This window comes from Talpa europaea, assembly GCF_964194135.1.
Source record: "Talpa europaea genome assembly, chromosome: X".
Classification (NCBI taxonomy): domain Eukaryota; kingdom Metazoa; phylum Chordata; class Mammalia; order Eulipotyphla; family Talpidae; genus Talpa; species Talpa europaea.
Genome location: NC_140081.1, coordinates 63651944 through 63724032, shown reverse-complemented (window position 1 = coordinate 63724032; position 72089 = coordinate 63651944). Strand labels below are relative to the sequence as shown.

General features: G+C 42.7%; 8 protein-coding genes across 8 annotated transcripts; 6 read left to right on the top strand and 2 right to left on the bottom strand.

The window, feature by feature from the left end:
* Window positions 1–493: 493 nt before the first annotated feature.
* Window positions 494–997, top strand: LOC311187635 (histone H2B-like; the record flags this gene model as incomplete). Its single annotated transcript, XM_084258979.1, has 1 exon — window positions 494–997. One exon carries the CDS (start codon window positions 494–496, stop codon window positions 995–997), a length of 504 nt encoding a protein of 167 aa, XP_084115105.1.
* A 14659-nt stretch (window positions 998–15656) lies between these two features.
* On the top strand, window positions 15657–16154 carry LOC311187634 (histone H2B-like; the record flags this gene model as incomplete). Its single annotated transcript, XM_084258978.1, has 1 exon — window positions 15657–16154. The coding sequence occupies one exon, from the start codon at window positions 15657–15659 to the stop codon at window positions 16152–16154; it is 498 nt and encodes a 165-aa protein (XP_084115104.1).
* A 7992-nt stretch (window positions 16155–24146) lies between these two features.
* Window positions 24147–24656, bottom strand: LOC311187633 (histone H2B-like; the record flags this gene model as incomplete). Its single annotated transcript, XM_084258977.1, has 1 exon — window positions 24147–24656. The coding sequence occupies one exon, from the start codon at window positions 24654–24656 to the stop codon at window positions 24147–24149; it is 510 nt and encodes a 169-aa protein (XP_084115103.1).
* An 8416-nt stretch (window positions 24657–33072) lies between these two features.
* LOC311187632 (histone H2B-like) lies at window positions 33073–33474 on the bottom strand (the record flags this gene model as incomplete). Its single annotated transcript, XM_084258976.1, has 1 exon — window positions 33073–33474. One exon carries the CDS (start codon window positions 33472–33474, stop codon window positions 33073–33075), a length of 402 nt encoding a protein of 133 aa, XP_084115102.1.
* Window positions 33475–36075: 2601 nt separating this feature from the next.
* On the top strand, window positions 36076–36477 carry LOC311187631 (histone H2B-like; the record flags this gene model as incomplete). Its single annotated transcript, XM_084258975.1, has 1 exon — window positions 36076–36477. One exon carries the CDS (start codon window positions 36076–36078, stop codon window positions 36475–36477), a length of 402 nt encoding a protein of 133 aa, XP_084115101.1.
* An 8864-nt stretch (window positions 36478–45341) lies between these two features.
* Window positions 45342–45857, top strand: LOC311187630 (histone H2B-like; the record flags this gene model as incomplete). Its single annotated transcript, XM_084258974.1, has 1 exon — window positions 45342–45857. One exon carries the CDS (start codon window positions 45342–45344, stop codon window positions 45855–45857), a length of 516 nt encoding a protein of 171 aa, XP_084115100.1.
* Window positions 45858–47456: 1599 nt separating this feature from the next.
* LOC311187629 (histone H2B-like) lies at window positions 47457–47858 on the top strand (the record flags this gene model as incomplete). Its single annotated transcript, XM_084258973.1, has 1 exon — window positions 47457–47858. One exon carries the CDS (start codon window positions 47457–47459, stop codon window positions 47856–47858), a length of 402 nt encoding a protein of 133 aa, XP_084115099.1.
* Window positions 47859–54587: 6729 nt separating this feature from the next.
* Window positions 54588–55103, top strand: LOC311187628 (histone H2B-like; the record flags this gene model as incomplete). Its single annotated transcript, XM_084258972.1, has 1 exon — window positions 54588–55103. The coding sequence occupies one exon, from the start codon at window positions 54588–54590 to the stop codon at window positions 55101–55103; it is 516 nt and encodes a 171-aa protein (XP_084115098.1).
* Window positions 55104–72089: the final 16986 nt, after the last annotated feature.

Here is a 72089-nt window from a genome sequence, read left to right as displayed (position 1 = left end):
GCTACCTTGGGAGCATGTGAGAATGGCAAACCCAAGGTCCATTTTAGATCCACCTTACTTGGTGGGTAAAGTTGTAAATACTGGAATCTACTTTTGTTTTGGACCTTGTGCCATCCTCCTCATCTTTAAAATATTTTCATTTTACCAATAATGAAACATTATTATCTGAGTCCGGTGACAGTGCCTACATTAGATTTCTATTTAATTTCTATCATTTAAACGCATTTGGTGAGGACCTTCAAAACTCTCGTGCTTTAACCACAACTCAGTTGATGTTTTCAGATGACCGTTACCTCTATGGGGCAGCTTTCAACGACTTTCTGACGGACGTTACAGAAAGGTGAGAGGTCACCAATGCAACTCCGCTGTGATGTCAGCCAATCCCATCCGACTAGATGCCTCCTTGTCCAGTGATTGCCCCCCCCCCTTCTAGTACATGTGCTCCAATGAGAGGTGGCCATTGCCAAGACGTCAGCGAAGACAGCCCCTATAAATGGGCCACCGCCCCTCAGCAGACACCATTGTCCTTCCTGTCAGCTACCAGGAAGTGGACTCCAAAATGGCCGATCCTGCCGTCGAGGCTTCGACTGAGGAGACCCTGGGCTCAGGGGAGCCGGCAAAAGCCAAGCCACAGAGCCTGAAGCAGAAGCAGAAGCAGAAGCACAAGCAGCCCCCGAAGCAGAAGCAGCCAATGTGCCGACGGCGCGCCAAGAACCAAAGCGAGAGCTTCGCCTCTTACTTCCCCCGGGTTCTAAAGAACGTCCACATGGGCCTGAGCCTTTCGCGGGAGACCGTGAGCATCCTGGATTCCTTCGTGAAGGACATGTTCGAGCGCATCGCCCAGGAGGCCGGCCACCTGGCCCGCTCTACCAAGCGTGCCACCATCACGTCCAGGGAGATCCAGACGGCCGTGCGCTTGGTGCTGCCCGAGGAGCTCGGCAAGCACGCCGTGAGTGAGGGCACCAAGGCCCTCATCAGGTACATCCACAGCCAGTGAGACGCCCATCCGGGCCACCAAGACCAAAGGCTCTTTTCAGAGCCCCCAAACCAAAGGCTCTTTTCAGAGCCACCTCCCTTGGCACAAAAAGACCTGTAGCTCTCCCAACACGGCCCGCTGGCCCTCCAGCTGGCGGCGCCCTGCCCGTGCTCCCCACCCTTGCTATCCCCCAATACGATCGAGGCTGGTACATTCACAGTAATCTTCATTTCAGGGGAGACAGACTCCCCATGGCCATAGTGTATGACCATAGTGTATGCAAGGGGCACTGATTTAGATTTTTCCGAGAATGATCTCTAGTGGGATGTATAAAGTGAACATATACCCATAAGGATTTAGCGTTCACTCGCATTCTCCAAATAGTGTCCAATGGAATTATCCAGGGTTTCTTTACTTTGACATGGCAGTATGAAAAGATGTACAACCGTCCACTTTACTTCGTTTATATATGTTTTTTACTTACCTCATATTAGAAATTCATTTAAATATGCAAACGAGGACCCAAACACCATGTGAAAATAGCTAAATAGAAATATCTGGAAACTTCAATCTTATATTTTCCTGGCTTCTGAAATTTCTCTTTCAATTCATTCCAGGTTGTCTGGTTCTATTCTGTTGCAACTCATAGCCTTTTAACTTTCATACACAGTCTTTGTGACTTCTATCTAATATATGATGGGACTTTCCAGTTGTAACAATTCAAACCTCAGAGGATCTTACTTGGAATCCAGGGGTCACAGTCATTGGCCCAGAATCGGGTGGGGTGAAGAGTGCTAAACTAATACTACTTTCCTGAGGTGTTAAGTCTTAAGCTCAGGAAAAAGAATATTTTTTTTCTTCTGTTTTCTTTCTTGCTTTTATTCATGATTATGGAAGGATACCATCCACAGCAAGGAGTGGGATGTTTCTAGAGTCCTTGCAAAAACTTAGCAGTAAAATGTGAAGAATTGAGAGAGCTAAAATGTCTCCTTCCTTATACCTTTTGAATGTTAATATTTGTGATAATATAAAAATAATTTCCAGTGTGTCTTTGTCTTGTCCTAATCTTTATTAGTTTTATTTTCTTATGTTATAATGATAAATTTTGAGTAGTGGTGATTTTCTCATTGCTTTTCTAGTCAATTGATTTATAGCATATTACATATTTGAAGAAAGAATTTAGTGCCACATTTGAATTCTTTGTTATGATCAGATGTCTCTTTATAAATTTTTTAATGGATTCAGCTATACATTTAAAATATTTTCCAGTTGTGAATTGACACATACACATGAAGTGGTTGCTTGCTGAAGACCCTATGCAGGTTTGGGCCAGGTAGACAAAAGGAAACTCCATTAAATCACTTTATTATCATGCTAATTGCTGCTTCAAAATGCCAGAATTTGACTATGTGACATGAAGATTTCTTCGCAAATTTATTCTTGCACATTGGTCTCAGAGCAGAAAAGTCATTTTAAGAAACTTAATTCATTAAGATATGTTGATTGTGCTTTGGGGGTTTGACATTTGTAAATACAGAAATCAAATAGGAACAATCATATAACGACACTAAAAACACACCAAAGTTGCTTTGCTGAATAAAGAATGGCAGTGCAAGTGTGAATGACACATATGAAATCAAGGAAGAAAACAGAAAGGTGAGGTTTGCTTTGGAAGAGTGGAAGGGGAAGTGAGTCACTGTGACTGTTCGCTTCGGAGGGTGGTGGAGCGATGGAGGTACCAAGTGAGCCATCACTCTCTAATGGTGTCCTTTCCTGTAAAGATGAGTGGAGGGAAATGACTTCATTGTTTAATTAAGAAATTACAAACACCAAAGAGGGAAAATAGTCCTAATGGGACAAGCATCCTCCATTGAGGCTTATTTCATCATTGATTGTGTTAATCTTCATTTAAAGTCAGAATCCCACACAGTAAAGGAATACCTAAATCCAGTGGTTAAAGAGCAACACCTAATCCAGACTCCCTGGTATCTGAAGTTTCTAGCCAAGTCATTCAGATGATCTGATTCTTTTCTTTGCCAGGCTTGAGTCTTTTGTTTTGGGAAACACAAACATCCTGACTTGCACCTGGACATCACTGGGCAGGTTGAGAGCGTGGAGAGTTAGCGTAGTTCTAGCCCTAGCTGGCCCTGAGCCAGCCAGTGGGGACTTGAACTGCTGAGCCACAGTCATTAGCTCCACGGGCAAAGAGGTGTTCCAGATGAACCAATTAGAGTCTTGCTGGAATTATCACTCTCAAGGAATGGCAGAAACATTGGGAAGGCTCTTTGGCCCTGGCATTTCTTTGTTTTAGTGGTTGCATGTTTCTAGTCTCCATGACTTAAAATGTTACACTAGTTTGCTGGAGCTATGGTACAAACTGCCAGAGTGTGGATTCCTTAAAGAACATAATTTTTGTCTCACACTTCTGGGGGCTCAAAGTTCAATAAAGGTGTTAGCTGGTTTGGCCTCTCCTAAGTGGTGTGACAGTACGATATGTCCTGGGCTTCTTCCCTTGGGGTGCAGATGACAAGTGGACACAAGTCATTTTGAATTAAGGCCACCCTGATGAGTATATTTTAACTTGATTACCTCAATAAAGAAGGCACCTCCATATACTGTCACGTATCAAACACTTGGGATAGAGAATGAAAATACGAATGCGAGGACACAAGTCGAACCACAGGAAGGATGAATTTTGAGTCACAGGAGGGCAAACCTCCTGATGTTTCTGTTGTGAAAATAAGAAGCAAATGGAGATCAGCTTTGAAATATCCCTGAGTAGACAAAACCAGTTTAATGATACAGGCAAAACTTATTGCACTTTAGCTTACTATATGAGACTCACTTGACCTGGCGTATTTCTTCTTTATGCCTCTGGAAATCATAAGAGAAACTTAAACTGTTTTCCAAGGTAGATATGAGGTAGCCACTAAAATTACAAGCAATCACTGTGGAGAATAATCAGTTACTATTTTCTCACTATCTAAATGGCTTTTAAACAATATACCCCTGAATCTCATTCCATGTTTTGGGTTTAGTGTCCCTGGCTTGCAAACTGTCCTTTCAATATGTGCACAGTAAGTTTTACTAATTCATCCTCCAGAGACTCACTGCTTTTACTTCTGGTATTACTAAACTTTTGATGCTGTGATGCTTGCTCTTCCTACTCCAAATTCCCCACCCATGCGGTATGACATGCAAATGGCTTTTCTAAATTTGCTCTTGCATGCTGCTCTCTTACCTATTTTATTCCTTGACAACTCATTTTATGAAAAAGAATCCATGGGAATATTTTAATACTCATTGTTTGGTTTGCATATGTAAATTCAGAAATCAAATAGGAGCTTCAATAAGACATTAAAAATGCACGACAACTGGGTCTCCAGTGATAATGGGAACTCAAGGATAAATGCCACAGGAAAGCTAGAAAGTAGCAGGGAAAATGGAAGTTGCTGTTGAAAACTGGCAAGGGAAGTAGGCATGTGTGATTATACAGTTCAGTGCATGTTGGAGGAAAAATGGGCACCTTGTGAGCAATCAAGATCTAATGTGTGAATTACTGTAAACACAGCTTGAGGGAACCGACGTCACTCTTCAGAAAGGAGAGCCCTCAACCCAAGGAAAACTGTATGAACAGATCACACATACTCTAAGCCTTGCTCACCGTCACCCATGTTATGGAATTCATTTAAAGCCAGGACTCAAGTGCAATATGGAAATGCTGGAACAAACGCTTCAGGAAACAAAACTTTCTCCAGACCTCCTATAATCTGAAGTTACTACTCTAACATGTTCAGTTGATCTGATTCTATTCCAGGCTTTCAGCTTTTGTTTTCCAAAATGCAAAACCTTCCTGATTTGCACTTGGTTTTCAAAAGGATGATGGAAGAGATCCACCAAAGAGACTCAAGCTCCCCCTCTGCTCTTAGTCAGCCAGTTGGAGACCTGCACCTCTGAGCCCCAGAAGTCAGCCAACTGTGTAGGCCATTCAGTGTTCTGTATGGAAAGGACCAATCAGTGCTTCTGGGGCGTTCAGTCAGGGTGAAAGAAAGGCTTAAAGGTGTGACTGTTCGCCTGCCCTTTTTTTTTTTTTTTCTCTTGGTCAGTTGGATTTCTTTTTTCTTTTTTTTTTCTTCAGAATATAAATACTATGTTTTTAAATTTTATTTTTATATTCTCCATACAATTGCAACCCCCTTATTTTGACCCCAATCCCTCCTTTCCCTGCACCCCCCCCCATAGTGTGTCTCTGGTTCATAGTTGTTTGTTGATTTTGATTTTTTCTTTCTTTCAGTTATTCTTTTTCCTGGTCCCTTATTTAGGTTTTCTAGATTCCTGCTATGAGTGAGACCATCCAGTATTTTTCTTTTTCTTTCTGGCTTATTTCGCTGAGCACGATCCCTTCCAGCTCCATCCATGTTGCTGCAAATTGCATGTGTTTATCTTTTTTGATTGCTGAGGATTTCTTTTATGCCCTCATCATGGTCACTCAAGAATATGAGATTCAGCTCTAGGGGTGCTGTATAACAAGCCAGAGACCAGTGTCCTTAATCAATATACATTTATTATCTCTTTTTTTTAAAAAAAAAAAAGAGAAGGTGAAATATTTAATTTTTATTTATTTATGCATACAAGAACTGGGGTGTAGACCAGAGGTGCGGGGGTGAAAGGATTCACCAGAGACAGAGTCGGGAGCAGAACAGGTGGATTGACTAAAAATACACAGCTAAGGGGAGCAGTGGGTGAGACAGGAGAGGTCTGCTGCACCATATGTGGGTTAATTCCCTCATTGGGTATCAAACTCAGGCCTCAGCAGTGATAGCATGATAGCACTGAGACATAACCCCTCACCACAAGGGAGGCCCATTTATTATTACCTCCTTTTAAACATATATTTGTATCTTTCTGGAGGCTTGAAGCCCAAATCAATGTGTCAGCTGAGTTGCTTTCTTATGAGTGGCGTGAACATGGAATCTGTTCCAGGTCACTCTCCTTGGCTTTGACATAGCCAAAAGATCCCTATGCTTTTTCAATTTGTCTTATATTTGCATATATCTGTGTCCAATTTTCATTTTTATTTGGACACAGGTCATTTTGCATTAATAACTTCCCTAATGCACATATTTGAACTTCATTACACCATAAAAGACATCTACATAGGATTCACTGGTAGTTCGGTCTTCATAGAAGATATGAACTTTGAGCTACATGTGGGCCTTTCTCCAGCCTCTTCCATTATATTAGAAGACCATTCCAAACCCTTTATAGAAGGGGACCCTTCTGTGGTAATTTTCCACAGTGATTTCAATATGGAGTTTTTCTTTTAGTATTTTTTCTTTTTCTTTTAGTATTTTGTGTCTCCTTTCCAACAATCTGAAGGGAGAAGATACTTTTTGATTTCAATTCTTAGATACTAAGATACTGCTTTAAGCTGAAGCATTATATTCAACTTTGTCATATATTCCAATTGTACTTCTAAAATACTTGTGCATGCCCCAACTGATTGGAATATAGAAAAATGTAAAGTACACCACTCTCAGACAAACAATGAAATAAAATCTGATGAATCTACTGAAACCACACATATCTTGAGCCCCTCAGAAAAGGGACAGAAATCTCAGAAAAGGAGATACAACACTCACAGACTATCTACCATTGACAAAGGTCAAAAGCGAAAGAGAAAGAATGGTGCTGGTGGTGGGGGAGGGGCGTGTGTGTGTGTGTGTGTGTGTGTGTGTGTGTGTGTGTGTGAGAGAGAGAGAGAGAGAGAGAGAGAGAGAGAGAGAGAGAGAGAGAGAGAGTAACACACGAAGGTGTGTTTCCCTGGTTAGAAAGGTGTGAAGGGGCTATGCTTTTTCACGGAGGGGTTATTAAGTTCTAAATTTTTCAGTTCAATGGAGGAGCGACTGATGGACTGTCATAACTCCAGACCCATCCTTCATATCTTTAGGGGTAGAATTTATATACATTAGTTCCCTCTCAGGCATAATAATTATTAATACTCTGGAATATTGAAACTTTAAAATCTTTTAAACTGAATTAATTGGTATTTTCCACTTTGCTTTGTGTCTTTTGCAATAAACAGGAGATAAAGAATCCTGTTGCTTTTACCTTCAGTCTCTGATATTGAGCAACCCGGGAAGCCTTAGTTTTCAGCCCAAGACACCTCTGATCTCACATTGGACCAACAGCTGCGGCACTTCAGTCTTCACAGCATATATGGTATAGTCTTCATGGTCTTTTCACTAATGCCCAATTTTTATTCTTGAATTTGAATAGCAAAATACAAGGTTGTGATGACTTCAGGAGGGAACACCCGGATCCAAGCTGAAGTGCACACTTGCTGCTCCAGCTGCTGAGAGTACAGTCAGCTGGCAGTCCCCTTGTGTACATGCAGCTTTTAGAATGGAATAGCAAGCCGTTTCTATCATTACATTATATTTTCTGGCAATAAAAATCAACCCCTGAATTTCATGACTAGAAGCATTTTATTCACATAGAATTAGCTGTTCCTTAAATGACTGAAAAGAACATTCTCAGAAGCATGACCAATTGGGATGAAACCTTATCGATAAACTCATTTCTTCAAATCTTAAGTCCTTTTAGGGGTCAATTTAATAATTCATCGTTATATATGCACTTGAGAAATGTTTTTGGTTGTATTATCTTATATTCTTCATGAGATTTTGCTTTTAAATTTGAAGCATTTACCATTTTGGGGGGTTTCACCAACACTGATATTTTTTTCAACTAACACATATGAAATTTCTTCACCAATTCAAACATATGGGGTATGTGGGGAAACATAAATAATGCTAAGAAAATTATTTTAAATTTGAAAAATTTTTAAGTATTTTAAGAATTTTAAAATTGTCCCAATTTTTGTTTGTTTTCTGTCTTTGGAGACTGTGATGTTTTCATTTCTTCTTTCTGATGCAATGCTGATTTTGATCAGAATTGGAGGTAATAGTTGGTGTGTCATTTGATATGATTTCCAGGAGTACTGCTTTGTCTACACAGAATAGACGTAGCCCTCCTATGTCCACCTATATCTGCAAAGTTCTGAAGTAGGCCCACCTCAACATTGCATTTCATTAAATGTAATGTACATCAAAATTATCTTCTTAATATCAGTGAATGTATTTCAGACCATACTTTCTCCTGATGTCTCACATCAAGATTTTGATTGTCAACTTCACAGAGATACAGACCATTGAAGAGTTTATAAAAGAGTATTATGCACCTGCAGCTACCTGGGAAGCAGGCATGTGTGAGATCACCAAGGCCTGCATCAGATATGCCAGCTCCAAAGGAGCTGCCTTGGGACCAGCAGAGCCTAGCAAACCAAAGATCTGTTCAAAGCCACCATACTTGGTGGGAAAAGACCTGTAGCTCTGAAAAGAGACATCTACTCTAGTTTTCCATCCTGTGGCATTCTGCCCATTTTTAAAACATCGTACTGTGAACTAAATTTTGTCAAATGTATTCAACTGTAACTTATGTTTGTAGTGTAACTTGTTGCATGGTTTATGGAACAATGTCTTCTTTTACAGCAATCTGTAAGGTTAGGATGATTTTCTTAATCATTTTGTTTAACTGTAATTTTCATTCTCCCATGTATTACAGAATTTTTCAGATATACTTTATGTGTGATATACAATTAATAAAATGAAATAATAGATATGCTCATCAACATACCCCTTTTTAACACATGTACTTTAATCATTTATATATATATATAATCACTTATATATATATATATATATATATTTTGAAAACATACCTTCATGACCTGCAATTTTGTACAAATGAATGAGATTGTCCAGTGACAGCAGTTCAAGCCTCAGTCTCCACTGGCCCAGTGAGTGAGGGACTGGCAGTCCGTTAGCCACAGCTTTTGGCTCAAAGTGATTCACAGTGATTGAGTGACCGTGGCTGAACCAGTTACAATCTTTCTGTTATGTTCAGTCTGGAAATGGAGGAGTAAGGGTCACTGATGCTTTCCCTGCAGTCTGTTTTTCTTAGTTGCATTTAACATGGTGATTTAAAGCTGTGAATCCAGAGCAGATAGTGGGGCACATATTCTAACCACTTGCCTATAAATAAGAAGAGTAATATCAACAATTTAAATAACTAAGATGATTTCTTCTTTGTCAAGTGATGTGAGTGTTAATATTCAATTTAAGTTTAACATAATTTTCACTGTAGTCCAATTGGTTTTTGTTTCATTTTTTCTAGAAGTTGCTGGTTCCGGTTTTACTGATTTCTAGCTGCTTACAACTGTATAGAGAGAACACGTCATGGTATATGGATCCTTTGACAATTTTTTTTTTGTGATTTTCTTGAAAGCCCCTTGAACATTTAAAATAAGTGGTACATAAACCTTTTGACTAGGATATGAAAATTAGTAAAGCATGTTACAGCCTACAGTGAGAAAAAGGGCCATAAACTAAAACACTTAAAAGATTTCTTTCTTTCTTTTTTGGTAGATCCTTCTTCAGGTTTATTTGTACAAATAGCACTGGAGGACACCAGTGCCCTGCACACAGCAGTGCGGGCTCAAGCCCTCTGTCCTCACATGGACAGAAAGTGTTCTATATTCTGTAGCTTTGGGGGGCACTGAGCGCCTTTGTGGATCTGCACTGTATCCACATCCTGGGCCTGGGTTTCAGCTTTGGTCTTTGGCAGGAGAGTCTGAGACCCTTGGCACGGTGGGCATATGCATGTTCCCTAACACTGGGGTGAGTGATATAGGCAAGTTGACTGAGCTTGCTCTGCCCTCTGGAATGTTGGCCTTGATCTCTTTGGGCTTTTACAAGGGCCTTGATCACCTTGGCATGTGCAATCATGGCTGTGACATTGTGAACCTGCATCTTCTTCAGGCCTTTCTTTTAAAAAAGATTTATTTATTTCTGCATACAAGAACTGGGGTGTAAGCCAGAGGTGTGGGGGAGGTGAGAAGATTCCCCACAGAGAGTGGGGACAGGAGGATCTACTGAAATACACTGCTGAGGAGAGCAGTGGGCGAGGCAGGAGAGAGCTGCTGTGCCATGTGGGCTGCTCCCTGGCTGGCCGGGGATTGAACTCATGCTGCAGTGGCTGGTGATCGCTTGAACAGCGCTGTCTTTAACTCCTGCGCCACCAGGGAGGCCCTTCAGGCCCTTCTTGCTGTGCTTCTTGAAAATGTTCCTTAGGAATTTGGGGTCCACCCCCTTAAAAGACTCATATCATTGTGTTTTTTTTTTTTTAAAGATTTACTTACTTATTTATACAAGCACTGGGTATAGTCAGAAGCGCGGGAGGGTGAGAGAATTCACCAGAGCCAGAGTGGGGAACAGAACAGGCAGACTGACGAAATACACTGCTGAGGGGAGCAGCGGGTGCGAGGTCTCTCGCGCCATGTAGGACCCTCACCGCTGGCCGGGGATCGAACAGGTGCTGCAGAGGCTGCAGGCAGCTTTGCAGCCCAGCGCTCAACCACTGCGCCACCAGGGGAGGCCCAATGTTTGGGGTTTTTTGATGCCATTTCTGTGCCATTTTTAGGATTAGTTGTGTGTGGTGTGCTTCCTGGAGTTGGCCATGGCAGAACCTGGAGAAAAGTACAGAACAGGTCTGACTTCTTGTCATGGGATCTAACTCTGCTGCCTTGATTGAAGGCCATGGTTCCCCAGATGCTTACAGCCTGAAATGCTGAAAACATTTCTTGGTCTATTACAAGAAAGCTAAGAATCTTCCTGGAGTAATCCATAGGCAGAATATTTCATGTTGGATGGAGCACCATAGTGCAAGATTAAAATGGAGGCAACGAAAGATACCAGAGGGGGTTCGCTGACACAGCAAGTATGAAGTGGGGCAATATAAACTCCAGAGCTCCCACTGATAGCAACAGAAATAAGATTTAGACAAATAAGATCCCTCAGTACAACTGAGTGGTACACAGAAAAGGAACACACTGGAACCACATTTGAGAAGCCAGAAATCTTTGCAGAACAATTTCAGAGAAATGTGGGGACCATTTTGAAAAAAAGAAAAAATGATACTTCACTAAGTTGCTTAATTTTGAGTTATAGATAGGTATATCTGTTGATTCTTCCATTATTTAAGAGAAAATTGGTTTTCTTAGCAAACGTGAAATATATGGAACTTTACTATATGGTGTCAGGACGTCTTCATGGAGGAGGTAGGATTTGAATTAAGACTTGAAAGATTAATTGGTTTCAGATAGGGAGGGTGTGATGGGGCTAGGTTTTGTGGGAGTGAGGAGGAACAGCTTGCCACAAATCCCTGAGTCGGCAATGCCCAAAGCCAGCCAGGTAACAAGGCACATTGCAAATATTCCCTAGCAACATCCCATTGCAGCCCACAGCAGAGCAGCCTTATCTTCTCAACTTCACCAAAGCAGGTTCAGGAGGGCAAAGCCATCATCTCTTATCTCACTGTCAACCCTCAGCAAACATGTGGGGGCCCAGTGGCCAGGAAAGCACGTCCATACAGCTGTCTGGGACCGAATCTCATTGCCAGCCCCTCCATTTGTGTTGGGGGCATGAGACTCAGGACTGGGAATAAGAAGAGTCCCCGTTGCTTGAACGCTGAGTCTGCATTATCTCACTGAGCTCTGGAGACAGACTTCTGGACCCTGGCCCAAAGAACAGGAAACTGAGCTTCCAAGACTGCAAGTTACTTTCCCAAGGCGACACAGCTAGTAAGAGGCACAGCTGGGGTCTGAACCCCTGTCTCATCCCAGGCCAAAACTTGTGCCCTTAGTCACCTTGCAGTAGAGCCTCATCCTTCTGCTCACAGCACTTCTGGGCCCCAGAGGGATGCTCTCAACAAGTAGGGTCTCTTTTAACTATTAACTCAGCCTAGCCATGGTATTGCCTCCAGGAAAAGAAGGCACCAGAACAAATCATGGAAAATTGCCTCCAGGAAACAAAGGCAAGAGAACAAATCATGGAAAAGGTGACATTAAAAGTAAAGTCCTGTCATTTTCCCACTAGCCTTTGTACTCTGCAAATGCCCAAGTCCCAAGAGGAATCCTTATTCTGCCTCCTGATCTTCCCCTACAAGGATGTCCACAAGGCCGGATTTTGCCTGCTGTCCCCACACATCTTTTTTTTTTCATATATTTTATTTTTTATTTAAATTTTATTTTTATATTCCCCATGCAATTACAACCCCCTTATTTTGATCCCAATCCCTCCTTTCTCCGCCCCCCACCGCCCATAGAGTGTCTCTGGTTCATAGTTGTTTGTTGATTTTGATATTTTCTTTCTTATAGTTATTCTTTTTCCTGGTCCCTTATTTAAGTTTTCTAGATTCCTGCTATGAGTGAGACCATCTGGTATTTTTCTTTTTCTTTCTGGCTTATTTCGCTGAGCACGACCCCTTCCAGCTCCATCCATGTTGCTGCAAATTGCATGTGTTTATCTTTTTTGAATGCTGAGTAATATTCCATTGTGTATATGTACCACATCTTCTTGATCCAGTCATCTATTTTTGGGCATTGGGTTGTTTCCAAAGCTTAGCTATTGTAAATAGTGCTGCTATAAACATAGGCGTGCAGGTGCTCTTTGAAATTGATGTTTCTGTGTCATTTGGGTAAATACCTAGGAGTAGAATTGCTGGATCATATGGAAGCTCTATGTTTATTAGGTCAAGAGTAATAGGGATGTTGGGGGCCTCCCTGGTGGCGCAGCAGTTGAGCGCTGGGTTGCGAAGCTGCCCGCAGCCTCTGCGGCGCTGGTTCGATCCCCGGCTGCTCCCCGGCCACCGGAGGAGGGTCCTACATGGCGCGCAGACCTCTCCTGCCGCCAGCTGCTCCCCTCAGCAGTGTACCTCGGTCCTTCTGCCTGCTCTGCTCCCCGCTCTGGCTCTGGTGAATTCTCTCACCCTCCCGCGCTTCTGACTGTACCCAGTGCATGTATAAAAAAACAAACAAACAAACAAACAAATAAATAAAAAAAAAAGAAAAAAAAGAGTAATAGGGATGCATTTAATCCATCCAACTGTATAGCTTCTTCCTCTCTCTGGACTACTTCATCATCTGTCCTTGAGCCTTCTCTACTTTTACCCAGATCCTCTTCTACTGTACTATCCACATCGACTTCATCGTCAGCTCTGACCGACCGGAAGGTCAGCAGGACGCAGCAGAGGCCCAGCACCCAGAGGGCCCTCATGGCGCGTGGTGGCGGGTCTCTCTGGCTCTTGAACGCAGGAGCTGCCTCCGCCCCCTCACCCCTGCGCTCTGATCCTCACACCTCAGGCCGCGCGGTCCGCCCACCCCACACATCTTTTTTTTTTTTTAAGATTTATTTATTTATGCATACAAAAACTGGGGTACAGGCCAGAGGTGTGGGGTGGGGGGTGAGAGGATTCACCAGGGACAGAGTGGGGAACAGAACAGGCAGACTGACTGAAATACACTGCTGAGGGGAGCAGCAGGTGAGTCAGAGAAGGTCTTCTGCACCATGTGGGCAGCTCCCTGGCCAGGGATCGAACTCGAGCTGCAGTGGCTGCGGATTGCTTCATAGGTTACATCTTAACTCTTTGTGCCAACAGGGAGGCCCACTCCCCACATATCTTTGCAGCAACACTTTGACTCTGAAAGCATTCACTGCACAAAAAGTATATGGTCACCCAACCTAAATAGATTCAATAAATGTGATGACAGTATAAAACTTGCTTTAATAGTGACATGACTTCTTTGAAATCAGGAATAGAAAATGGAAGTGAATACAGGGGGTTAAAATCTCAGTGCTGTTCCCAGTCAGTACAGCATGAGTTCGATCCTCTACCAAGAAACTGACCCACATATGGTGCATCAGACCTCTCCTATCTCTCCTGCTGCTCCCCTGAGCAGTGTATTTCAGTAGATCCACCTGTTGTGCTCCCCACTCTGTCTCTGGAGAATCCTCTCACCCCCCCCCCCGTGCCTCTGGTCTATACCCCAGTTCTTGTATGCACAAATAAATAAAAATAAATCTTAAAAAAGTGAATATAGCAATGACACCACTGACTACACCTTATGGTCACAAGAACAGTAAGGTGAACCAGGAGAAACCAATAAGAATCATATTGGGAGGCTGAGCTAAAAACAGTGGAGGAAATTGGTGTGAATCCTTCTTATAACTGTTTATGTACTGGCTTGTTTTTAATCACGCTGATTTATGATACCAATTTAGAGACTTTCATGCACATGACTCTTGGAGCTTCAAAACAAGGGAAGGACTTAATGACTAATATTTCAGGTAGGAATAGTAATATCCTCAATTATAAATAGGACTCTTCCTTTATAGAGAAAAGCAAGCTTCCATCACAGATTATATCATTACATCATATTTTCTAGTAATAAAATTTCAATATTGCCCCTTCAAGATCAGAACCATTTTATTAGCAGTAGAATTAACAGTCTCATGAAGGCCTCACAGCACATGCCTTCACCCCTGACCCCTGACCATGTGCATAACAGCTCCGTGAACATCTCCATTTCTTCAACTCTTCCTAATTTCTGTTTTGATTCGGTTTGTGATTTATCAGTGCATGAAAGAAACACCCTTGGCTGCATAATCATACATTTTTGAACCAGGATTGCATTTATGTCCAGCATTTCTTTTCACTGAATCCATTAGCCTGTTCTCTTGCTCTGGTTCATTCATAGGGATTGAGGGTAATCTTTTGATTTCTTAACTGAAAGCCCTCCTATTTCCCATAAATTAAAGGGAGTGGGCTACTTTGGGAATATAAGCAATGTCAGTGAAATTTTAACTTGGCAAGTGTTAAAAAATGTAAACATGCATATACACATCTCCATTTCTGTTTGTGCTTTGTCTTGCCATTCCCATGTCTCCCATCCCCGGCTAAGGGGCAGTTTTGGTGAGACCTGGAGGTGGCAGTTGCTTAGGGATGTCTCATGATTCCAGAGGCACTGTTGGGCATGTGGCAGAGCTCCTACTGGAGTTGTGGTGCCTAAGCCAAGGGCACTGGCACGTGCTGCTTCCAGGCCAATGGCGCCATGTGACCAGAGTTTTGTGATGGCAGTAGCGACTTGGGGTGTGGAGAGCATACTTCTGACGACCGAAACAATCATGGGAGCCTCCACTAGTGGCGCAGCGGTTGCGCGCTAGGATGCGAAGCTGCCCGCAGCCTCTGCAGCGCCGGTTCCATCCCTGACCTCCAGGGAGGGTCCCACATGGCGCCCTAGACCTCTCCTGCCACTGTGCCCACTGCTCCCCTCAGTAGTGTGTTTCGTCAGTCTGCCTGTTCTGTTCCCCGCTCTGGCTCTGGTGAACTTTCTCACCCTCCCGCGCTTCTGACTGTACCCAGTGCTTGTATAAATAAATAAGTAAATAAATAAATCTTTAAAAAAAAACAAAACAAAACAACAAACAAACATGGGTACTTCAAACGCATTTAAAGATATTCCAAGCTCTCCTGCTTTAATGAAAACTCACTTATGTTTTCAGAAAACTTTTTGCTCTACGGGATATCTTTCAACAATTTTCTGAGCGACGTGCCAGGAATCTTAGGTGTCACCGAATGCCACTTTACTGTGATGCCCAGCAGGAGGAAGAGCCAATCCCATCTGCTAGACACCTAGTCAGCCTAGAGACAGCCCACCCCCTTGCATTTCATCCAATGAAAGGTGGCCTTGCCATGACGTCAGCAAAGACAGACCCTATAAATGGGCCACCGCCCCTCAGCAGGCACCATTGTCCTTCCTGCCAGCTACCAGGAAGTGGACTCCAAAATGGCCGATCCTGCCGTCGAGGCTTCGACTGAGGAGACCCTGGGCTCAGGGGAGCCGGCAAAAGCCAAGCCGCAGAGCCTGAAGCAGAAGCACAAGCACAAGCAGCCCCCCAAGCAGAAGCAGCCAGCGCGCCAGCGGCGGGCCAAGAACCAAAGCGAGAGCTTCGCCCCCTACTTCCCTCAGGTTCTCAAGTGCGTCCACATGGGCCTGAGCCTTTCGCAGGAGGCCGTGAGCGTCCTGGATTCCTTCGTGAAGGACATGTTCGAGCGCATCGCCCAGGAGGCCGGCCACCTGGCCCGCTCCACCCAGCGCGCCACCCTCACGTCCAGGGAGATCCAGACGGCCGTGCGCCTGCTGCTGCCCGGCGACCTCGGCAAGCACGCCGTGAGTGAGGGCACCAAGGCCGTCATCAGATACAGCCACTCGGAGTGAGCCTCTCGTCGGGGCCACCAAAACCACAGGCTCTTTTCAGAGCCCCCAAACCAAAGGCTCTTTTCAGAGCCACCTCCCTTGGCACAAAAAGACCTGTAGCTCTCCCAACACGGCCCGCTGGCCCTCGAGCTGGCGGCGCCCTGCCCGTGCCGCCCACCCTTGCTTCCCCCAATAGCTATATGATCCAGGCTGGTACAGTGGCAGTAACCTTCATTTCAGGGGAGCCAGACTTCCCATGGCGGTAGAGAGATGTATGAGAGATGCCCGCAAGGGGCGCTGGCTTAGATTTTTTCGATGTTGGTCTCTAGTGGGAAGTGGAAAGTGAACGTATACCCTTAAGGACTTAGGGTTCATGCTCATTCTCCAAATAGTGGCCAATGGAATTATCCAGGGTTTCTTTAGCTTGATAGGGCAGTATACAAATGTATAAAACCGTCTAATTTACTTTGTTTATATATATTTATATCATTTATCTCACATAAGAAATTTATTTAAATACTAAACCATGACCAAAACACCACGCAGAAGTAGTTATATACAGATTTCCAAAATTGAATCACTTTTTCACTTGCCTGGTTTTAAAATTTCTCTTTCCATTCATTCCAGCTTACCTTGCTTCATTTTATTTCAGCTTAGAATATTCAGCTTTGAACGCACACAGCCTTCTCGGCTTCCATCTCACAGGTGATAGGAATTTACACTGGGAACAACTCAACCCCACGGGCATCTGACTTGGAGTCAGAAGTCATAGCCATCGGCCCATAGTGGGGTGGAGTGAAGAATGCTGAGCAATAAAACCTTCCTGTGGTGCTCAGCTTGGGGTTCAGAAGGTAGGGGATACTAGTCTTTGTTTATCCCTTTGTTTCCATTCTTGTTTTTATTCATGATTATGAAAGGGCACCACCCACAGCAGGAAATGATGTGTCTGTAGCCCCTTGTGTAAAATTAAAAGGTGAAGATCAGGAATTCAAAGAGCTTACATGACTCCTTCCTATTCATATGTCATTTGAATGTTAATATTTATCATGTAAATATAATTTTCAGTGTGTTTTTTGTCTTGTTCCAATGGCTTTTATTAGTTTTCTTTTTTTTTTTAAGATTTATTTATTTTTTACTTTTACAAGAACCGGAGTACAGGCCAGATGTGCGGGAGGGTGAGAGGATTCACTAAAGACAGAGTGGGGAACAGAACAGGTAGACGGACTGAAAGCACTGCTGAGGGGAGCAGCAGGCGAGACAGGAGAGGTCTGCTGTGCCATGTGGGTAGCTCCACGGCCTGCGGGCATCAAACCGGCAGCACTGCAGAGGCTGCAGACAGCTTCACAGCGCTGCGCTCAACTGCCTGTGCCACCAGGGAGGCCCCTAGTTTTATTTTCTTATAGTGTAATGCTAATTTTGAGTAGTTGGTGATTTTTCCCTTTGGTTTTCTAGTTAATTGGTTTGTAGTATATTATAAAAGTACTGAGAGAATCATACTGTGGGATTTTAATTGTTTGTATTTATTGTGTTTGTCTTAAAGTCCTAAGGTCCCAATATATTTAGATACATATAAATATATATGTATGCATTTATATTTAATTGTTTCATTTTCACATGTCAAATAATTTGGAATTAATCCTTGTGAACTGGACTTAGAAACAAGTAAAGGATGGCACTCTTGGTCAAATAATAAGATAAAAGCCAGATAAATGCCAAACATCAAAATTCACCTTAAATACCTACTGAAGTGAATATTCACACAGATCATTTCCCCTTCTAATCTTCAACATCAAACCCCATTTTTTCCTCTGTTTGAGATCTCTCACTTGTAAATCCTTTTTGAGCAAACAGAGCTCACTCCACCACCCAATTATGGTGCATTTCGTGCTGTTTTAATAATGCTTCTATTTGATTTCTGAATTTACTAAATGCAAAACACCCAAAGCATAACAAAATATCCTAGGGGATTAGCTTTCTTATAATGACTTCTCATATTACACCAGTGTGTATCAGATCAGCAGGCATAAACAGTTTGTATATTACGCTGGCAAATGCAGTTACCCAATATGGGCCCACTATGCAATTACATAGAAGTCAAAAACCTTGCCACCAGCTGTTGAGAAACGAACCAGTTTAATGTGAGGTCATTGGCAGGAGACTAGAGGTAGACTTATAAATCATTCTCCCCAAGAATGTGGTTCTGGGCTGCATTTATGAAGCTGAAAACAATTATAGACCATGATCAAAGAGGTAATTATGGGTCAGGAATCAGGATCAAACTCTTCCTTTATATTGAGAACAATGCTGACAACTTAAGGGAAATAAGGAGACCCTTCCCTCATCACTTTCCACATATATGTGAATGGTAAGCATTTTCATTTTATTTCTCTTATCTCTGTGAATGGAGAAGGTACTCTTCCAAACTCACTGTACAAAATATGAAAACAGTAATTAGTAGATACTTTTAAATTTCAGTTAAAGCCCTAATGGCAAGCCCTTAATTATTTTAACATAAGTTAAAAATTCAAATCATGTATAATTTTTTTCTACAGTCATAGAGAAGATTGATCTTGTTTTACGTGTTTGAAAATCTCCATAACCTCTGACCTATCAGTGGTCAGATGGATTCTTGTAACAGTAGAGTTTCTATTGTCTTATCACACGAAATAAACTTCTGGTAAATTTCAACCTACACTCTTGAGACAATGAGTGAATAAAAAGCAAGTATCATATAAACAAGAATGCCTTAAAGAAGACTTTCCTTCAGAAATGTTGGCTTAGGACAGCAAATCATGGTACTTGGTTAAGAAAATCACGGTGTTCCTGGAAACACTATCACTCAGATATATGAGAAAATACAGTTGGGATCTGACAACATCTTATTCACCATAAAAATGTGTTCATTGTGGGCCTCCCTGGTGGAGCAGCGATTGAGCACTGGGCTGCAAAGCTGCCCACAGCCTCTGCAGCGCCAGTTTGATCCCTGCCGCTGGCGAGGGTCCCACATGGCGTGCAGACCTCTCCTCCTGCCCGCTGCTTCCCTCAGCAGTGTATTTCGTCTGTCTGCCTGTTCTGCTCCCCGCTCTGGCTCTGGTGAATTCTTTCACCCTCCCGCGCTTCTGACTGTACCCAGTGCTTGTATAAATAAATAAATAAATAAACCTTTAAAAAAAATGTGTTCATTGTGAACTGATTGGAAGACATCTACAGTTAGAGGATCTCACAGGTTTTAGAGGTACAGATCTTTTCCCAACAAGTGAGGTGGCTCTGACAAAAGCCTTTGGTTTGCAGGGTTCAGGGGCTGGAAACAGGCAGCTCACTGGAGGCGGGTGTATCTGATAACCGTTTTGGTGGCCTCGCTCATGGCGTGCTTGCTGATCTCCCTAGGAGCATCAGGCACATGGCCTTCTGGATCTCTCTAGAGGTGATGGTGGAGCCTTGGGGTGATGGTCCAAGAGGAAGGCATAGTTTGAATGTGCTCACTGATATCATTAGGAAAATAATTTCCTGTGCACATGACATGGAATGAAATACCAATATTAAGATGACTTTACTTCAGAACCTTGCAAACATCAGGTGGAATAAACTAACTCAGGTCACCTCTTTCACATCTTCCCCTCTTTGTTTTGGAAGAGGCTATCATAAATAATTTTTTGGCAAAGGCAGATTTAGAAGGATGTCAGCCATGATTGACTTTTCCAGTACCCCAACCAAGGAGAATAGTGGTTGGGGACAGAGCAGAGTCTATTTCTATGCCACGATATTCAAATGAGGTCTGACATACTCACAAATCTGATTGGATGAGATGTCCTGGAAGCCACGTCAATAAACCGTGATCATAAATGTGATTGGATGGTTCGACCTGGTAAGGACCAATTAGAAGACAAAGAATAATTAGACCACCTGCAAACTTCCTGTAGACTCCACTGCGAACACTTTGAAAGTGCCAATAACAACACTTGAATTGTAGAAATTTCAGCTTCTGGTTATTGAATGTCTGACCTTGCCAACCCAGAACCTTGATGCCAGAGGAATCATGCTGGTTGGGTTCAGGTCATTTGTGCACTGACCTGAAATCTGTTTGTGCTGTGCTAAGCCATTCTGGCTAGAGCAGGAACTCTCTGACTTAGGATGGAGTGCCTGAAAAATTAGGAACCTGGCTAACAAACCACTGCCTCCAATTCTGGTCAAAGACAGTAAGTTGGAAAAAAGGAAAAATGGCAAAACCAAATTCAAATTCTGAACATGAACAGCAGCAGGTATATTTATTAAAATGTAAAATATCTTTGAGCAGTAATCAAAATTAAAATTCTTTTGACTATACTTATGTTCTAAAATAACCTACATTGTATAATTGTTGAATAAATATGAGCACTGTTGACTGGAAAAAATTACTAAATGGCACATATAAGAAACCTCCTTAGTGAGACATAATGAATGATCTAGACAATAGCAATTTCTAGCAATTTAAAGGATGTGCTTCAAATTTCTATGATAATGCATTTGAAAATATTGTAAAATGTGTGATTTGTTGAAAGCATAAGTTATAGAATTTAAACCCAACCTTTCTCCCCCAAAAGGATTTAAAGACTAAAAAAAGGGAAAATTGAGTTCATCTCTGGGTTACTGTAGTAAATGGCCAGGTTTCCCAAAAAACTTAATAAGGAGTAGGTATTTTTTTCAGTTCATGAAATGTATCACAGTATAAAGGAATAAAATACATATTTATTTTAAAAAGACATTGCAAACAATCTTAGCAATCATGTTTGTAAAATTCTGTGTACAAATGAGCTATCATATCTGGTATGGTAAAAGATGAACAAAATAAGGCAAAAGCAGAATCCATTCAAGAATACAAAGATGTTTCAGCTTGAGTAAAATACAAACAGCTTTCATATTATGATGTTAAAGGAATATAGACAATCATCAATCATCTCAGTAGTGCTTTAAATCCTTTGCTAATAATATGATGGTGTTTGTTTCATGGTGTGATACTTTTCTCACCATCATTAGAGTCTAGATTCACAAACTTGAATCCTTTCATCAGGAATATTATTATCACTATCTGGTATACTAGAAAATCGTATAAAAGGACTTGAACAAGGGTTTTAGTGCAAAGTAAATCTAGAAAAATAGAACCTGTAGTCATCTACAAGTGAATCTCCACATGATTGACTTACATATTTGAAATAAAGTTGTGGGAAAGCAAAGACTCTTTTCAGAACTGCATGTGTTCAGAAAAAGTGTTATGGGCATGCCCAGGAATAAAAGCATTTACTTCATTTATATCATGCTAATTGTTGCTGTTTTAAAATGGCAATATTTGTCATAATGCCATATAAATGTTTTACCAAAATTACTCTAACACACTGTGCTTGTACATATTATATTAAAAGACATTGTAATATATCAAATCCATTAGGACAGTTGTGTGTTTTGACCCTTTCATACTTGTAAATTCAGCAAGTAAGTAGAAGTTTTAGTAAAAGATCTTTTAAAATGTGTTATACCATGGTGGGGGGAGGGAATGGCATGTATTACTACAAATAACATAAGCATGAATCCAGGAGAAACAATATTAATAGAATAAAAATACCACAAACTTAAAAAAATCATTTTAAAATGTACAAAAGCAAACAAAAAGCACAGAAATACATAAAAATCAAAAATTTTAAGAAAGAATCCCCTTATCAAGCTTCCTCACCCTGAGATTAGTATTCTACTTCATTCAAAATTCTTTATTTTTATTTTCTCACAGTTTATAATAATTTTGAAAAACAGAAACTATAATAACCTGCAACTATGCATCCCTCTGATTAAGGGAGTGTGCAATAAAAGTAGTTCATTCCCTATTAACTACTGGCTTAGAAAAGGAAGCACCCGCCTCTTACATCTCATTATGTGAACCACAGAGATTGATCAAAAGAAATAAGACCACTCCCTCACCATCACTTTCCTCAAGATAAATGAATAATGAGTTATTTATTTTATTTTTCATCTTCAAGTATATATGTCTGACAAAATAAAAACCTATCACATTAATTTGGCAGGATGAAAACCATATTCCATGAGAGGGGCCAATAATTAATTTTGATTGTGATTCCTGACCCATTAATTACTCCCCCTCTTTTCTCATAGCTTATTACTGTTCTTCAGCCCCATAAATAAGCCCAAAGTCCCATCCTTGGGACAATGATTTGAGATCCTTGTCTTCTGCCAGGTGACCTCACATTGAACTGGTTCTGTTCTCAAAAGCTGATCGCATGGCTTTGATTTCTGCGCCATCCTATAGTGAGTTGAACTTGAGTAGCAGTGTTTGCCCATGTGATATATAAACGATGTGTGCATGCTGGTCTGATACACAGTTGTATGGTGATAAGTCATTTTATAAAACTAGTCCCGTAGGATATTTTGTTGTGCTTTGCATTTCTTAAATTCAAAAATCATAGAGAAGCATTATTAAAACAACATGAAAAATGCAACATCATTGTGTGGTAGAGTGAATTCTGGGAGCTCAAGGAAGATTGACAAGTTAAAATTTAAGAAATAGGAAAAAGTGGGGTTTAATATTGAACACTGCAAGGTGTTTAAGGCAAATTTTGATGTTTATATTTTCTTCAGTTTTCCTACTGTGATTGGACTGATATATTTATAGATTTCTACATCCAGTTCACGAGGGTTATTCCAAATTATTGTAAATGTCTAAATGAGAATGTATATGTCTGCATATATATATATGTATATATATATATGCAGACATATATACATAGATGGAATTTTGGACTTTAAAACAAACATAGTAAATATTAGAGAACTGTAATCCCTCACTATGGACCCTCCTGACATGTGTAACATGGTAGAAATAACTAGAAATGCAATGAAAAAATCACCAATACTTAATATTTATAACTATATTCTAAGAAAATAAGAAAAATAAAACCGACTTGGATAAGACACATACACACGAGTAATTATATTTACATCATCATAAATATTAACATTCAAATGACATAAGAAAAAAGCAGTCATCTTAGCTCTCTCAATTCCTGGCCTTCCACTTCTTAATTTTGTGCAAGGGGCTACAGACACATCCCACTCCCTGCAGCGGACAGTATGCCTCCATAACATGAATAAAAGAGAGAAAGATAACAAAAGAAAAAGCTGTCCAAGAACAGCATCCTCTTCTTCCTAGCTGAAGACTTAACACCACGGGGAGGTTTTATTGGTTCAGCACTTCTCACTCCATCCCACCTTGGGCCAATGGTTGTGACTCCTGCCTCCAAGTCAGATGCTTGTGAGGTTTGAATTTTTCCCCCTGGAAACTCCCATCATCTATGAGATGGAAGCCACGAAGCTGTGTATTCGAAGTTGAAAAATTATGGGCCGCAATCGAATAGAATCAGTAAACCGGAATGAATTGAGAGAGGAATTTCAGACCACAGAAATAAAAAATTGAAGAATGTCTGGAAATTTGTGTCTAGCTATATCGGCATGGTGTTTGGATCTCATTAACATATTTAACTGTGTTTCTAATATGAGGGAAGTAACACACACACACATATAACAGTGTAAACTGGACAATTTTACACCTTTATATGCTGCCATAACAAGCTAAAGAACACCTGGGTAATTCCATTGGACACTATTTGGAGAATGAGCATGAACCCTAAGTCCTTAAGGGTATACGTTCACTTTCCACTTCCCACTAGAGACCAACATCGAAAAAATCTAAGCCAGCGCCCCTTGCGGGCATCTCTCATACATCTCTCTACCGCCATGGGAAGTCTGGCTCCCCTGAAATGAAGGTTACTGCCACTGTACCAGCCTGGATCATATAGCTATTGGGGGAAGCAAGGGTGGGCGGTACGGGCAGGGCGCCGCCAGCTCGAGGGCCAGCGGGCCGTGTTGGGAGAGCTACAGGTCTTTTTGTGCCAAGGGAGGTGGCTCTGAAAAGAGCCTTTGGTTTGGGGGCTCTGAAAAGAGCCTGTGGTTTTGGTGGCCCTGACGAGAGGCTCACTCCGAGTGGCTGTATCTGATGACAGCCTTGGTGCCCTCACTCACGGCGTGCTTGCCGAGGTCGCCGGGCAGCAGCAGGCGCACGGCCGTCTGGATCTCCCTGGACGTGAGGGTGGCGCGCTGGGTGGAGCGGGCCAGGTGGCCGGCCTCCTGGGCGATGCGCTCGAACATGTCCTTCACGAAGGAATCCAGGACGCTCACGGCCTCCTGCGAAAGGCTCAGGCCCATGTGGACGCACTTGAGAACCTGAGGGAAGTAGGGGGCAAAGCTCTCGCTTTGGTTCTTGGCCCGCCGCCGGCGCGCTGGCTGCTTCTGCTTGGGGGGCTGCTTGTGCTTGTGCTTGTGCTTGTGCTTTCGCTTCAGGCTCTGCGGCTTGGCTTTTGCCGGCTCCCCTGAGCCCAGGGTCTCCTCAGTCGAAGCCTCGACGGCAGGATCGGCCATTTTGGAGTCAACTTCCTGGTAGCTGACAGGAAGGACAATGGTGCCTGCTGAGGGGCGGTGGCCCATTTATAGGGTCTGCCTTTGCTGACGTCTTGGCAATGGCCACCTCTCATTGGATCAAATGTACTGCTGAGCGGGGGCAAGCACGAGGCAAGGAGACATCGAGTCGGATGGGATTGGCTGGCTGATAGCACGGCTGAGTGGCATTTGGTGACCTCTCACCTTTCTGTAACGTCCTTCAGAAAATCGTTGAAAGCTGCCTTGTAGAACTAACGGTCATCTGAAAACGTGAACTGAGTTGTGATTAAAGCACCAGAGCTTTGCAAGTCCTCACTAAATGCGTTTTAAGTATTGAAATTAGTTTTGGCTTTGAGCGATTCTGGCGGCCACAGTCCACACAGCCATGAGGAAACAGACACCACTACTGGGTTCTTTCTCTACATCTTAAGCTCTACTTTTCCTAGAGAAAGCGCGACTAGAGCAGGAACTCCGACGTGGTCAGTAGTGTGTTCTGGAAATCAGAGCACAGGTGGAATAAACTATCTCGGGGCATTCTTCCACATTCCCATCTACTTGTGGAAGTAGCTTTCCTAAAACCTTTCTTGGCAAAGGCAGATTGGGAAGAATGTCAGGCGTGACCGACATAGACTCCAAGCGCCCCAACTGAAGAAAATCATTCTTGGGAGCAGAGCTCAGTATATTTCTCTGCTGCTATATTCAAATGAGGTGAGTGTGCTCAGTAATCTGATTGGATGGAATGTTGCGGGTACCTTGTCAATAACCATGATTTTAAATGTGATTGGATGGTTCTACCTGGCAAGGACCAATTAGAAGGCATGGAATAATTAGACTGCCTGGAAGCCTCCTGTAGCCACCGCAGAGAGCGGCTTTAAGCCGCAGTAGAGAGTATCTTAGTTTAGAAATTTTAGCTTTAGTCGGTACATTGAGTGTCTGACCTACGCAACCGATCCTTCATGCCGGACGGCTCTGGTCGTTTATGCGGTGACCCAAAATGTACTGTTTGTGCAGCGCTAGCCACTCTGGTTAGAACAGGAACTTGCGGAATTATGGCAGAGTCCCTGGAAAATGGGAACCTGGCTAACCATTGCCTCAGATTCTGCTCCCAGACCTCAGTGATTGGGAAAATGGCAACAGCAATCTCCAAACACTGAACACAAACAGGAATCTTTATAAAAACTAAAATATCGTAAAACATTTGTAAATTTAAAAATCTCTCTTGATGATACCTATGTCCTAGAAAAATACTATGACTTGTATAATTGTTGAATAAACATGAATATTGCACACTGAAAAAATGTACTAAATTGCATATATAAATAAACTCCTTGGGGAGAAAAAGTGAAAAATTCAGATGGCATTATTTTAATTTTAAAGTTATCTTTCAAATTTGTATGATAATGCATTTGAAAATATGGACAAAATGTGTGATTTGTGGAAACTACAAATTTTAAATCCAACCCTCCACCCACAAAAGCAGTTAAGGACTAAGAAAATGATGTCATCAATGAGCTACCCAGTAAACCTCCGGCCTTCCAAAAATTTTTAATGTCAGATTAATAAGGAAAAAATATTGTTTTTTATGTTTATGAAATGATATCATATATATTATGAAGGGGTATGTTCATATTTGTTTCAGGAAGATGTAATGCAAAGATAGCATGAAAAAGGTTTCTGACAGATCCTATTTATAAATCAGGAGGTTAAATTCTTGAAAAAAATAGCAATTGTATCTAGTGTCAAGGTAAATGATGAACAAAAGTTGATGAAGCAGAATCCATTCAAGAAATCAAACATATTTCAAGTGCATAAAAGACAAACATGATACACTTTATGATGTTAAACGGAAAACACAATCATCAATTCTTCTCAGTACCAGCTAATATGGCTAATATGATTTTTGCTCGATGGGGTAATACTAGTCTCAATACCATTGGATTCAAGAATCACAAAACTAGAACACTTTCATCAGGACTATTATTACCGTTATGGGGTATAATGGGAAATCTCATAAAAGGACTTAAAGAAGGGATTTAGTGCAAAGAAGTTCCAGAAATAAAACAAAAAACGCCAAGTCAATTGCAATTAAATCTCCACATGATTGACTTCAACACTGAAATAAAATTTTGCGAAAGCGAAGGTTCTTTTCAGAGATGTGTAATTTCTGAAAAAGAGCTATAAACATGCCCGGAAGTAAAAATCATTTCACTTCATTGATATCATGCCATGTTGCTTTAAAATGCCAGTATTTGTCATTGTGCCATACAAATGTTTTACCCAAGTTACTCTAGCACACTGGTTATGTTCATATTGTAGAAAAAGGTATTGTAATATATCGAATCCATTGGGAAAGTTGTGTGTTTTGACAGTTTCCCAGTGTAAATTCAGAAAGTAGACGGAAGCTTTAGTAAAAGATCCTTTAAAATGCACTCTAATGTGTCTGGGAGTGCAGGTATGATACAGACAGATAAGGAATAACAGCTTGTGTCAAAGAAAGGAAGGAACACAGATTTTTAACCTGATGGGTGAATGAGGGTCAAAAGAACAATTGAGCAGTCATGTTGGAATGTTGTTTTATGAAAAAGACTAAATAAGAACAATGACATAACTACAAATAGCATAGGCATGAATCCAGGGGAAACTATTAATACAATAAAAATTCCACAAACCTTCAAGCAAAAAGCACAGAAATTGATGAAATCAGAAATTTGAAGGAACTGCCTGGAGTTTGACACTAATGTTGTACTTCGTGAGATTTATTTGTTTGTATATTTTACAGTCTATAATCATTCGTTTTAAAAACAGAAAATGAAATGACCTGCAACTATACATGACCTGCAACTATTCATTTTTCTGATTAAGGGAGTGTCCAATGAAAGCAGTTCATTCCCTACTCTCAATAGCTCAGGACATATAGCACCTGCCTGTTACATTTTTTAATTTATTTATTCATGCATACAAGAACTGGGGTACAGGCCAGATGTGTGGGAAGGTGAGTGGATTCACCAGAAAGAGCGGGGAACAAAACAGGCAGACTGTCTGAAATTCACTGAGGGGAGCAGTAGGCGAGACAGAAGAGGTCTGCCACGTCATGTGGGTATCTGCCAGGCGGGCCTGGATCCAACCTGCTCTGCAGAGGCTGCAGACAGCTACACAGCACTGCGCTCCACCACCTGGGCCAGCAGGGAGGCCACCCCTGTTACATTTTGTTAAGTGAACCAGAGTGACATTTCAAGAGAAATAAGATGACTGTCCCCAACATCACTTTCCTCAAGATGTGTGACTACTGAGTTATTTTATATTTTCACTTTCAGGCACATATGCCAAACAAACCCAAAACACCATCACATGAATTTGGCGGGATGAAAACTAACGCAGGGGCAGGGCCAGTAATGTGAGGTTGTGAGATTCCAATTCCTGACCCATCATTTCCCTCCTCTTTGTCCATGACCTGTGATTGTTCTCAGCCCAATTAATGCAGCACGATGCTACATACCCTGGGGAATTATGTGAGAGCCTTCCCTCCAAGTGTCCTGCCAGGTGACCCCACATTAAACTGGTTCTTTCTCAAAAGCTGGTGGTGTTTTTTGACTTTTGTGCCATTGCAAGTGGGCCCGCCACAGGCAAAAGCATTTGTCCATGTCATGTACAAATGGTTTGTGCATGCTTTTCTGCTACACGCTCCTATAATTTTAAGGATATTTTGTTGTGCTTTGGCAGTTTTGCACTTAGTAAATTCCAAAATCAAAGGCAAGCATTATTAAAACATGAAAATTGTACCAACATTGGGTTGTGGAGTGTGGGATCTCAGGGAGAATTAGCAAGTGGAAGGTCTCAAAAACTGGAAGACTTGGGGTTTGATGTCCAAGAAAGGAAGTCAAAAGGAGTCCACATGATTATTCACTTCAGTAGTGGTTTAAGGTGAAGTTGGATGCTTGTACTTCATCTAGTTTTTCCATTAATGGCTAAGAATGACATTCTTTACAGGTTCTGCACCCAATTCACCAGGGTTAAAACCAAATTACTTAAAAGTTCAAGTGTGTCAAATATACCTCTCTGTTTGGAATTTTGTACTTTAAAAGAAACAGTAAATATAAACAATTGAAATCCCATAGTAGGGTTTCTCGCCAAAAGTTTAACATGCTAGAAATCATAAATAACTAGGGAAAAATGTGGAAAACACAAATACTAAGAATTTATCATTACACTGTAGGAAATTGAAATTAATAAAAGCTGTTGAGAGGGAAGATGAAAACAAATTGGAATTTCTTTTTACCTCCTCATAAATAATAATATTCCAATGGCAAAAGAAAGGAAGGGGTCATCTTAGCTCTCTCAGTTCCTGGCCTTGCATCACTTAATATTATGCAAGGAGCTACAGACCCATGCCACTCCCTTCACTTTCTTTGCTTTTGGGGATCATTCCATAAAGATGGTACAGAAATCTATGTCATATAGCATCTTACCTGTATTATCTTGTATACATTTCATGGTTTCAGGTCTTTCATTCAATTATTTTATGCATTTTGAGTAGGTTTTTGTGCATGGGGTGAGGTAGATGTCTAGTTTCATCCTTTTGTTTGTGGTGGTCCAGTTTTCCTGACACCATTTATTGAAGAAACTGTCCTCGTTCCTTTGCATATTCTTTGCTCCTTTGTCAATGATTAGTTGTCCATATACGTGTTTATACTGCACTTGATAGCATGATGATAACTCCTGGCAACTGGTGCGGCAAGTTCTTTCCCCAAATCCTTTTACATGTAATCTCCAGTTTTCCAGAATGGGAGTGATGATGTCGATGAAAAGGCATATATGAAAAGGGAAGTGCAGAAGGTAAATTCTCCCCCTCATACTTCTTGTATGTGATGAAGCTTTTCTGGTATATGATCTACTTACATATCTCTTTGGAGCAAGGGAAACTTTAATGAAGGTGGGACAGTCTGTGAGTGGATCTCTCAGTGGAAAATCTTACCATTATTCCAATGGGTTCAAGAGAAATTTTGACGTTTGCAAAAGCTAGCATTTTTTCCTATTAATCCACTAAGCATGACATCCTTTCCAGGGTTCTACATTCCGTTCACCAGGGGTAGTTCCAAATTATTTTAAAAGAGCAAATGACACTTATAAATTATATAAAGGGTGACAGCTCTTTCAGAATTTGTCTAGCAGGTTTTCCGGTCCTCACTGGAAGACCCCTACAAAACAACAACAACAAATATTCTGCATTAAAACAATCTAAAAATAAAATGAAATGAAACCCTACAGTAAGGGTTTTTTTCACACATATAATGTGCTAGAAATCATTGAAATAGAAAAACAAAAAAACCACCAGCTACTCAACATTTGTCAAAAAAAAACTTTAAGAAAATAAAAGCCATTGGGCCAAGACAAACATATTGGAATTTATTTATTTTATTTATTTATTTATTTATTTTAAAGAGTGTCTCCTCTCAATTTTTTTAAAGTTTTATTTATTTATTTATACAAGCACTGGGTACAGTCAGAAGCGCGGGAGGGTGAGAGAATTCACCAAAGCCAGAGCGGGGAGCAGAGCAGGCAGAAGGACCGAAGTACACTGCTGAGGGGAGCAGCGGGCGGCAGCAGAGGTCTGCACACCAAGTGGGACCCACCTCCGGTGGCCGGGGAGCAGCCGGGGATCGAACCGGCACCGCGGAGGCTTCAGGCAGCTTCGCAACCCAGCACTCAACCGCTGCGCCACCGGGGAGGCCCTGGAATTTATTTTTTTTAAAGATTTCCTTTATTTATTTTTTAAAGATTTGCCTATTTATACAAGAAGTGGGCTACAGGCGAGAAGCGCGGAAGGGTGAGAGAATTCACCAGAAGGCAGAGCTGGGGGACAGGCAGACTGACTGAAATACACTGCTGAAGGGAGCAGGATAGTCAGGAGAGGTCTGCCCCACCAGGTTTCCCTGGAAGGCCTGGAATCCAATACGCGCTACAGAGGCGCCAGACAGCTTCACAGCACAGCGTTCAGCCCGCTGTGCCAACGCGGAGGCCTACATTGGAATTTATTTTAACACAATCTAAAATGTTAACATTCAAATGAAGGAAGTGATGGAAAGAGTCATATTAGCTCTCACACCAATTGCTTTCATGCAAGGGACAAAAGACACATCTAGATGCCTGCTGTGGATGGAAACCTTCAGCAATCACGAATTTAAAGAAGAGACTACACGCACATACACACACACACACACACACACACACACACACACACACGCGCGCCCTACCTAAAGCCTTTGGCTTGTGGCTCTCAGGTGGCCCGGGACAGGCCGTTCACTGGCAGCGGCTGTATCTGAGGGCGACCATGGTGGCCTGGCTCGCGGCGCGCTTGCCGGTCTCCCTGGGAGCAGCAAGCGCACTGTCCTCCGGATCTCTCTCCATGAGGTGGTGGAGCCTTGGGGCGGTCCAGGAGGAAGGCACCGTCTGCCGTGTGCTCACGGATATCATTAGGAAAATAATTTGCCGTGAACATGACTGGAATAAAATACCGATATTAAGATGAACCTGTTTCAGGACCTTGGAAGCACAGTTGGAATTAACTGTGTTGGGACGTCTCTTTCCTATCTTCCCTCTGTTTTGGAAGTGGCTTTCTTTCCTTTTGTTTTTTAAGATTTATTTACCTATGCACACAAGATCTGGGGTACAGGCCAGAGGCGAGGGAGGCGAGAGGATCCACTGGAGACAGAGCGGGAAACAGAACGGGCAGCCTGACTGAAATACTCTGCTGAGGGGAGCAGCAGGTGCGCCAGGAGAGGTCTGCTGTGCCTTGTGTGCTGCTCCCCGGCTGGCCTGGGATGGAAGTCGCGCTGCAGAGGCCGCGGACAGCCCCACAGCGCTGAGCTCAACCCCCTGCACCTCCAGGGAGGCCCCAGAAAGTGGCTTTCTTAAAGCCTTTCTTGTGAAGACAATTTAGAAAGCTGCTCAGCCAGGACCCACGGTGCTCTGGGTACCCCAGCCAGAGAGAGGCGTGCTGGCAAGGGAGCAGAGGCTATTTATATGTCCTGTATTCAAATGAGGGCTGACATACTTGCAAGTCTGATTGGCTGAAATGTGCAGGAAGCCCTGTCAATAAGCCATGATGTTCAATGTGATTGGGTGGGCCTGCTTGGCAAGGGCCAATGAGAAGGCATGGAATAATTACACCACCTAGGAGCTTCCCGCAGCAGCCCCCACAGGGAGCACTGAGAAGCCGCCAAGGAGAGCACCCTGTGGTAGAAATTTCAGCTTCAGTTCGGTGAGTGTCTGACCTCAGCCACCCAGATCCATGGTGCCAGGTGTTACACGCTGGTCTCGCTCGGGCCATTTGTCCACGGACCCCAAATCACCTGTTCCTGCCGCCCTAAGTCACTCTCACTAGAGCAGGAAATTTCGAACTCAGGGCGGAGCGCCTGAAAAACTAGGAACCCGGCTAAGTGACCACCCCTGCCGAATTCTGGTCCAAAACCTTTAACGCCAACTTGGAAGAACAGCAAAACCCACCTGCAGATACTGAAAAGAGAAACAGGCCTATTTATAAGGTGGTAAAAGAGCCTTGAACATTAACCAAAATTAAAATTCTCTCCTCATTACACTTAAGTCAACTACGTAATTGTTGAATAATGTGAGCACCGTTGACTGAAAGAAAAAAGAGTTGTAGATACACGTGACCTCAACAGTGAGGCAAAATGAATAATATAGTTAAGATTATTCTATTTAAAGGTTAGTTTTCAACTATCTATGACACCATGGAAAAACTGACCGAATGTGTCATTGGAGGAAACTCTAAGTTACAGAATTGAAACCCAAACCTCCTCCCCTCAAAAGGTTTTAAAGGCTACGACAATGAAAGAGATTGAGGTCATCAATGAGCTATCGAATAAATGGCCAGGATCCCGAAAATATTCAATGTCAGGTGAATAAGGAATAGTTTTCTGTCCTGTTAATGAAATAGTGACATAGCATGAAGGGAAAAAATATAAGAGTGTGTGTGTGTGTGTGTGTGTGTGTGTGTGTGTGTGTGTGTGTAGTAAAGTAAAGTGGTTTTATACCTTTGTGTGCTGCATATCAAGCTAAAGAGCGCCTGGAAAATTACACTGGCCACTTTGGAGAATGTGCGTGAACTCTAAATCCCTAGGGGTATATCTTCACTTTACACCTCACAGAGACCAAACCTGAAAAACCCTAAGCCAGGGCCCCTCGCGGGCATCTCTCATACACTACGGCCATGGGAAGTCCGTCTCCCCTGACATGAGGGTTACCGCGACTGCACCAGCCTCGATCGCATAGTTACTGGGGGAAGCAAGGGTGGGCGGCGCGGGCAGGGCGCCGCCAGCTCGCGGGCCAGCGGGCCGTGTTGGGAGAGCTACAGGTCTTTTTGTGCCAAGGGAGGTGGCTCTGAAAAGAGCCTTTGGTTCGGGGGCTCTGAAAAGAGCCTTTGGTCTTGGTGGCCCGGACGGGCGTCTCACTGGTGGTGGGTGTACCTGATGAGGGCCTTGGTGCCCTCACTCACGGCGTGCTTGCCGAGGTCGCCGGGCAGCAGCAGGCGCACGGCAGTCTGGATCTCCCTGGACGTGAGGGTGGCGCGCCGGGTGGAGCGGGCCAGGTGGCCGGCCTCCTGGGCGATGCGCTCGAACATGTCCTTCACGAAGGAATCCAGGACGCTCACGGTCAGCTGCGAAAGGCTCAGGTCCATGTGGATGCACTTGAGAACCCGCGGGAAGTAGGTGGCAAAGCTCTCGCTTCGGTTCTTGGCGCGCCGCCGGCGCTCTGGCTGCTTCTGCTTCAGGCTCTGCGGGCTGGCTTTTGCTGGCTCCTCGGAGCACAGGGTCTCCTCGTTCAAAGCCTCGACGCGAGGGTCGGCCATTTTGGAGTCAACTTCCCGACTGCTGCCAGGAAGCACAATGGTGGCGGCCGTGGGAGGTGGCCTATTTATAGGGGCTGCCTCCCCTGCCGTCTAGGCAATGGCCACCTCTCATTGGGTGAGATGCAACCGGGGTGGGCTGTCTCTAGGCAGACTAGGCGTCTGGTCACATGGGATTGGTTTGTCTTCTTGCAGGGCATCATGGGGGACTGGCATTTGGTGACCTCTAATCTTCCCATGAGCTCTTCAGGAAATCGGTGAAAGCTGCCCCGTACAGCAAATGGTCATCTGAAACCATCTACTGAGCTGTGATTAAAGCACGAGAGCTTTGACAGCCCTCACCCAACACATTTGAACTATAGAAATTAAATAGAAATCGAATGTGTGCGCTGTCACTGGGCTCAGATAATAATGTTCATTATTGGTAAAACGAAAATATTTGAAAGATGAGGAGTTTGTCACGAGGTCCAAAACAAGATCATGACGGGTCATTCGCTATTCTTTTACCTTAATCGTCCTTTTAAAAGAATAGTTACTGGGGCCTCCCTGGTGGTGTAGGGGGTTAAAGCACCGCAGTATGAGGTAATCCGCAGCCTTGGCAGCGTGAGTTCTACCCCCGCCGGCCAGGGAGCAACCCACATAGCGAGGCAGACATTTCCCTTCTCCTCTGCTGCTCCCCTCAGCAGTGCATTTCAGTCAGTCTGCCTGTTCTCTTCCCACTCTGTCTCTGGTGAATCCTCTACTCCCCGCATCTCTGGACTGTACCCCAGCTCTTGTATGCATAAATAAATAAATGTAAGAAAAATGAATAGTTACATATGCCAATTCCCACTCTTGGACTTCAGTATCAAGTTTTCTTTTTCTCTCTACTTCCAAGACTCCAGGGGTGTCACCTTTATAATTTCTGTCTTTGCAGCATATATAGTATAGTCTTGATTTTCTTTTTACTAATTCTCAATTTTGATTCTTGAATTTTAATTACAAAATACACAAAGGAAATGAAAACTGTCAATTAATTCAGTTTAAAAGGTTTGTTAATACTCCAGAATATTAATAATAGTTATTCCTGAGAGGGAACTAATTTATTTTAATTCTTCACTAAATATTAAAGGATTGCTCTGGAGTTATAACAGTCCAATAGTCACTCCTCCATTGAAGTGAAAAATTTAGTACTTAATAACCCCTCTTTGAAAAAGCAAGAATCAAAATTGGAGTCTTGGAAGGAGAGATGAAAAATAAGACTTGAGTTGAAGTCCAAGAGTAGGACTATGGAACTCTTCTATTAAACAGTGATTAAGGAGAAGAGACACCTAATGACCAGTCATAACCTTGTGGTGTCAATTTCTGCAACAACAAATTAAGAGAAAGCCCTTCACTGTGTTAATTGTAAATTGCACTGAATGCCCAAGGAATTAATGCGACCAAAACACCCATTCAAACTTTTTATCAATATTATCCAAACAATGGCATTCATTGAAAAACTTAAGAGAGGACCGCAAAGCAGTACAGAAATAACCAAATCAAGATGTGTAATTTGCAATAAGCGGGAGATAAAGAATCATGTTGCTTTTATCTTCAGTCTCTGATACTGAGCAAACCAGGAAGCCTTAGTGTTTCAGCCCAAGGCACCTTTGATCTTACATTGGTCCAATAGCTGCGGCACATCCAGTCTTCACAGCATGTATAGTAGCGTCTCCATGTTCTTTTCACTAATGCTCAATTTTGATTCGTGAATTTGCATTGCAAAATACAAGGTTGTGATGACTTCAAGAGGGAATAGCCGGATCCTAGCTGAAGTGCACACTTGCTGCTCGAGCTGCTGAGAGTATAGTCAACTGGCAGTCCCCGTGTGTAAATGCAGCGCTCAGAATGGAATAGCAAGCTGTTTCTATCATCACAATATAGATGCACTGAAATGCACTGCTGAGGGGAGCAGCAGAGGAGACGGGAAATGTCTGCCTCGCTATGTGGGTTGCTCCCTGGCCGGCTGGGGCTAGAACTCACGCTGCCAAGGCTGCGGATTACCTCATACTGCGGTGCTTTAACCCCCTACGCCACCAGGGAGGCCCCAGTAACTATTCTTTTAAAAGGACGATTAAGGTAAAAGAATAGCGAATGACCCGTCATGATCTTGTTTTGGACCTCGTGGCAAACTCCTCATCTTTCAAATATTTTCGTTTTACCAATAATGAACATTATTATCTGAGCCCAGTGACAGCGCACACATTCGATTTCTATTTAATTTCTATAGTTCAAATGTGTTGGGTGAGGGCTGTCAAAGCTCTCGTGCTTTAATCACAGCTCAGTAGATGGTTTCAGATGACCATTTGCTGTACGGGGCAGCTTTCACCGATTTCCTGAAGAGCTCATGGGAAGATTAGAGGTCACCAAATGCCAGTCCCCCATGATGCCCTGCAAGAAGACAAACCAATCCCATGTGACCAGACGCCTAGTCTGCCTAGAGACAGCCCACCCCGGTTGCATCTCACCCAATGAGAGGTGGCCATTGCCTAGACGGCAGGGGAGGCAGCCCCTATAAATAGGCCACCTCCCACGGCCGCCACCATTGTGCTTCCTGGCAGCAGTCGGGAAGTTGACTCCAAAATGGCCGACCCTCGCGTCGAGGCTTTGAACGAGGAGACCCTGTGCTCCGAGGAGCCAGCAAAAGCCAGCCCGCAGAGCCTGAAGCAGAAGCAGCCAGAGCGCCGGCGGCGCGCCAAGAACCGAAGCGAGAGCTTTGCCACCTACTTCCCGCGGGTTCTCAAGTGCATCCACATGGACCTGAGCCTTTCGCAGCTGACCGTGAGCGTCCTGGATTCCTTCGTGAAGGACATGTTCGAGCGCATCGCCCAGGAGGCCGGCCACCTGGCCCGCTCCACCCGGCGCGCCACCCTCACGTCCAGGGAGATCCAGACTGCCGTGCGCCTGCTGCTGCCCGGCGACCTCGGCAAGCACGCCGTGAGTGAGGGCACCAAGGCCCTCATCAGGTACACCCACCACCAGTGAGACGCCCGTCCGGGCCACCAAGACCAAAGGCTCTTTTCAGAGCCCCCGAACCAAAGGCTCTTTTCAGAGCCACCTCCCTTGGCACAAAAAGACCTGTAGCTCTCCCAACACGGCCCGCTGGCCCGCGAGCTGGCGGCGCCCTGCCCGCGCCGCCCACCCTTGCTTCCCCCAGTAACTATGCGATCGAGGCTGGTGCAGTCGCGGTAACCCTCATGTCAGGGGAGACGGACTTCCCATGGCCGTAGTGTATGAGAGATGCCCGCGAGGGGCCCTGGCTTAGGGTTTTTCAGGTTTGGTCTCTGTGAGGTGTAAAGTGAAGATATACCCCTAGGGATTTAGAGTTCACGCACATTCTCCAAAGTGGCCAGTGTAATTTTCCAGGCGCTCTTTAGCTTGATATGCAGCACACAAAGGTATAAAACCACTTTACTTTACTACACACACACACACACACACACACACACACACACACACACTCTTATATTTTTTCCCTTCATGCTATGTCACTATTTCATTAACAGGACAGAAAACTATTCCTTATTCACCTGACATTGAATATTTTCGGGATCCTGGCCATTTATTCGATAGCTCATTGATGACCTCAATCTCTTTCATTGTCGTAGCCTTTAAAACCTTTTGAGGGGAGGAGGTTTGGGTTTCAATTCTGTAACTTAGAGTTTCCTCCAATGACACATTCGGTCAGTTTTTCCATGGTGTCATAGATAGTTGAAAACTAACCTTTAAATAGAATAATCTTAACTATATTATTCATTTTGCCTCACTGTTGAGGTCACGTGTATCTACAACTCTTTTTTCTTTCAGTCAACGGTGCTCACATTATTCAACAATTACGTAGTTGACTTAAGTGTAATGAGGAGAGAATTTTAATTTTGGTTAATGTTCAAGGCTCTTTTACCACCTTATAAATAGGCCTGTTTCTCTTTTCAGTATCTGCAGGTGGGTTTTGCTGTTCTTCCAAGTTGGCGTTAAAGGTTTTGGACCAGAATTCGGCAGGGGTGGTCACTTAGCCGGGTTCCTAGTTTTTCAGGCGCTCCGCCCTGAGTTCGAAATTTCCTGCTCTAGTGAGAGTGACTTAGGGCGGCAGGAACAGGTGATTTGGGGTCCGTGGACAAATGGCCCGAGCGAGACCAGCGTGTAACACCTGGCACCATGGATCTGGGTGGCTGAGGTCAGACACTCACCGAACTGAAGCTGAAATTTCTACCACAGGGTGCTCTCCTTGGCGGCTTCTCAGTGCTCCCTGTGGGGGCTGCTGCGGGAAGCTCCTAGGTGGTGTAATTATTCCATGCCTTCTCATTGGCCCTTGCCAAGCAGGCCCACCCAATCACATTGAACATCATGGCTTATTGACAGGGCTTCCTGCACATTTCAGCCAATCAGACTTGCAAGTATGTCAGCCCTCATTTGAATACAGGACATATAAATAGCCTCTGCTCCCTTGCCAGCACGCCTCTCTCTGGCTGGGGTACCCAGAGCACCGTGGGTCCTGGCTGAGCAGCTTTCTAAATTGTCTTCACAAGAAAGGCTTTAAGAAAGCCACTTTCTGGGGCCTCCCTGGAGGTGCAGGGGGTTGAGCTCAGCGCTGTGGGGCTGTCCGCGGCCTCTGCAGCGCGACTTCCATCCCAGGCCAGCCGGGGAGCAGCACACAAGGCACAGCAGACCTCTCCTGGCGCACCTGCTGCTCCCCTCAGCAGAGTATTTCAGTCAGGCTGCCCGTTCTGTTTCCCGCTCTGTCTCCAGTGGATCCTCTCGCCTCCCTCGCCTCTGGCCTGTACCCCAGATCTTGTGTGCATAGGTAAATAAATCTTAAAAAACAAAAGGAAAGAAAGCCACTTCCAAAACAGAGGGAAGATAGGAAAGAGACGTCCCAACACAGTTAATTCCAACTGTGCTTCCAAGGTCCTGAAACAGGTTCATCTTAATATCGGTATTTTATTCCAGTCATGTTCACGGCAAATTATTTTCCTAATGATATCCGTGAGCACACGGCAGACGGTGCCTTCCTCCTGGACCGCCCCAAGGCTCCACCACCTCATGGAGAGAGATCCGGAGGACAGTGCGCTTGCTGCTCCCAGGGAGACCGGCAAGCGCGCCGCGAGCCAGGCCACCATGGTCGCCCTCAGATACAGCCGCTGCCAGTGAACGGCCTGTCCCGGGCCACCTGAGAGCCACAAGCCAAAGGCTCTAGGTAGGGTACGCGCGCGCGTGTGTGTGTGTGTGTGTGTGCGTGTGTGTGTGTAGTCTCTTCTTTAAATTCGTGATTGCTGAAGGTTTCCGTCCACAGCAGGCATCTAGATGTGTCTTTTGTCCCTTGCATGAAAGTAATTGGTGTGAGAGAGCTAATATGACTCTTTCCATCACTTCCTTCATTTGAATGTTAACATTTTAGATTGTGTTAAAATAAATTCCAATGTAGGCCTCTTCGGTGGCACAGCAACCTGAGTGCAGTGCGCTGTGAAGCTGTCCGTAGCCTCTTTAAAGGGGATTCCTTTTCGGCTGGCCAGGGAGATTCCCACATGGCAGGGCAAACCTCTCCTGTCTTTCCTGCTGCTCCCCTTAACATTGTTTTTGGTATGTCTGCTTATTCTGCCCAGGCTCTGTCTCTGGTGATTTCTCTCACCCTCCTGTGCTTCTGCCCTTTAGCCCAGTTCTTGTGCAAATGAATAAGTCTTAAAAAAAATTCCAATATAAGTTTGTCTTGGCCTAATGGCTTTTATTTTCTTATAGTTTTTTTGACAAATGTTAAGTAGCTGGTAGTTTTCTGTTCGTTTTTCTATTTCAGTGATTCCAGCACATTACAGGTGTGAAGAAAACACTTACTGTAGGGTTTCATTTCTTTTTATTTATTAGATTTGTTTTAACATACAATATTTTGTTTTGTTTTGTTTTTGGCGGTGGGGGAGGGAGGTCTTCCAGTGAGGACAGGAAAACCTGCTAGACAAATTCTGAAAGAGCTGTCACCCTTTATATAATTTATAAGTGTCATTTGCTCTTTTAAAATAATTTGGAACTACCCCTGGTGAACAGAATGTAGAACCCTGGAAAGGATGTCTTTCTTAGTGCATTAATAGGAAAAAATGCTAGCTTTTGCAAACGTCAAAATTTCTCTTGAACCCATTGGAATAATGGTAAGATTTTCCACTGAGAGATCCACTCACAGACTGTCCCACCTTCATTAAAGTTTCCCTTGCTCCAAAGAGATATGTAAGTAGATCATATACCAGAAAAGCTTCATCACATACAAGAAGTATGAGGGGGAGAATTTACCTTCTGCACTTCCCTTTTCATATATGCCTTTTCATCGACATCATCACTCCCATTCTGGAAAACTGGAGATTACATGTAAAAGGATTTGGGGAAAGAACTTGCCGCACCAGTTGCCAGGAGTTATCATCATGCTATCAAGTGCAGTATAAACACGTATATGGACAACTAATCATTGACAAAGGAGCAAAGAATATGCAATGGAACAAGGACAGATTCTTCAATGAATGGTGTTAGGAAATCTGGACCACCACATACAAAAGGATGAAACTAGACATCTACCTCACCCCATGCACAAAAACCTACTCAAAATGCATAAAATAATTGAACAAAAGACCTGAAGCCATAAAATGTATACAAGAAAATACAGGCAAAATGCTATATGACATACATCTTAGTAACATCTTCATGGAATCATCCCCAAAAGGAAAGAAAGTGAAGGGATTGGCATGGGTCTGTAGCCCCTTGCATAAAATTAAGTGGTTCAAATAATTAAACAGAAGTGAATAGCAAATTTACATCAGGTTTTGACTTCTCCCTTTTATTTATTTATTTTATTTATACAAGAACCCGGGTATAGGCCAGATGCGCGGGAGGGTGAGAGGATTCACCAGAGACAGAGCGGGGAACAGAACAGGCAGACTGACGAAGTACACAGCTGAGGGGAGCAGAGGGTGAGACAGGAGAGGTCGGCTCGCCATGTGGGTTTGCCCGAGGCTGGCGGGGATCGAACCGGTACTGCAGAGGCTGCAAACAGCTTCAGAGTGCTGCGCTCAATCGCCTGTGCCACCAGGGAGGCCCCCGGACTTCTCCCTTTTAATTAATTATTTTTCTTTTTTTTGTCCTTCCCACCTCAACTTCAAAATCACTTCAAAAACACTAAGGGAACTGCAGAATGAGAAACCAGTGTAAATTATATCCATTAATAACTACATGAGAGGTAAATATAAAATTAGACATTCATAAAAAATTTGATGCAAGATTTTGGGAAAGACCTTATTGTATAATACTTATACAATAAGTATACAATAATATGCATTCTTTGAAGAATGGTGTTTATTACAGAGGATATTCAAATAACCAAGATGGCATCTTCCGATTGGTTTAATTATAAAAAAGGTCATTTTTTTGGTAATTAAGTTCATATGTGACATTATACACAATTATGGATTAGTACTTAAAAATGAACTCATTTTCTATACAACTAAACCTTAACTTGTTACCCCCTACCACCCACCCCTTTACAGTTAATTTAACTAGTAGGATAACTGCTGTTTTAAGATTTTCTTTTGAGTTTTATATTAAGAATCTCCTTGTCCCACATAATATATTGTATACAATAAAATATATTTATATAACAAAAAAAAAATAAGTGGTGCAACGCCAGGAATTGAGAGAGCTAAGATGACCCCTTCCTTTCTTTTGCCATTGGAATATTATTATTTATGAGGAGGTAAAAAGAAATTCCAATTTGTTTTCATCTTCCCTCTCAACGGCTTTTATTAATTTCGATTTCCTACAGTGTAATGATAAATTCTTAGTATTTGTGTTTTCCACATTTTTCCCTAGTTATATATGATTTCTAGCATGTTAAACTTGTGGCGAGAGACCCTACTGTTGGGATTTCAATTGTTTATATTTACTGTTTCTTTTAAAGTACAAAATTCCAAACAGAGAGGTATATTTGACACACTTGAACTTTTAAGTAATTTGGTTTTAACCCTGGCGAATTGAGTGTAGAACCTGTAAAGAATATCATTCTTAGCCATTAATGGAAAAACTAGATGAAGTACAAATATCCAACTTCGCCTTAAACCACTACTGAAGTGAATAATCACGTGGACTTCTTTTGACTTCCTTTCTTGGACATCAAACCCCAAGTCTTCCAGTTTTTGAGACCTCCCACTTGCTAATTCTCCCTGAGCGCCCAGAGTTCACTCCACAGCCCAATGTTGGTATAATTTTCATGTTTTAATAATGCTTGCCTTTGATTTTGGAATTTACTAAGTGCAAAACTGCCAAAGCACAACAAAATATTCTGGGTGGTTAGGTTTCTTAAAGTGACGTGTCACATTATACCAGCTTGTAGCAGAAAAACATGCACAAACCATTCGTACATGACATGGACAAATGCTTTTGCCTGTGGCGGGCCCACTTGCAATGGCACAAAAGTCAAAAAACACCTCCAGCTTTTGAGAAAGAACCAGTTTAATGTGGGGTCACCTGGCAGGACACTTGGAGGGAAGGCTCTCACATAATTCCCCAGGGTATGTAGCATCGTGCTGCATTAATTGGGCTGAGAACAATCACAGGTCATGGGCAAAGAGGAGGGCAATGATGGGTCAGGAATTGGAATCTCACAACCTCACATTACTGGCCTTGCCCCTGGGATAGTTTTCATCCCGCCAAACTCATGTGATGGGGTTTGGGTTTGTTTGGCATATGTGCCTGAAAGTGAAAATATAAAATAACTCAGTAGTCACACATCTCAAGGAAAGTGATGTTGGGGACAGTCACCTTATTTCTCTTGAAATGTCACACAGGTTCACTTAATAAGATGCAACAGGCAGGTGCTTTATGGCCTGAGCCACTGGAGAGTAAGGAATGAACTGCTTTCATTTGACACTCCCTTAATCAGAACAATGCATAGTTGCAGTTCATTTGTCTTTCTGGTTTTAAAAACAAATGATTATAGACTGGAAAGGTAAAAGTAAATAAATCTCATGAAGGAGAATATTAATATCAAAGTCCAGGCAGCTTTTTGATTTCCTCTATTTCTGTGTTTTTGTTTGCGTGTCTTACATAGCACAGGGGATCTTTTCAAAGGTTGTGTAAATTTGTTGTATTAATAGATTCCCCTGGATTCATGCTTATGCTATTTATAGTAATCAGTATCTATTTGTTCTAATTTAGTCTTTTTCATAAAACAAATTCCAACATGACTACTCAATTGTTCTTTTGTCCCTCATTCACCCATCAGGTTAAAAATCTGTGCTCCTTCCTTTCTTTGAGAGCAAGCTGTTATTCCTTATCTGTCTGCATCATCCCTGCACTCCTAGGCACATTACAGTGCATTTTGAAAGATCTTTTACTAAAGCTTCCGTCTACTTTCTGAATTTACAGTGGGAGACTGTCAAAACACACAACTTTCCTAATGGATTTGATATATTACAGTACCTTTTACTACAATAGGAACATAACCAGTGTGCTAGAGTAACTTGGGTAAAACTTTTGTATGGCACAATGACAAATATTGGCATTTTAAAGCAACATGGCATGATAGCAATGAAGCGAAATGATTTTTACTTCTAGGCATGTTCATAGCTCTTTTTCTGAATGTACACAGCTCTGGAAAGAACCCTCAATTTCTTGAAATTTTATTTCAGATGTTTAAGTCAAGCATGTGGAGATTTACTTGAAATTCACTCAGCGTTTTTGAGAAAACAAAACTTGATGAAAGTGTTCAAGTTTTGTGAATCATGAAACCAATGGTACAGAGACGAGAATTACCCCATCAAACAAAAATCATATTAGCTGAGGAATTTAAGCTGTCTTTATGCACTCTGAAACATCTTTGCTTTCTTGAATGGATTCTGCTTTTTTAACTTTTGTTCATCATTTAACTTGGCACCTGATATTGAGAACTTAACCTCTTGAATTATAAATAGGATCTTTCAGAAATCTTTTTCATGCTATCTTTGCAATACATCATCTTTAAATAAATATGAACATACTTCCTCATAATATATACGATATCATTTCATAAACATAAAAAACAATATTTATTCCTTATTAATCTAATGTTAAAAAACTTTGGAAGCCTGGGGGTTTACTGGGTAGCTCATTGATGACATCATTTTCTTAGTCCTTAACTGCTTTTGTGGGTGGAGGGTTGGATTTAAAATCTGTAGTTTCCACAAAACACACATTTTGTCCATATTTTCAAATGCATTATCATACAAATTTGAAAGATAACTTTAAAATTAAAATAATATCATCTGAATTTTTCACTTTTTCTCCCCAAAGAGGTTCCTTATATATGCAATTTAGTACATTTTTTCAGTGCACATTACTCATGTTTATTCAACAATTACACAGTTCTTAGTAGTTTTCTTAAAAAAAAAAGACTTCTATTTATTTATACAAGAGTTGGGGTACAGACCAGAGGCACAGAAGGGTGACAGAATTCACCAGAGACAGAGCGGGGAATAGAACAGGCAGGCGGACCTAAAACACTGCTGAGGGGAGCAGCAGGGAGACAGGAGAGGTCTGCCCCACCATGTGGAATGTCACTGGCCTGCCAGGAATCAAATCCGCACTGCTGAGGCTGTGGACAGCTTCACAGCGCTGAGCTCAACCCGCTGCGCCACAGGGGAGATCTGATAGTAGTTTCCTAGGACGATAAGTGTCATCCAGAGAGCGTTTAAATTTATGAATGTTTTGTGATATTTTAGTTTTTATAAAGATACCTGTTTGTGTTCAGTGTTTGGAGATTGCTGTTGCCATTTTCCCAATCACTGAGGTCTGGGAGCAGAATCTGAGGTTAGCCAGGTTCCTATTTTCCAGGGACTCTGCCAAAATTCCGCGAGTTCCTGTTCTAACCAGAGTGGCTAGCGCTGCACAAACAGTACATTTTGGGTCACCGCATAAACGACCAGAGCCGTCCGGCATGAAGGATCGGTTGCGGAGGTCAGACACTCAATGTACCGACTAAAGCTAAAATTTCTAAACTAAGATACTCTCTACTGCGGCTTAAAGCCGCTCTCTGCGGTGGCTACAGGAGGCTTCCAGGCAGTCTAATTATTCCATGCCTTCTAATTGGTCCTTGCCAGGTAGAACCATCCAATCACATTTAAAATCATGGTTATTGACAAGGTACCCGCAACATTCCATCCAATCAGATTACTGAGCACACTCACCTCATTTGAATATAGCAGCAGAGAAATATACTGAGCTCTGCTCCCAAGAATGATTTTCTTCAGTTGGGGCGCTTGGAGTCTATGTCGGTCACGCCTGACATTCTTCCCAATCTGCCTTTGCCAAGAAAGGTTTTAGGAAAGCTACTTCCACAAGTAGATGGGAATGTGGAAGAATGCCCCGAGATAGTTTATTCCACCTGTGCTCTGATTTCCAGAACACACTACTGACCACGTCGGAGTTCCTGCTCTAGTCGCGCTTTCTCTAGGAAAAGTAGAGCTTAAGATGTAGAGAAAGAACCCAGTAGTGGTGTCTGTTTCCTCATGGCTGTGTGGACTGTGGCCGCCAGAATCGCTCAAAGCCAAAACTAATTTCAATACTTAAAACGCATTTAGTGAGGACTTGCAAAGCTCTGGTGCTTTAATCACAACTCAGTTCACGTTTTCAGATGACCGTTAGTTCTACAAGGCAGCTTTCAACGATTTTCTGAGGGACGTTACAGAAAGGTGAGAGGTCACCAAATGCCACTCAGCCATGCTATCAGCCAGCCAATCTCATCCGACTCGATGTCTCCTGGCCTTGTGCTTGCCCCCGCTCAGCAGTACATTTGATCCAATGAGAGGTGGCCATTGCCAAGACGTCAGCAAAGGCAGACCCTATAAATGGGCCACCGCCCCTCAGCAGGCACCATTGTCCTTCCTGCCAGCTACCAGGAAGTTGACTCCAAAATGGCCGATCCTGCCGTCGAGGCTTCGACTGAGGAGACCCTGGGCTCAGGGGAGCCGGCAAAAGCCAAGCCGCAGAGCCTGAAGCGGAAGCAGAAGCACAAGCACAAGCACAAGCAGCCCCCCAAGCAGAAGCAGCCAGCGCGCCAGCGGCGCGCCAAGAACCAAAGCGAGAGCTTCGCCCCCTACTTCCCTCAGGTTCTCAAGTGCGTCCACATGGGCATGGGCCTGAGCCTTTCGCAGGAGGCCGTGAGCGTCCTGGATTCCTTCGTGAAGGACATGTTCGAGCGCATCGCCCAGGAGGCCGGCCACCTGGCCCGCTCCACCCAGCGCGCCACCCTCACGTCCAGGGAGATCCAGACGGCCGTGCGCCTGCTGCTGCCCGGCGACCTCGGCAAGCACGCCGTGAGTGAGGGCACCAAGGCCGTCATCAGATACAGCCACTCGGAGTGAGCCTCTCGTCAGGGCCACCAAAACCACAGGCTCTTTTCAGAGCCCCCAAACCAAAGGCTCTTTTCAGAGCCACCTCCCTTGGCACAAAAAGACCTGTAGCTCTCCCAACACGGCCCGCTGGCCCTCGAGCTGGCGGCGCCCTGCCCGTGCCGCCCACCCTTGCTTACCTCAATAACTAATACGATCCAAACTGGTACAGTCGCGGTAACCTTCATGTCAGTGGAGACAGACTTCTCATAACAATAGTGTATGAGAGATGCCCTCATGGGGCACTGACTTAGATTTTTTCTGGGTGGATCCTTAATGGGAAGTGTAAAATAAACATATACCCATAAGAATTTAGCCTTCACTCACAATCTCCAAATAGTGTCCAGTGGAAATCTCTGGGTCTTCTCTTGTTTATAGCATCACATAAAGGTATAAAACAATCCAATTTACTGTGTTTATATGTATAATTATAGTTGTTATTTATCTCACATAAGAAATTTATTTAAGTATAAAACCATGACCAAATCACACGCAGAAGTAGTTATGTCTACAATTTCCAGAATTGAATCATTTTTTCATTTCCCTGTTTTTGAAATTTCTCTTCCATTCATTCCAGTTCAATTTGCTTCATTCTATTTCAGCTCAGAATATTCAGCTTTGAAAGCACACAGCCTTCTCGGCTTCCATCTCACAGGTGATAGGAATTTACATTGTGAACAACTCAAACCCCACAGTCATGTGGATAGGATTCCAGGAGTCACAGCCACTGGCCCAAAGTGTCAAATATATCCCTTTATTTGAAAGTTTGCACTTTAAAACAAACAGTAAATATTTGACACACTTGAATTTTTAAGTAATTTGGCCTTAACACTGGTGAATTGGATGTAGAACTTGTAAATAAAGTCATTCTTAGTCATTTACAGAAAATCTAGATGAAGTACAGTGGGCGAGAATGGAGATGTCTGCCTCGCCATGTTGGTTGCACCTGGCCGGCTGGGGCTAGAACTCACGCTGCCAAGGCTGCGGATTACCTCATACTGCGGTGCTTTAACCCCCTACGCCACCTGGGAGGCCCCAGTAACTATTCTTTTAAAAGGACGATTAAGGTAAAAGAATAGCGAATGACCCGTCATGATCTTGTTTTGGACCTCGTGGCAAACTCCTCATCTTTCAAATATTTTCGTTTTACCAATAATGAAACATTATTATCTGAGCCCAGTGACAGCGCACACATTCGATTTCTATTTAATTTCTATAGTTCAAATGTGTTGGGTGAGGGCTGTCAAAGCTCTCGTGCTTTAATCACAGCTCAGTAGATGGTTTCAGATGACCATTTGCTGTACGGGGCAGCTTTCACCGATTTCCTGAAGAGCTCATGGGAAGATTAGAGGTCACCAAATGCCAGTCCCCCATGATGCCCTGCAAGAAGACAAACCAATCCCATGTGACCAGACGCCTAGTCTGCCTAGAGACAGCCCACCCCGGTTGCATCTCACCCAATGAGAGGTGGCCATTGCCTAGACGGCAGGGGAGGCAGCCCCTATAAATAGGCCACCTCCCACGGCCGCCACCATTGTGCTTCCTGGCAGCAGTCGGGAAGTTGACTCCAAAATGGCCGACCCTCGCGTCGAGGCTTTGAACGAGGAGACCCTGTGCTCCGAGGAGCCAGCAAAAGCCAGCCCGCAGAGCCTGAAGCAGAAGCAGCCAGAGCGCCGGCGGCGCGCCAAGAACCGAAGCGAGAGCTTTGCCACCTACTTCCCGCGGGTTCTCAAGTGCATCCACATGGACCTGAGCCTTTCGCAGCTGACCGTGAGCGTCCTGGATTCCTTCGTGAAGGACATGTTCGAGCGCATCGCCCAGGAGGCCGGCCACCTGGCCCGCTCCACCCGGCGCGCCACCCTCACGTCCAGGGAGATCCAGACTGCCGTGCGCCTGCTGCTGCCCGGCGACCTCGGCAAGCACGCCGTGAGTGAGGGCACCAAGGCCCTCATCAGGTACACCCACCACCAGTGAGACGCCCGTCCGGGCCACCAAGACCAAAGGCTCTTTTCAGAGCCCCCGAACCAAAGGCTCTTTTCAGAGCCACCTCCCTTGGCACAAAAAGACCTGTAGCTCTCCCAACACGGCCCGCTGGCCCGCGAGCTGGCGGCGCCCTGCCCGCGCCGCCCACCCTTGCTTCCCCCAGTAACTATGCGATCGAGGCTGGTGCAGTCGCGGTAACCCTCATGTCAGGGGAGACGGACTTCCCATGGCCGTAGTGTATGAGAGATGCCCGCGAGGGGCCCTGGCTTAGGGTTTTTCAGGTTTGGTCTCTGTGAGGTGTAAAGTGAAGATATACCCCTAGGGATTTAGAGTTCACACACATTCTCCAAAGTGGCCAGTGTAATTTTCCAGGCGCTCTTTAGCTTGATATGCAGCACACAAAGGTATAAAACCACTTTACTTTGCTACACACACACACACACACACACACACACACTCTTATATTTTTTCCCTTCATGCTATGTCACTATTTCATTAACAGGAAAGAAAACTATTCCTGGGCCTCTCCAGTGGCGCAGCGGTTGAGTATTGGCCTGGTAGCTGCCCACAGCCTCTGCAGCGCCGGTTCGATCCCCGGCCACCAGGCAAGGGTCCCACATGGCGCGCAGACCTCTCCTGCCTCCCGCTGCTCCCCTCAGCAGTGTACTTTGTCATTCTGCCTTGTTCTGTTCCCCGCTCTGGCTCTGGTGAATTCCTTCACCCTCCCATGCTTCTGACTGTACCCAGTGCTTGTATGTATAAGTAAATAAATAAATCTTTAAAAAAAAAAAAAGAAAAAAAGAAAACTATTCCTTATTCACCTGACATTGAATATTTTCGGGATCCTGGCCATTTATTCGATAACTCATTGATGACCTCAATCTCTTTCATTGTCGTAGCCTTTAAAACCTTTTGAGGGGAGGAGGTTTGGGTTTCAATTCTGTAACTTAGAGTTTCCTCCAATGACACATTCGGTCAGTTTTTCCATGGTGTCATAGATAGTTGAAAACTAACCTTTAAATAGAATAATCTTAACTATATTATTCATTTTGCCTCACTGTTGAGGTCACGTGTATCTACAACTCTGTTTTTTCTTTCAGTCAACGGTGCTCACAGTTATTCAACAATTACGTAGTTGACTTAAGTGTAATGAGGAGAGAATTTTAATTTTGGTTAATGTTCAAGGCTCTTTTACCACCTTATAAATAGGCCTGTTTCTCTTTTCAGTATCTGCAGGTGGGTTTTGCTGTTCTTCCAAGTTGGCGTTAAAGGTTTTGGACCAGAATTCGGCAGGGGTGGTCACTTAGCCGGGTTCCTAGTTTTTCAGGCGCTCCGCCCTGAGTTCGAAATTTCCTGCTCTAGTGAGAGTGACTTAGGGCGGCAGGAACAGGTGATTTGGGGTCCGTGGACAAATGGCCCGAGCGAGACCAGCGTGTAACACCTGGCACCATGGATCTGGGTGGCTGAGGTCAGACACTCACCGAACTGAAGCTGAAATTTCTACCACAGGGTGCTCTCCTTGGCGGCTTCTCAGTGCTCCCTGTGGGGGCTGCTGCGGGAAGCTCCTAGGTGGTGTAATTATTCCATGCCTTCTCATTGGCCCTTGCCAAGCAGGCCCACCCAATCACATTGAACATCATGGCTTATTGACAGGGCTTCCTGCACATTTCAGCCAATCAGACTTGCAAGTATGTCAGCCCTCATTTGAATACAGGACATATAAATAGCCTCTGCTCCCTTGCCAGCACGCCTCTCTCTGGCTGGGGTACCCAGAGCACCGTGGGTCCTGGCTGAGCAGCTTTCTAAATTGTCTTCACAAGAAAGGCTTTAAGAAAGCCACTTTCTGGGGCCTCCCTGGAGGTGCAGGGGGTTGAGCTCAGCGCTGTGGGGCTGTCCGCGGCCTCTGCAGCGCGACTTCCATCCCAGGCCAGCCGGGGAGCAGCACACAAGGCACAGCAGACCTCTCCTGGCGCACCTGCTGCTCCCCTCAGCAGAGTATTTCAGTCAGGCTGCCCGTTCTGTTTCCCGCTCTGTCTCCAGTGGATCCTCTCGCCTCCCTCGCCTCTGGCCTGTACCCCAGATCTTGTGTGCATAGGTAAATAAATCTTAAAAAACAAAAGGAAAGAAAGCCACTTCCAAAACAGAGGGAAGATAGGAAAGAGACGTCCCAACACAGTTAATTCCAACTGTGCTTCCAAGGTCCTGAAACAGGTTCATCTTAATATCGGTATTTTATTCCAGTCATGTTCACGGCAAATTGTTTTCCTAATGATATCCGTGAGCACACGGCAGACGGTGCCTTCCTCCTGGACCGCCCCAAGGCTCCACCACCTCATGGAGAGAGATCCGGAGGACAGTGCGCTTGCTGCTCCCAGGGAGACCGGCAAGCGCGCCGCGAGCCAGGCCACCATGGTCGCCCTCAGATACAGCCGCTGCCAGTGAACGGCCTGTCCCGGGCCACCTGAAAGCCACAAGCCAAAGGCTCTAGGTAGGGTGCGCGCGCGCGCGCGTGTGTGTGTGTGTGTGTGTGTGTGTGTGTATGTGCGTGTAGTCTCTTCTTTAAATTCGTGATTGCTGAAGGTTTCCATCCACAGCAGGCATCTAGATGTGTCTTTTGTCCCTTGCATGAAAGCAATTGGTGTGAGAGCTAATATGACTCTTTCCATCACTTCCTTCATTTGAATGTTAACATTTTAGATTGTGTTAAAATAAATTCCAATGTAGGTCTCTGCGGTGGCACAGCGGGCCGAGCACAGTGCTGTGATGCTGTCCGCAGTCTCTGTAACGCAGATTCGATTCCTGGCCTGCCAGGGAGTTACCACATGGTGGGGCAGACCTGTCCTGACTAGCCTGCTGCTCCCCTCAGCAGTGAATTTCAGTCAGTCTGCCTGTTCTGTATCCCCCTCTGTCTGGTGAATCCTCTCACCCTCCTGCACATCTGGCCTGTACCCTGGTTCTTGTATGCATGAATAAATAAATTTAAAAATGTAACAGGCAGGTGCTATATGTCCTGAGCTATTGAGAGTAGAGAATGAACAGCTTTCATTGGACACTCCCTTAATCAGAAAAATGTATAGTTGCAGGCCATTTAACTTTCTGTTTTTAAAAATGAATGATTATAGACTGTAAAAGGATTCAATCAAATAAATCTCATGAAGTATAATATTAGTGTCAAAGTCCAGGCAGTTTGGTTAGGGCATTTTTCCTTCAGATTTCTGATTTCATCTATTTCTGTGCTTTTTGTTTGTGCCTGTTACGTAGTACAGGGGATTTTTTTAAAGGTTTGTGGAATTTTTATTGTATTAATAGTTTCCCCTGGGGCCTCCCTACTGGCTCAAGGGGTTAAGCACCACACTGTGAAGCAATCTGCAGCCTCTGCAGCACAAGTTCGATCCCTGGCCAGCCAGGGGTCAACCCACATGGCCCAGCAGACTACTCTTGACTGGCCGCTGCTCCCCTCAGCAGTTTATTGCAGTCAGTCTGCTTGTTCTGTTCCCCACATCTGTCTCTGGTGAATCCTGTCACATACCCCCCACCTCTGGCCTGTACCCCAGCTCTTGTATGCATAAATAAATAAACCTTTGAAAAAAATAGTTTTCCCTGGATTCATGCTTATGCTATTTATAGTAATTAATGTCATTTTGTTCTAATTTAGTCTTTTTCATAAAACAAATTCCAACATGACTACTCAATTGTTCTTTTGTCCCTCATTCACCCATCAGGTTAAAAATCTGTGCTCCTTCCTTTCTTTGAGAGCAAGCTGTTATTCCTTATCTGTCTGCATCATCCCTGCACTCCTAGGCACATTACAGTGCATTTTGAAAGATCTTTTACTAAAGCTTCCGTCTACTTTCTGAATTTACAGTGGGAAACTCAAAACACACAACTTTCCCAATGGATTTGATTTATTACAGTACCTTTTACTAGAATAGGAACATAACCAGTGTGCTAGAGTAACTTGGGTAAAACTTTTGTATGGCACAATGACAAATATTGGCATTTTAAAGCAACATGGCATGATAGCAATGAAGCGAAATGATTTTTACTTCTAGGCATGTTCATAGCTCTTTTTCTGAATGTACACAGCTCTGGAAAGAACCCTCAATTTCTTGAAATTTTATTTCAGATGTTTAAGTCAAGCATGTGGTGATTTACTTGAAATTCACTCAGCGTTTTTGTTTTCTCAGTCTTCTTTGCACTAAAACTCTTTAATTCCTTTTATCAGATTTCCCATTTTACTCGATAATGGTAATAATAGTCCTGATGAAAGCGTTCAAGTTTTGTGAATCATGAAACCAATGGCACTGAGACGAGTATTACCCCATCAAACAAAAATCACACTACCAAGGAATTTAAGCTGTCTTTAAGCACTCTGAAACATCTTTGATTTCTTGAATGGATTCTGCTTTTTTAACTTTGTTCATCATTTACCTTGATGCCTGATATCCAGAACTTAACCTCCTGAGTTATAAATAGGATCTTTCAGAAATCTTTTTCATGCTATCTTTGCAATACATCATCCTTAAATAAATATGAACATACCCCTTCATAATATATATGCTATCGTTTCATAAACATAAAAAACAATACATATTCTTTATTAATCTAATATTAAAAAATTTTGGAAGTCTGGGGGTTTACTGGGTAGCTCATTAATGACATCATTTTCTTAGTCCTTAACTGCTTTTGTGGGTGGAGGGTTGGATTTAAAATCTGTAGTTTCCACAAAACAAATTTTCTCCATATTTTCAAATGCATTATCGTACAAATTTGAAAGATAACTTTAAAATTAAAATAATATAGGGCCTCCCTGGTGGCGCAGCGGTTGAGCGCTGGGTTGCCAAGCTGCCCGCAGCCTCTGCAGCGCCGGTTTGATCCCCGGCTGCTCCCCGGCCACCGGAGGAGGGTCCCACATGGCTCGCAGACCTCTCCTGCTGCCCGCTGCTCCCCTCAGCAGTGTCCTTCGGTCCTTCTGCCTGCTCTGCTCCCCGCTCTGGCGATGGTGAATTCTCTCGCCCTCTGGTGCTTCTGACTGTGCCCGGTGCTTGTGTAAACAGATAAATAAATAAATAAATAAATAAATAAATAAATAAATAAATAAATAAATAAATCTTAAAAAAAATTTAAAATAATATCATCTGAATTTTTCACTTTTTCTCCCAAAGGAGGTTCCTTATATATGCAATTTAGTACATTTTTTCAGTGCACATTACTCATGTTTATTCAACAATTACACAGTTCTTAGTAGTTTTCTTTAAAAAAAAAGATTTTTATTTATTTATGCAAGAGTTGGGGTACAGACCAGAGGCACAAGAGGGTGAGAGAATTCACCAGAGAAAGAGCGGGGAACAGAACAGGCAAACGGACCTAAAACACTGCTGAGGGGAGCAGCAGGGAGACAGGAGAGGTCTGCCCCACCATGTGGAATGTCGCTGGCTGGCCGGGAATCAAATCCGCACTGCAGAGGCTGCGGACAGCTTCACAGCGCTGAGCTCAACCCGCTGCGCCACAGGGGAGATCTGATAGTAGTTTCCTAGGACGATAAGTGTCATCCAGAGAGCGTTTAAATTTATGAATGTTTTGTGATATTTTAGTTTTTATAAAGATACCTGTTTGTGTTCAGTGTTTGGAGATTGCTGTTGCCATTTTCCCAATCACTGAGGTCTGGGAGCAGAAATCTGAGGTTAGCCAGGTTCCTATTTTCCAGGGACTCTGCCATAATTCCTCGAGTTCCGGTTCTAACCAGAGTGGCTAGCGCTGCACAAACAGTACATTTTGGGTCACCGCATAAACGACCAGAGCCGTCCGGCATGAAGGATCGGTTGCGGAGGTCAGACACTCATTGTACCGACTAAAGCTAAAATTTCTAAACTAAAATACTCTCTACTGCGGCTTAAAGCCGCTCTCTGCGGTGGCTACAGGAGGCTTCCAGGCAGTCTAATTATTCCATGCCTTCTAATTGGTCCTTGCCAGGTAGAACCATCCAATCACATTTAAAATCATGGTTATTGACAAGGTACCCGCAACATTCCATCCAATCAGATTACTGAGCACACTCACCTCATTTGAATATAGCAGCAGAGGAATACACTGAGCTCTGCTCCCAAGAATGATTTTCTTCAGTTGGGGCGCTTGGAGTCTATGTCGGTCACGCCTGACATTCTTCCCAATCTGCCTTTGCCAAGAAAGGTTTTAGGAAAGCTACTTCCACAAGTAGATGGGAATGTGGAAGAATGCCCCGAGATAGTTTATTCCACCTGTGCTCTGATTTCCAGAACACACTACTGACCACGTCGGAGTTCCTGCTCTAGTCGCGCTTTCTCTAGGAAAAGTAGAGCTTAAGATGTAGAGAAAGAACCCAGTAGTGGTGTCTGTTTCCTCATGGCTGTGTGGACTGTGGCCGCCAGAATCGCTCAAAGCCAAAACTAATTTCAATACTTAAAACGCATTTAGTGAGGACTTGCAAAGCTCTGGTGCTTTAATCACAACTCAGTTCACGTTTTCAGATGACCGTTAGTTCTACAAGGCAGCTTTCAACGATTTTCTGAAGGACGTTACAGAAAGGTGAGAGGTCACCAAATGCCACTCAGCCATGCTATCAGCCAGCCAATCCCATCCGACTCGATGTCTCCTGGCCTCGTGCTTGCCCCCGCTCAGCAGTACATTTAATCCAATGAGAGGTGGCCATTGCCAAGACGTCAGCAAAGGCAGACCCTATAAATGGGCCACCGCCCCTCAGCAGGCACCATTGTCCTTCCTGCCAGCTACCAGGAAGTTGACTCCAAAATGGCCGATCCTGCCGTCGAGGCTTCGACTGAGGAGACCCTGGGCTCAGGGGAGCCGGCAAAAGCCAAGCCGCAGAGCCTGAAGCGAAAGCACAAGCACAAGCACAAGCACAAGCAGCCCCCCAAGCAGAAGCAGCCAGCGCGCCAGCGGCGCGCCAAGAACCAAAGCGAGAGCTTCGCCCCCTACTTCCCTCAGGTTCTCAAGTGTGTCCACATGGGCATGGGCCTGAGCCTTTCGCAGGAGGCCATGAGCGTCCTGGATTCCTTCGTGAAGGACATGTTCGAGCGCATCGCCCAGGAGGCCGGCCACCTGGCCCGCTCCACCCAGCGCGCCACCCTCACGTCCAGGGAGATCCAGACGGCCGTGCGCCTGCTGCTGCCCGGCGACCTCGGCAAGCACGCCGTGAGTGAGGGCACCAAGGCCGTCATCAGATACAGCCACTCGGAGTGAGCCTCTCGTCAGGGCCACCAAAACCACAGGCTCTTTTCAGAGCCCCCAAACCAAAGGCTCTTTTCAGAGCCACCTCCCTTGGCACAAAAAGACCTGTAGCTCTCCCAACACGGCCCGCTGGCCCTCGAGCTGGCGGCGCCCTGCCCGTGCCGCCCACCCTTGCTTTCCCCCAATAACTATATGATCCAGGCTGGTACAGTGGCAGTAACTCATTTCAGGGGAGCCAGACTTCCCATGGCCATAGAGAGATGTATGAGAGATGCCTGCAAGGGGCACTGGCTTAGATTTTTTCGGGGTGGATACCTAGTGGGATTTGTAAAGTAAACATACACCCTTAAGGATTTGGTGTTAACTCGCGTTCTCCAAATAGTGTCCAATGGGATTATCCAGGGATTTTTTTTTAAAGAATTATTTTTTATGTATACAATAGCTGTCGTACTGGCCAGAGGCTCGGGAGGGTGAGGATTCACCTGAGACAGAGCAGGAAGCAGAACAGGCAGACCGAAGACACTGGTGAGGGAAGCAAAGCTGAATTCTTTGCTGAATTCTGCCGCGCCATGTGGGAATCTCCCTGGCCGGCCGAGTATCAAATCCACTCTGCAGAGGCCGCGGACAGCTTCATAGTGCTGCGCTAAACCCGCTGCACCACCGGGAGGCCTATCCAGGGATTCTTTAGCTTGTTACGGCAGCATGCATAGATATAAAAATGTCCACAGTACTTTGTTTTATATATGTCTATTTAGCCCCTCATGTTAAAAATGCATTTAAAGATGTAAATGAGGTCCAAACAGCATGCAGAAATAGCTAAATGCAATTTTCCAGTATATTCACTTTTCCATTTCCTTGTTGTCTGATTTTTCTTTCAATTCATTTCCGCATCTGGGTCTTTTCTATTGCACTCCAGAAATTTCAACTTTAAATACATAGCCTTGGTTACTTCCATCTTACAGATGATGGGAATTTCCAGTGGGAAAACCTCAAGCCTCATATATTATAGGCATCTGACTTGGAGTCCAGAGGTCTCCAAGGGGTGCACATTGTGTGGTGGAGTAAGGAACTAATAAATCCTTCCTGAGGTGTTAAGCCTGAAGCTCAGGAAGAAGGGAATACTGTTCTTTGCTTTTTTGTTTGTTTCCTTTCTCCCTTTTGTTCATGTTATGGAGGCATGCTATCTACCGCAGGGAGTGGGATATGTCTGTAGCCCCTTGCATATAATAAAGAATCGGAAGGTCAGAAATTGAAAGAGCTAAGATGAGTCCCTTTTCTTATGCCATTTGAATGTTGCTATTCACGATTTTGTATTACCAATATCTTTTTTTTTTATTTTTCTTAGAGTGCAATGATAAGTATTCAGTGGTAATTTTCTCATTGCTTTTCTAGTTAATTGATTTCTAGCATATTGCATGTGTGGAGAGACCATATTGTGGGATTTCATTTTTTAATCTTTACTATGTTTTCTTATAGCCCAAAAATCCTTTGAGAAGAAATAACACTCATTAACACATACTAACCAAATAAAGGAGCACCAACATATATCAGACAACTACTATCATCTCTGAAAAGAGACATCAGAGAAAACACATATGTAGTAGGAGACTTCAACACACCACTATCAACAATGGATAGATCAATGAGACAAAAATAAGTAAGGACATTAAAGCTCTAAATAAGGATCTAGACCTCATAGGCTTAACAGACATCTATAGAACACTGACCCCCAAAAAATCTGAGTACACATTTTTCTCAAGCACACATGGATCATTCTCCATGATTGGTCACATACGGGGACATAAGACAAACATAACAGATACACCAAGAATGAAATCATACCAACCATCTTCTCTGACCATGAAGGCATCAAACTAGAAATAAATCATAAAAAGAAGGCAAGGAACCCTCCCACCTCATGGAGATTGAAACCCACACTACTGGACTACCACTGGATTAATGAGGAGATCAAAGAAGAAATTAAAAAATACTTTGAGTTGAATGACAAGGAGGACACCAATTTCCTAAATGTATGGGATGCAGCAAAAGCAGTAATAAGAGGAAAATATATAGCAATATAGGCTCACATCAACAAACAAGAAAGAACTCAAAGAAACAACTTAATCACGCATCTCAAAGAACTAGAAAAAGAACAACAAAAAACCCTAAAACCAGTAGAAGAAAGGAAATAATAAAAATCAAAGCAGAAATAAATGAAATAGAAACTAAAAAAAAAATCCAAAAGATCATTGAAACCTAAAATTCGTTCTTTGAAAAAATAAATAAAATAGACAAACCCTTAGCCAGGTTCACAAAGGAAAAACGGGAGAAAGCACAAATAAATAAGATCAGAAATGAAAGAGGAGAAATCACAACAGACACAGCAGAAACCAAAAGAATAATCAGAAACTACTATGAACAGTTATATGCAAACCAGTTCAACGAACTAGACGAGATGGACAAATTCCTACAACTCTACAATCACCCAAAGCTAGATAAAGAAGAAATAGAACACCTAAACAGACCAATTACAAGCAGTGAAATTGAAATGGTATTCAAAACCCTCCCCAAAAACAAAAGCCCAGGACATAATGGATTTATAAATTAATTCTACCAAACATTCAGAAACAAATAAGTGCCTATCCTTCATAAACTCTTTCAAAAAATTGAGAAGAAAGGGATAATACCAAACACGTTCTATGAAGCCAACATTACACTAATACCAAAACTGAACAAGAACAACACAAAAAAGAAAAGTACAGGCCAATCTCTCTAATTAACACTGATGCAAAAATCCTCAATAAAATTTTAGCTATCAGAATCCAACAATGTATCCATAAGATAATTCACCACGACCAAGTAAGATTTATTCCAGGGACATAAGGATGGTTCAACATCCAAAAATCAATCAATGCAATCCAACACATCAACAAAAAGAAATATAAAAACCATATGATAATATCCATAGATGCTGAGAAAGCTTTCAACAAAGTACAACACCCATTTATGATAAAGGCCCTTGAAATTCTCAGGATACAAGGAACATACCTCAACATCATAAAGGCCATCTATGACAAGCCCATAGTCAATATTATCTCAATGGTGAAAAGCTGAAAGCATTTCCACTAAGATCTGGAAAAAGACAAGGATGTCCACTCTCACCACTGCTTTTCACTATAATACTAGAAGTCCTAGCCAGAGCAATAAGACAAGAGAAAGACATACAAGGAATCCAAATAGGGAAGGAAGAAGTAAAACTATCACTATTCGCAGATGATATGATAATATACATAGAGAACCCCAAAAACTCCACAGAAAAACTAATCAAACTAATCAATCAGTTAAGTAAAGTAGCAGGGTACAATATCAGCACACAAAAATCAGTAGCCTTCCTATACACAAACAATAAATCTGAAGAAGAATAAATCAAGAAAACTGTTGGAGGCGGTCACCCTGCGTAGTGAGCAGAAGGGCCTTGACCCAAGTCTTTTAAGGCATGTGAAAACACATGCATCTCGGAGGAAAACCTCTGGGTGACAGGACTTGGTGTTGAGAGCCTGGAAGTGAACTGCGTACATCTCCACAGTTTGAGAAAAACAAAATAATGAGCGAACTTCCCAGGCTCTGGCTAGGAGGCGATAAGATTATGTGTGTGAGAACTAACCACCTGGTACCCTACTGTCTGAAGTAAATAGATAATAGTAAGAAAATAGACTAATCACTCATACATGTTATCATTATGTGGTATGCTTTGATGTTACACCTGCTGCAATTAAAATAGTATATAATGAGCACTAAGACAATAAAGATTTACTGCATGCTGGACATGACAGTCCCCCATATCTGATTTCCTTCACTGTCGCGTCCCAGGTTCAGACTCACTAGAAGTCCACAGAAAACCATCCCTTTTATTATTGAAACAAAAAAATCAAATACTTGGGAATAAACCTAACAAAAGAGGTAAAGGACCTATACAAAGAAAACTATAAAACACTGTTAAAAGAAATAGAAGAAGACACAAAGAAATGGAAAGACATCCCCTGCTCAGGGATTGGAAGAATTAATATTATCAAAATGGCCATCCTACCAAAAGCAATTTCCAGATTCAATGCTATTCCAATAAAAATTTCAGTGACATTCTTCAAAGAAATAGAACACATATTGATGAAATTCATATGGAGTCACCAAAAACCCCAAATAGCCAAAGCTCTTCTGGAAAAAAAAAAAAAAAAGAAGGCAATGGAGGCATCACACTCCCAGACTTCAAACTGTATTACAAAGCCATAATAATCAAAACTGCATAGTATTGGAACAAGAATAGACACCTGATCAATGGAACCAAATAGAAAATCCAGAAATAAATCCACAGATTTACAGGCACTAATCTTTGACAAAGCAGCAAAGAATATGCAGTGGAGCAAAGAAAGTTTATTCAACAAATGGTGTTGGGAAAACTGGGTCACTACATGCAAAAGAATGAACACCATGCACAAAAACCAACTCAAAATGGATTAAAGAACTAGACATAAGACCTGAAACCATAAAATATATAGAAGGAAATATAGGCAAAACACTACATGACATACACCTCAGTAACATCTTTAAAGATTCATCACCCAAAGCAGTGATAGCGAAGGCAAAGATAAACAGTTCCACTATATTTATATTCTTTTTTCATTTATACTTTTAAAATAATATGGGTTAACCTTTGTGAACTGGATGTAGAAACCTATAAAGGATGTCACTCATAGTCAAATAATAAAAGAAAAGCTAGATGAAACACAAATGTCAAAATCTGCTTTAATCACTCCCCTGAAGTGAATATTCAGATGACTCATTTCAAATTCCAGTCTTCAACATCATATCCCATGTCTTCCTCTTTCTGAGATCTCCAACTTGACAATCTTCCGTGAGCTCCCAAAGTTCACTCACCACTCAATTATGGTGCATTTTTAGTGTTCTTTTAATAATGCTTCTATTGATTTCTGAATTTACTAAATGCAAAACTACCAATGCACAACAAAATATCCTACGTGGTTAGGTTTCTCAAAAACGAGTCCTCATAGTATATATGTTCTATGTATCAGAACAGCATGCACAAAGCATTTGCATATTAATGGACAAATACCATTACCCATGGTGGGCCTATTACACAATTACACAAAATTCAAAAACCACGCCACCAGCTTTTGAGAAAGAACAAGTTTAATGTAAGGTCACCTGGCAGGACACTTGGAGGGAAGGCTCTCAAATCATTCCCCAGGGTGTGGGGCATCATGCTGCATTAATTGGGCTGAGAACAACTACAGGTCATGGGCAAAGAAGAGGGCAATGATGGGTCAGGAATTGGGATCAACCTCACATTACTGGCCAGTCTCCTGGGATAGGTTTTCATCCTGCCAAATTCATGTGATGGGATATTATTTTGTCTTGCATATGTGCTTGAAGGTGAAAAATAAAATTAAATAATTCAGTATTCACATAACTTGAGGAAAATGATGTTGGGGGAGTAATCTTATTTTTCTTCATCTATGTTCATCTTTCATTTTTGAAGATTTAACAGGCACGTGTTTCATTGTCTGAGCCAGTGGAGCATAGGGAATGAACTGCTTTCATTGGACACTCCCATAATCAGAGAAATGCATAGTTGCAGGTCTTTAGTTTCTGTTATTAAAAATGGTTACAGACTGCGAATGAATAAAAGCAAATAAATTTGAATGAAGTTGACCAGTAATTTCAATGTCCAGGAAGCTTGATTAGGGCACTGTTCCTTCATATTTATGATTTTATCTATTTCTGTGCTTTTGTTTGCTCCTGCCATGTAGTACAAGGAATTTTTTAAGGTTTGTGGAATTTTTATTTTATTAATAGTTTCCCCTGGATTCATGCTTATACTATTTATAGTAGTGAATGGCATTGCTCTAATTTAGTCTTTTTCATAAAACAGCATTTTGAACATGATTGCTCATTTGGTCCTTTTGTTCCTCATTCATCCATCACATTAAAAATCAAATGTTCCTTCAAGTCTAGAGATCAAGTCCACTATTTCTTATTTGCCTCCCTCATACCTGTCCTCTCAGCCAAATTAAAGTGCATTTTAAAAGATCTTTTATTTTTTTAATTTTTTTATTTAATTTAATTTTTTTAATTTACTTATACAAGCACTGGGTATACTCAGAAGCACGGGAGGGTGAGAGAATTCGCCAGAACCAGAGCCGGGAGCAGAACAGGCAGAAGGACCGAAGTACACTGCTGAGGGGAGCAGCGGGCGGCAGGAGAGGTCTGAGCGCCATGTGGGACCCTCCTCTGGAGGCCGGGGAGCAGCCAGGGATAGAACCAGCTCTGCAGAGGCTGCGGGCAGCTTCGCAGCCCAGGGGAGACTAAAGCTTTTGTTTACTTTCTGAATACAGATGCAAAACAGTCTAAAACACAGCTTTCCTAATGGATTCCATATAATACAATGCCTGATGCTTAGTATAATGTATACAAGCCCAGTGTGATAGATTAACTTTGGTAAGACACTTGTTTAGCATGATGACAAATACTGGCATTTTAAAGCAGCAACAATTAGCATGATATAAATTAAGTCAAATGCTTTATTTTCTACACATGTCCCTAGCTCTTTTTCTGAACATACACAGATCTGAAAAGTGTTTGCTTTTCTAAAGTTTTTTTTTCAGATATGTATGTAAGTCAATCATGTTGAGAGTCACTTGTAGTTGACCTCATGTTATTTTTTTCTAGGTCTTCTTTGCACTAAAATCCTCATTCGAGTCCTTTTATATGATTTTCTAATATAACAGTAATGATAACAGTTCTGATGAAAGGATTCAAGTCGGAGAATCCTGACTCTAATGATGGTGAGGCCATCATTACACCATGAAACAAATATACTAGCAAAGGGATTTAAAGCTATTACTGAGAAGAACTGATGATTGTGTTTTCCTTTTAACATCATAAGGTGAGTCATTTTTGTATTTTACTCACTCTGCAACATCTTTGTTTTCTTGAATGAATTCTGCTTTTTCTGCTTTTGTTCATCTGTTACCATGATACCAGATATAATTGCTAATTTTTATATAAAATTTAACATCCTGATTTATAAATATGATTGCTCAGAACTCTTTAACATGCTGTCTTTGCATTACATCTTTTTAAATAAATATGTACTTTTTTTCTTTATACTATGTATGATACCATTTCATAAACATAAAAAAATCCCTATTCCTTATTAACCTGATAATGAACATTTTTGGATGCCGGAGTGTTTACTGGGTAGCTTATTGACGACTTCCAATTAGTCGATTTTTTTCGTTTTTAAATCCTTTGGGGGGGGGAGGGTTCGGTTTAAATTCTTTAATATACTTTTAACAAATCACATATTAATATTTTAAATTGTACTATCATGGATATTTGAAAGACATCCTTTAAATTGAATAATATCTATATTCACTTTTTCATCAAGGTTACTTATATGTGTAATTTAGATTTTCTTTTCAGTCAACAGAGCTCATATTTATTCAACGATTCACACAGTTTACGGTTATTTTCCTAGCACTTAAAGAGAGACTTTTCATTTTGGTTAATGTTCAAGGATATTTTAGTTTTTATAATCATACCTGTTTGTATTCAATATTTGGAGACTGGTTTTCCATTTCTCCTTTTTTTCCAATCCACTGAGTTCTTTGACCAGAATTGAAGGCAGTGTTTTGATAGTTTGGCTTCCAACTGTCCAGGAACTCTGTCCTAAGTCCGCGAGTTACTGCTCTAGCCAGAGTGGCCTGGCACAGCACAAACAGTAGATTTTGGGTCGGTGCACAAATGACCCAAACCCGACCGTGACTCCTCTGGCATGAAGGATCTGGGTTGCCAAGGTCAGACACTCACGGAATTGAAGTTGAAATTTCTACAATTAAGGTGCTCTCTCTCCATAGCAGCTTCCCAGTGTGCTCTGTGGAGGATACAGGAAGCTTCTGGGCAGTGTAATTATTCCGTGCCTTCTAATTGGCCTTTGCCAGGTGGAGCCACCCAATCACATTTAACGTGGTTTATTGACAGGGCATCCTGCACATTTCATCCAATGATATTTGTTAGTATGTCAGACCTTATTTGAATATAGCGGCATAGAAATAGACTCTGCTTAGTCCACAACCACTGTTCTCTTTGCTTGGGGTACTGGAACTCTACGTCGGTCACGTCTGACATTCTTCTCAACCTCTCCTTACCAAGAAGGACTTTAAGAATGCCATCCAGAACAGAGAGGGGAAGATGTGAAGGAGATGCCCCGAGCAGTTTATTCCAAGGTTCTGTGTCTGTCTACAAGGTTCTGAAGAAGGTTCATCTTAATATCAGTGATTCATTCAAAGTCATGTGCACAGGAAATGATTTTCCTAATGATCAGCGAGCACATTCAGACTATGTCTTCCTCCTGGACCACCACCCCAAGTCTTCACCATTACCTCCAGAAAGATCCAGGCAGCTGTGGGCCTGCTGCTCCCGGGGAGATCAGCAAACATACAGTGAACGACACCACCAAAGCCGTGTGATACCCCCGCCGCCAGTGAATCTCCTAACTTGCGTCCCCCTGAGCACTGCAAACCCGAGACTTTCAGAGCCGATGCACGTGGGTTACCGCGAAAGTCTCTAACTGCAGAATTCCATTCTGCTCACCAGGAAAACATTGTGAATCCCCAAGTGTATTTTTACCTTTTCCCCAGTGCAAGGAGTCATTTTCCTTAACCATATCATATTTATTTCCTTTTAACCAGTCATTTCTGATACTTATTTTTCTAGGAAAGTCTATATGGCATTTTTGTTGAAATGTTATTTACCTTTTTTCACTCATTTTCTCAGAATTGTACCATGGAATTTTCCAGAAGTTCATTGTATATGCTATGGCAAAGGGTCCTGTGCAATTAAAATAAATTGTTAGGGGGAAAAGGATGTCCTAAAGCTAATTCCATACAGGCTTTGTGGACTCCACCCCCACTCCAGACCAAAGCCAAAAGACACTGGGAACTCCAAATCCCATCACCACCAAAGGGAAGGTTGCTAGGACCTGAGGATGGGGTTAAGCAGCCAGGTTTGGTATAAAGCCAGACACGTGGGCTTTGGAGGGGATCCCCCATTTTGGCTCTCCACCAGCTCTCAGCATCCGGCCAGCTCTGAGAGTGCCTTTGGGTTTCCAGGTGGGCGGATCGGGTAGGACACATTAAAGACTTTATATCCCTATTTTCTCCCTGAGTTGTACATTTCCTTAATTCCCGTTCCCTTGTAAATAAACCTTTTATTAACCTTTTGTGTGTGCCTCTAGTGAGTATTAATAAGTCCCTATTAAGCGGGCAGGTGAGGACCCATAGCCAGGCAACCCGTTTTCTATCAGGGTTGCCCCATAACAAAACCATCTGACCACTGGTAGGTGACTTTGGAATAAAATGTTTTTCATTTGCAATTTTCTCTTATCTTAAAATGAATAAAGGGTATTTCATTAGGACTTGAAAGGAATATTCAATGTATTTATTAAATTTCTGTTTTCATATATTGTACAGTAAGTTTAGAAGAGCACCCACTACCTTCAAAGAGATAAGGAGAAATAAAATGAAAGTAAAATTTCTCACTATTCACATATGTGTGGAAAGTCTCCTTATTTCTCCTAAGCAGTCAGCCGTGTTCTCTTTATATAATGGAAGAGGCAGGAGAAATGCACACCTATAGTTTAAAATTCTTGTCTCCTATGGGTTGTGTCCTCCTTAAATTTTTATGTTGATGCCCTAAACACCAACATTTCTTGGTATTCACATTTGGAGGCAGGATGTTTACTGTAGGAATACAGTTAAAATACTTTCTCTGGCCTGAGTCTGAATTCAACATGAATTCTATCCATACAAAAAGGGAAAATTAGAGGGGGAGCTATGCATACAGGTGCAAATGGCAAGAAATACAAGGGGATTTCACTTGTGTACTAAGGAAAGAGAGAGACCTACTGTTATAGGGCAGGAAGAGGGGCAGCCCAAACCCCTGCAAACCTGCCTATTCTAAATGGGTTCTGCCATCCGCCGCATCAACACAAAACACAAGAGACTTTAATGGGAAGGAACTTTAATAAAACTAGGAAACAATACAGGTAAGGCAAAGAGTCTAGTTTCTAAATGAAGCACCCAAAGTTACCCGTCCCCTCGTGGCTAAAAGTCCATCCAAATGGGATTGGCCCAGAGCAAGGCCCCAAAGCCTGCCACAAGTCTAAAGCATCTTCCAGTGGGGACCCACAGAAAAGGGCCAGAAACAACCGGACAAGCCCGGAAGGAAAAGAGCAAAATCAACATCAAGATAAAAGCTGCCATTGTCACCTCCCCACGGGTCTCACCCACATCTGTGTCACCCAGTCCATGACCAAAAGACAAGCACAGTTTCTTCACGTGTCTCTAGGCTCCATGCGCCTCCTCCAGGTCTCCTGGCTCCATCCTGCTTCCTTCCTCAGTCTCTTCTGCCGCTTCTCCTCTCCCTGCTCAGCTCCACCCTCCCTTGGGTGGGGCAGGGAACCTGGAACTTCCCCCTTTCCTGAGGACCACCCTGTTACACTACCTCTCACAGAAAAGGGGCCAAAATGTCCTCAGATGAAGACTGTTAATGTGCTGCCTGGAACTTTCTCCTCCACCTACCTTTAAGAAGGTGCTGAAACAGGTTCACCCTGATCTATTCTGAGGATATGATCATGTCCCTGCTGCTAGTATATTCTCCACTGTCGCCTCGCGGGGTGGCAGCATTGGTAGCTGCAGGAGTGAGAGTGATGTGAGATGGAGGAAAGACTACTCAGAGTCCAAATAGAGAGAGAGCGAAAGAGAGACCTAGAGGGGCTTACACTATAAGGAGTGTAGCGCTATTTTTCTGGCCAGTCTCACATTTATTGGGTATCAGATTCAGGGAAGGTGAGCAAGTACATGAAGGAATGTGTGGAGGAATGTGGGTGGTGGGGATGTGTATTGGGAATGCATAGTTGTCTGGCACAAGCTAGGGGGGAGTGAATAGAGGCTGTTGCCTGGGGTGGGGGCAGTGGGGGGCTCCATTGTTGCTGCTGATCAAAACATCATATTTCTAGTTCCTATTTATACTTGACTTCCTGTCAAGATGGTCTAGCTGGTTATGCTAATCTGGCCATAATGTCTGCCTGCTGTTTTCAGCAGATATCCTCATACCAAGACTTTTGTCCTAGTGAGAGGCCCCCTGCCTGACTCTACATTTTAGATTGACCAGCAGGCACTTCTGGTGCCAAGCCAACATCCCTGAGAACAAGAGGGGCTGGGAAGTCCATACTCCATCACTAAGTGAACTGGTTTGGGTGCATGCAGTCTACAGAGCCAATGATTTTTTTTTCAAAATGTTGTGAGTTTTTGATATGTCTGGTGAAACTACCTTTTCTCATTGGCAGTTAAATCTAAACCAGCCTATTAGCTTGTTCCTTTTGTCTTTTCCATTGCATTATATGCACTATCTATAAGTTTGTCTTTGTCCAGCTATCCTATTTTTAAATTAGGCTTAACATGATTTCATAAAGGTTGCTTTAATATTTTTTCCCATAAGACTTGTTTCTTAAAGAATTTTAGAAGTCAAGAACTAGCAAGTTTCATTTCCATTATGGGAGAATGGATGGAATGTGGAATAAAAACCACTCTTAGATTACTTGTGTCATATAAGACGACTCTAGCATGATAAACAAGAAATTATAGGGCTGAGCTGTCCAATATGCTTGCCACCAGCCACATATGACTGGGGCACTTGAAACACGGTTAGTGCAACTAAGAAAGTGACTTTTTAATTAAAAAATTAAAATAGACATAAAATTACTGTATTGGACAGTGCAGTTATAGAACAATTCTGTCATCAAAAATTCTCTAGGGCAGCACTGCTACATCGATCAGGGGGGATGGTGTACAGGGGCCAGACATGAGAGTGAAACTTCTATGTGTAATTATTTTCACATAACTTTGACTTCTGTATCATGTAAATATACGATCAATATCTGGATTAAAATATAATCATTAGTACTTACGCAAACATGACATTAGAAGTAAGAACAGCATGATATTTGAAGTGGAAACATGTCTTAGAGGTAGTAGCTGTTCATCTACAGCTATTTAAATGGATAAGTCAGAAGAAAAAAAATATCGGATGGTTTCACTTATAGAAGGAATATAGGGGAAACAAATAAGACATCAGGGGAAAAATAATAACAATACAAAATATAACAAAACAAAAACAAACAGACAATTATAAATCAGAGACATCCTGCAGGGGAGGAGGTGGGAGAGGGATCAGAGGGAGGAGCACAAGGGACTGAGTTGATGGTGCACGGGTCATTGGTGAAGGAAACTATGGGGACTATACCTGAGGGGGTGGGGAGAAGCAAACATTGTTTAAAATGAACAATGATGTAAAAAAATATGAAAAAATAATAAACAAACAAATAAATGAATAAATGGATCAGCACCCCGGGCAGCATGCTGCTGAGAGGATGCAGCAATTCTCCTCGGGTCCTTACTAAGGCCAACCTCCTGCTTGATTCTTTTGACCTGAATTTTCTTATTCTCATCTTTCCTGACTCTATCTGGCTACTGACACTAACCTATGCTTCTCTTTGCTTTGCAGTGTGATGTATTCATGCGACCTTCCTCCCACCTGATCCTTGACACTGTTGCACAGGACCCCACAGCAGCTGTCTGCGCACGCGCAGCAGAGGAGGCGCCCCCTCTGCTCTATGATTGGGAAGGGGAGTTGGACAATAGAGACAATGGAGAAGGCAAACAGGCGTGTGAAAAATGGCAAGTCAGTATTTAGTGGGGTAGGCGGGTATCACACATGAGAGCTGGCCTCTGAGTGGAGGCAAACTAAAGGGAAACTGTCCCAACTTACAAGGGCAGCCAGACCTCTGCCAAGGCCAGTAATTGCCACGTGACACTTCTGTGGCTGCCCATGTCTTCTGATCACTCAGGAGAAATTGGAAATCTGGATTAATACCCCACACTTTTAATAGCTGGCAACTAATTCAAATTTAAAACTTCTCTGTCCAACGTTTGCAGTCTCTAAGTTCCTGGAATTTTTGAAAAACCACTAAAATATTTTTGCATCAAAGTTAATTCTTGGGGGTTCCCTGGTGGCCCAAGGGGTTAAGACACAGCACTATGAAGCTACCCGCAGCCACTGCAGCATGAGTTCGATCCCGGGCCAGGGAGGTGACCCACATGGTACAGCAGACCTCTCCTGGTTTGCAGTTGCTCCCCTCAACAGAGTATTTCAGTCAGTCTGCCTGTTCTGCTCCCCACTCTGTCTCTGGTGAATCCTCTCACCAACCACATCTCTGGCCTGCTCCCAGCTCTTGTATGCATAAATAAAGAAATCTTAAATATATATATATATATATATAAGATAATTCTTAAAATTTTTGTTTTTTTTTTCACAGTGGAAATATATTTTCCTTTTTATTATAAAAATGTATGTTTATTTGGGGGCCTCCCTGGTGGTGCAAGGGGTTATGTCGCAGCACTATGAAGCTATCCGCAACTAGTGCAGCACAAGTTCAATCCCTAGCCAGGGAGCTACCCACACGGCGCAGCAGACCTCTCCTGTCTCACCTGCTTCACCCCTCAGCAGTGCATTTCAGTCACTCTGCCTGTTCTGTTCCCCACTCTGACTCTGGTGAATCCTCTCACACCCCACCCCACACTTCTGGCCTACACCCCAAGTCTTCTATGCAAAGAAAAAAATGATAAACTAAAGAAAAGAAAATCTATATTTCTGATGGTCTGTTTAAATGTGTTTGTAAAAGGCAAGTATTTGTATTTGTAAAAGGCAAGTTGAACAAATGGGTATGGTCTTTGCAAAATTGGTTTCTAAGTGTTCTGTATTATGGGATAGGTTATAAAATTGTAAAGGATAAAACAGTTTTTTGAGACTTAATTTTTGGGAAGGGAAATTAAGTGACTTAGATGTGAGGATCCAGAAAAATTCCTCTTGTCTAACTAGAAAAATGACAAACAAGGATGATACACATGCATCACCAAGGCATACTTGGGGCCGAGTAAGTCATCACTTTCAATCCTTTTCCTGATGAGGTCACTAAACCTAGGCCATGAGGTTTATTATGTAAGAGAGAGAAAAGTGGCATCAAAAATCATGGAGTAGAAAAAGAAAAAAGAAGACATGACATAAAGAAACTCATCTGACAGGAAGAGAACATAGAAACTTCTACTTCTAGATCTTGTACCCAGATCTTGGTTTCTAAAACCATATTCCTGTGAAAAGAAGCAGGACTCTTTGGATAAAGGACTGATTCAAGAATTAGAGCAGGAAATACTCAGGATGATCCTGCAGTATCTTTGTAGTATCATAAAGTAAGTACTCAAAAAAAAATCCCACAAAATTGATGGGAATATGTCAAAGGGATATCGGAGCCAACTGAAATAGTTCCCAATGACCAATGAGAAAGAAAATAAGTGAAGCAGTATGGATTATAAATCAAAATATAAGAGTTTAGATTATAAACCTGAAAGACACACTCCCTAACACCATAATCCTGTATGTTGAAATCTTGAATTTTCAAAATGCCTAAAGTCTAAAATTCCAAATATCACAATCCTGAAATATCAAAATCCCCAAAATATATTATGGTATACCAGATGATAGCCAGGAAGAGAAAATGGACATTACGCAAAATCCACAGACATCTGAATAAAGTGTGGACTCTATTTAATACTAACATGTTATCCATTGATCATAACAAATATACCAAAGATACAAGATGTTAATAATATGGTAAACTGGGTAGAGTACATGGAAACTCTGTGTGCTTTCTTTACAATTTTTCTGTAAATCTAAAACTTTTAAAATAAAAATATATTTCTCTACAAAGTTAACCTATATTTCATTGTAGCTCACTCCCTAATATTTGCTAACAATAATCCATTCCACTGCTTGACATGTTCTTTCTACTGTACTTGCCTATTAAAAGCCCTATTTCTCTTTCTTTTTAAGATTTATTTATTTATGCATACAAGAACTGGGGTACAGGCCAGAGGTGTGGATGGTGAGAGGATTCACCAGAGACAGAGTGGGGAACAGAACAGGCAGATTGACTGAAATACACTGCTGAGGGGAGCAGTAGGTGAGTCAGGAGAGGTCTGCTGCACCATGTGGGTTGCTCCCTGGCCGGCCGGGGGATCGAACTCCTGTTGCAGTCGAACTCGTGCTGCAGTGGATTGCTTCACAGGTTTCGTCTTAACTGCTTGCGCCACAAGGGAGGCCCCTAAAGTCCTATTTTTCTTTCAAGGACCAATCCCTGTGGGGCCACTTTTATGAAGCCTTCTTTGATCTACACAACCAGAAGAGATAGTTTCCCTCTTTTGAATTCCTGAAGCACTTTGCTTGTTCCTTTCTTATGCTGTTCATTATATTCTGCATTCTACTACAGTTATTTGCATGAATCTCTTAGCTCTCCTTTGCCTTTTTAATTTCTGGAGGGAGAGAGTGCATCGTTAATTCAGTAAACATTGTTTAAATGCTGAGTATATGCCAGGCACTCTATTAGGGTCCCAAGCCTACAAGGATGAATGGGATTCTCCCTGCTGTTAAGGAACTCACAATCTGAAGGAGGAGGTAGAGAGCATACAATTATAATCTAAATCACACTGTGATAAGTACTGTGGGGAATTAAGGTAGTGCATGCTTTATGTATGTACCAAGCACTTTATATGCATTTCTTCATTTAACATTCACAACTTGCAAGACAAGCATTGCAATTATATTTTATAAATGAGAAAATTGAGACCCAGACTAAACAACTGTCAGAAGACTCAGGATTCAAGGTCAGGTGTATCGATGTACAAAACCTATGCTCTTTCCATATACCATGATTTAACATTTAGCATAATGCTTGGCATCTGGTAGATATTTCAAAAAATCTGTTGAATAAAAGACTAAAGCACTGGTATCCACTATCCTCTGCTGATACTTATTACATACACGTACTACATAGAAGAATTTAAAGAAAGGTAAACAAAAAGCTTAAATTTTGTAGTACCTACTTATTCTCAACTACAATCCACAATTGACCCTTTAGTAGTTAAACTGGTCTTTTAAATATTTTTTTCTGTGGCAACGTTTTCAATTGAGGTAACATTAGTTTACAAGACTGTATATGATTTAGGGGAACAGACTCATACCTCTTCAAATGTGAACCTAAGTACCCATAACCCTCCACCTTAGTGCACTTGATCTCCTTCCTCCTGCTTTGATAATGCACTGAAAGCCCCCTGGGTTCCTCCATGCCAATAATTCTGAATTACTGAAAAGCTGTGATCCTTCGCATCACTGAAAAGTGATTTTCCACAACTGTTCCCTTCAACAAAGCTCTAAAAGCTTGGTAAAAGCAATTGAAGGCTTACAGTGGTTAAACATTTTTTCATTTACTTTCTTTTGTTGGCTCACTCATCAATAAATATTTATTTAACACCTCATATATGACATATACTCTGCCAGGAACTGTCAGGAGAGTTTGATTGATGACATCTTATCAAGTCACCATCCTAGCCAATTTCTTCAGGCCTCAAAACCCTGCAGCAGCAACTTCTTTAGTCATCAAGAAATACAAATTGAATCTGCAATTAGATATTACTACCCATTCAACAAAATGTCTAAAATCAGAACGACTGCTGGCAGATTGAAAATCATGTGTTGACAAGGATGTGGGAAAACTGGAACTCTAATACAGTGCAGGTGGAAGTGTAACTTGGAGCAATCACTTTGGAAACAGTTTGACAGTATTTACCAAAGCTAATAACTCACGTATGCAGTGACCCAGAAATTCCATTTCTGCACATATACTTAACAGAAATGAATGTGTACACAGAAAAAAGACATGTACAAGCAAGTGCATCACCACACTATTCTTGATAACCCCAAACTGAAAACAACTCAAATGTAGAATGGATAAAAAACTGACAGAGACAC